General features: G+C 33.4%; 8 protein-coding genes and 1 pseudogene across 14 annotated transcripts in view; 5 read left to right on the plus strand and 4 right to left on the minus strand.

Annotated features, from left to right (window-relative positions):
• Window positions 1-6,012: 6,012 nt before the first annotated feature.
• Window positions 6,013-8,538, plus strand: LOC107609360 (coiled-coil protein). The gene is made up of 5 exons (XM_016311308.2): window positions 6,013-6,486; window positions 6,979-7,103; window positions 7,584-7,675; window positions 8,027-8,113; window positions 8,193-8,538. Exons 1-5 carry the CDS (start codon window positions 6,104-6,106, stop codon window positions 8,298-8,300), a joined length of 795 nt encoding a protein of 264 aa, XP_016166794.1. The 5' UTR covers window positions 6,013-6,103; the 3' UTR covers window positions 8,301-8,538.
• Window positions 8,539-8,583: 45 nt separating this feature from the next.
• Window positions 8,584-13,210, minus strand: LOC107609359 (Lycopene beta/epsilon cyclase protein). 5 transcript variants are annotated; one of them, XR_015892206.1, is made up of 18 exons: window positions 12,916-13,186; window positions 12,343-12,460; window positions 12,066-12,253; window positions 11,850-11,957; window positions 11,606-11,670; window positions 11,229-11,334; window positions 11,040-11,123; window positions 10,621-10,767; window positions 10,414-10,542; window positions 10,227-10,294; window positions 10,068-10,101; window positions 9,906-9,990; window positions 9,728-9,795; window positions 9,536-9,649; window positions 9,415-9,450; window positions 9,243-9,329; window positions 9,038-9,154; window positions 8,584-8,965 (listed from the first exon to the last, which is right to left on the minus strand). XR_015892206.1 is itself a non-coding variant. In XM_088493584.1 (18 exons), exons 1-18 carry the CDS (start codon window positions 13,042-13,044, stop codon window positions 8,869-8,871), a joined length of 1,755 nt encoding a protein of 584 aa, XP_088349710.1. In that variant the 5' UTR covers window positions 13,045-13,210; the 3' UTR covers window positions 8,584-8,868. The 5 variants fall into 5 exon arrangements, 2 of the variants coding, with proteins under 2 accessions (XP_088349710.1, XP_088349711.1); XM_088493584.1 differs by having other exon boundaries at window positions 9,038-9,129; window positions 12,916-13,210; XR_015892207.1 differs by lacking the exon at window positions 9,536-9,649 and having other exon boundaries at window positions 9,038-9,129; window positions 9,415-9,535.
• Window positions 13,211-13,440: 230 nt separating this feature from the next.
• On the plus strand, window positions 13,441-14,998 carry LOC107608016 (RmlC-like cupins superfamily protein). The gene is made up of 2 exons (XM_016309909.3): window positions 13,441-13,573; window positions 14,229-14,998. The coding sequence occupies exon 2, from the start codon at window positions 14,280-14,282 to the stop codon at window positions 14,718-14,720; it is 441 nt and encodes a 146-aa protein (XP_016165395.1). The 5' UTR covers window positions 13,441-13,573; window positions 14,229-14,279; the 3' UTR covers window positions 14,721-14,998.
• Window positions 14,999-15,727: 729 nt separating this feature from the next.
• Window positions 15,728-16,883, minus strand: LOC107608028 (uncharacterized). The gene is made up of 4 exons (XM_016309918.2): window positions 16,725-16,883; window positions 16,414-16,515; window positions 16,165-16,328; window positions 15,728-15,975 (listed from the first exon to the last, which is right to left on the minus strand). Exons 1-4 carry the CDS (start codon window positions 16,834-16,836, stop codon window positions 15,877-15,879), a joined length of 477 nt encoding a protein of 158 aa, XP_016165404.1. The 5' UTR covers window positions 16,837-16,883; the 3' UTR covers window positions 15,728-15,876.
• Window positions 16,884-27,867: 10,984 nt separating this feature from the next.
• Window positions 27,868-28,741, minus strand: LOC148550247 (uncharacterized; annotated as a pseudogene).
• Window positions 28,742-34,956: 6,215 nt separating this feature from the next.
• LOC107609613 (DNA-directed RNA polymerase) lies at window positions 34,957-38,496 on the plus strand. 2 transcript variants are annotated; one of them, XM_088493036.1, is made up of 6 exons: window positions 34,957-35,499; window positions 35,723-35,832; window positions 35,941-36,026; window positions 36,829-36,933; window positions 37,011-37,181; window positions 37,889-38,496. In XM_088493036.1, exons 1-5 carry the CDS (start codon window positions 35,235-35,237, stop codon window positions 37,132-37,134), a joined length of 690 nt encoding a protein of 229 aa, XP_088349162.1. In that variant the 5' UTR covers window positions 34,957-35,234; the 3' UTR covers window positions 37,135-37,181; window positions 37,889-38,496. The 2 variants fall into 2 exon arrangements, with proteins under 2 accessions (XP_088349162.1, XP_016167108.2); XM_016311622.3 differs by lacking the exon at window positions 37,889-38,496 and having other exon boundaries at window positions 34,958-35,499; window positions 37,011-37,870.
• Window positions 38,497-38,926: 430 nt separating this feature from the next.
• On the minus strand, window positions 38,927-41,553 carry LOC107609781 (uncharacterized). Its single transcript, XM_016311806.3, has 4 exons — window positions 41,421-41,553; window positions 40,396-40,497; window positions 40,129-40,295; window positions 38,927-39,205 (listed from the first exon to the last, which is right to left on the minus strand). The coding sequence occupies exons 1-4, from the start codon at window positions 41,524-41,526 to the stop codon at window positions 39,098-39,100; spliced, it is 483 nt and encodes a 160-aa protein (XP_016167292.1). The 5' UTR covers window positions 41,527-41,553; the 3' UTR covers window positions 38,927-39,097.
• Window positions 41,554-59,274: 17,721 nt separating this feature from the next.
• Window positions 59,275-68,355, plus strand: LOC107608314 (uncharacterized). The gene is made up of 12 exons (XM_021107167.2): window positions 59,275-59,388; window positions 60,678-60,846; window positions 61,440-61,557; window positions 61,860-61,956; window positions 62,413-62,519; window positions 63,004-63,126; window positions 63,655-63,808; window positions 64,286-64,346; window positions 64,439-64,815; window positions 65,550-67,590; window positions 67,703-68,083; window positions 68,173-68,355. The coding sequence occupies exons 2-11, from the start codon at window positions 60,680-60,682 to the stop codon at window positions 67,947-67,949; spliced, it is 3,492 nt and encodes a 1,163-aa protein (XP_020962826.1). The 5' UTR covers window positions 59,275-59,388; window positions 60,678-60,679; the 3' UTR covers window positions 67,950-68,083; window positions 68,173-68,355.
• Window positions 68,356-69,302: 947 nt separating this feature from the next.
• Window positions 69,303-70,454, plus strand: part of LOC107609424 (plant UBX domain-containing protein 4) — a 2,870-nt gene continuing 1,718 nt past the window's right edge. The window contains exon 1 of one of the 2 annotated variants that reach the window (XM_016311402.3): window positions 69,303-70,064. In XM_016311402.3, coding sequence (XP_016166888.1) covers window positions 69,526-70,064 — 539 coding nt within the window. In that variant the 5' untranslated portion in view covers window positions 69,303-69,525. The remainder of the gene's footprint in view (window positions 70,065-70,454) is intronic. The other variant, XM_016311401.3, reaches the window with a different exon arrangement.

Genomic DNA, 70,454 nt, shown 5'->3' on the forward strand with positions numbered 1-70,454 from the left:
CTTTGTTATGAGTTATATTTAGTTGTTCTTTATCAGATGCATGCCACTCGATGCATTCAAAAGATATAAGTGGCACTATGGCACTCCAGATAACCGAATTATGATGGATGTCTAAAGGAATCACATCTGGGTCGATGTTTCCAATGCCATAAGCCTGCCAAACAAACTGGACACATCGAACCAGTCAGATGATTACACAACAATTAATTCACTAAACAAGTTACATACGGTAATTGTATTTTACAACATACCTATCCTTCTTGTAGATCATCCAACAACCTCCTGTAGTGCGCAAGCGAATTATATCGGTAGGCATAGTTTTCACGGTCGTCCTAGTTATGCCACCTGTCGTCGGACAATCCATTAGTTAACTTATCTTGTGGAAAGCAAAAAACAATTTCTATCATTTCTTTCAATTCATACTTAATCAAACTTACTTGTTTGCAATTGGAAACACTCGGGGATTGTCGGAAATCGGCGCTAGAAATGGTAGCCGGATCCAAGCCCAAGTGAGCAATAGTGTTAATGGACCGTCCATCTCCTTGCAGTCGACACGAGTTGCCCTACACAATGATCTATACAAGTGTGCTAGGCATGCCGAACCCCAACTAAACTGTATGATCTGACCAAAGTTACGGAGCAAAGGTAAAAATTTCCAATGCACAGCTGAACTCCTTATCTCCAAACAGAACTGTCCCAAATAACAACATTATGTGACACTTTACATACATCTGAATGTGCACAACATCATTCAACACTATACAATCTCTCAAACCCCTAAACCATGTTAATTTTATATAGCTCCCTCTACAGTCCGTCTTCCTCGGTGCAACTCCAAATTGGTGCAAGAACTCGGCTTCCAATGCCTCAAAACTACTCATGGTCGGTCCTGTAACCGGAAGACCATTTGTCGGCAGACCGAGAATTATCGCCACATCTTCTAAGGTCACGGCACACTCACCAACCGAAAAATGAAACGTGTGAGTCTCAGGCCGCCATCTCTCAATCAGAGCATTAATCATTGCTGATTGACATGGGATAAATCCAATTTGGGAAACATAATAAAATCCAGTCTCGCGTAAGTGTGACTCAACAATTTGGTTGTATGGATCCGGCGGCTTTAAATGATCACACAGCAACATTCGTGAACCCTACAATATCACATTTCCACTATAAGTACCAGTATAATATAACTATATTCTCAAAAACACAATTATCGTTACATGTCCATTATAACTAATTCCAGCATAATTACATTTCAAACATACATAGTAAATCTGTCATACAAAAATCCTTCAATCATATTCATTACCTTATAACAAAAATTATTTAACCTTAACTAACTAACCAGAATAATTTCACGACTGATAAACTATTTATTTGTAAAACAGCATACTAATTTTATTATTGTTATTATTATTCATAAAACAACATACTAATTTTATTATTATTATTATTATTATTATTATTATTATTATTATTATTATTATTATTATTATTATTATTATTATTATTATTATTATTATTCATAACACACCATAATAATTTTCTAATCTAAGTTTAGTTACTACTAATTTGTAGGATTACCATGTGTTCATAACACGCAGCGGAAGAAAAGAAAGTAATCCTTAAAGATCTATTTTGTGCTTAAACTTTATTCCAATAATATATAGATATATAGTAGATTAGATCTAAATACCTGAGTACGCTAGTAAAATTTTTTTTCTCCTTCGATGGTACGAAGGCGCTATGCGTATCCACACCGAGACCAACCTTTGCTGTCAACTCCTTGACCAATGGATATCTAATCTAAATTGAGAAATCTCTTGCAACTCTTTGCACACCATAAATTTCTTCTCCAAGAATTAGGCTCACATACATTTATGTGTGTAGAGGTAAAGGAATAACAACCCTTGTTATTCTCTCTGTCTTTCTCATGTTTTCCTCAATTCAAATTTAAATCATATCTTGAAATTCTAAATTTGAATCCTTCAAATTTTATGAATTATATCATAATAATTTAAAACATAATCGATTTGGATCTCATCCAAATTTATAATTCAAATTCAGAAATTGGAAAAATAATTATTCTCAAATCTCATTTAATATTCTCAATTATCATATTATTATTATATTCTTGGTGCTAGCAAAGAATACAATAATATTCCATTTGAATTAATATAATTATTTATTTAATCAAATCAAAATAATAATTAAATAATTCTATAGCAAATATTAGAACACTCGTTAGTGTGTGACCCATAGGTTCAATACTAAGCGGGTAGTAAATTAGTCATACTAAATTTACTAATCAAGGTTGGCGTCTAGCAACACTCCTCAACGACCCGATAGTATGAAGTAATATATTTTTACTAAGAACCTTAGAAGAACAAAGAATAATTCCTTCCATCTTTCCAACTCTTGGTTAACTCTTAGAGTATGGTTTAATTGTCAAACTTTAACTTGTTACCATTATTATAATGAACTGTGAATGACTTAAGAAACTCATTTCTTCGTTCATTGAATTCCCTTGGCCAATGTTTTATTCATCTCAGTCATTATAATCAGAGCTCAAACTCTTTACCGAGAGTTGATGGATTCCTTATTGACTAATCATTAATTCTACAAGTATTTAAATCATACCCAATATCCATTCAACTAGCACCCTAGGGTATTAGGTGTCCGGAATCAAAGTATAATAAATACATTGTTAATTACTATGACAGTCGCAGGTCAAAGAAAATTCTATTACTATGTTCATCTTGAGAATATCCTATTGACAAATATACGGTAATTATAACCATTTAGAAATTCTCAAAGTGAGTCGGTTCAATGGTCATATCTCTATATGCACTATCTATATATATAATTTAATAAATGAGATTTATTAATCTTCATCCAATGAAGACCATTATATATATATTGATCTTTTCGGATTATTAATGTCCTTTTTAATAATCCTATGACCAAGAACAATTTAGATTAAATTATAAAAAAATTATCTCTCAATATTATGATCACTATCACAATGATAAATCTCTAAATTTAATCAAGGACCTTATTATATTAACATTTTAATATAATAAAAATAACAAATTATTTGACACATGATTGATTGGATTGTAGTCATACTCCTTATTCCTAACATAATTTATTGTCTAAATTTTAATGAATTAAAATTCAATTATTAATGATCATAAATAAAATAATTTATTAAATTTTTATTATTAATCATAATAAATTATTAAGCTCAATTACTACTGCTAATAATAACTATAATCTACTTTTAGTTATTCTGTAGAACTTACCATACCCTACCATATCATACATACATACATACATGATTAATTCCTATTTTAATTTCTATTTCTAACTACCTAATAATAAAATCATACACATATACATGATTAATCTCTATTTAGTGTCATTACAATATATATTGCTAATCAAATTTAATATTATCACTATTATTATTATTAAATCAGATTATTAAAAAATAAAAACTTACATAACTTGGATCTTCAAGATAATTAACAATATGAAGCTCTGGTTGATTTACTTTTTAATTCTTGATCTTCTTGACATTTTTTTTTTAATTTTGTCCAAGATTTGTTGTGGTCCAACAATGGTGATGCAGGAAGAAGTGGTGGGGTTGAGTGTGTGTTGAAGAGAAGGAGACGAGAGTGAAAGGGATACTACTGAATCGAGGGGGGGGGGAACATTGGTCTTTTGTATCAAGGGAGTCACGGGCCAACCAAGGGAGGCTTGCATGCGTGACGCGTGGACAGGAAACACAAATCTGTCCCACCGATTTGTGCATCATCCGTGTCTTGAAATCGGTGCCTACGATTTCCTTCCTACCACTTAGTGCCACCGATTTCTGCTACCCAGCCGTCACAAATCCGTGAAACACCAATAACCCCCATATCACTGCTATATTCCATCAACGGGTTCATATCAAAATTAAAAATCTCATATGCTGTTTGTAACCGTATAATAAATGGAAAATACCAAAATGAACTTGAATACACATATTCTATAGTCTATATAGAATGTATTCAACTTTTTGCTTAACATAAACTAAGACATAGGGTCAATATCAGAAAATTAAAAACTATTAATAATGATTATTATGTTAGTGTTGCAAGTGTGAGAAGTGTTCAAGTTAGTCCCACATCAAAGAAAGCATGGAAGAGTGAGGAGTTTATAAGATGAGAGATCCATTAACTTAACACCTTAAGGTTTTGAGTTGGATGTGGTGTCTTCTCATCTTATGTTCTCTCGCTTGATTCCTCCCCGAAGTCTCCCCGGTGGTCGAGAGCTCCCCACGGTTGGCCCAACAAAGTGGTATCAGAGCCGATGGTTAATCGGTCTGGTTTTAAGGGGTATTCAAGGTGAAGCATCGAAAGTCTTCCCGGCAAAGGTGGTCCGGGCGGCGTGTCCCGCAGTGTTTTGCGGCGGTGTGATGGACGAATACTTATATGTGGTGGGAGTTGATGCTTGATGTGGATGCTCACACTTGAGGGGGAGATTGTTAGTGTTGCAAGTGTGAAAAGTGTTCAAGTTAGTCCCACATCAAAGAAAGTATGAAAGAGTGAGGAGTTTATAAGATGAGAGATCCATTAACTTAACACCTTAAGGTTTTGAGTTGGATGTGGTGTCTTCTCATCTTATGTTCTCTCGCTTGATTCCTCCCCGAAGTCTCTCCGGTGGTCGAGAGCTCCCCACGGTTGGCCCAACATATTATATATGTATGTGGTCTCCAAGTTAAGATTAGTTCATTGAAGAAATTCAACTGCCGTAGCAAGCAAGAAAAAACATATAAGAATACAAACTAATTAACTAAACTTCCATATACAAACTGAATCTTGTTCTACAAGCATTGGGCAATATCTTGTGTAATATACACTTCTTTCCCAAGTTATTACATAGTGTTAGATTCTTTAATTATGAAAATAGCCGCCGTAATGTTTTACTTATCATTTGACCATATATATTAGACTTATAGATTCTTTATAATAACTATATGAATAAATTAAACTGAAATTGCTAATTATTGCATATGAATTATGATGATAGCACTCATCTCTCTTTATAAAAGTAGATTCATTTTTATGGTCCTCCTCCTCCATTGGGTTTATTATGTTCATTATGTTTGTTTGGCCCTTCAATTATTTTCAACTTTTCACTTTTTTATTGACCCAAAAAAAATTTTTTCATTCTTTACGAGATAATAATTTAATTGGTTATTAAATTTTACAAAAATAATTAAATGTCTCTTAATATTTAAGTTGATCAAATTAATTTCTTAATTTCAAATACTAAGGGTTCGTTTGGAAAACTCCAAAAACTACTTTTTTTAGCTTTTGACTTATAAAAAGTTATATTAATAGTGTTTGATACAATTTTTTAGATAAATTTTTAATTTTTCAAAAAATTATTTAAGAATTTTTGAAGAAATTAAAAAATGTGACTTTTTATATTTTCAAAAGCTATTTTATCACTCCTATTTAATGCATTACTTTAAAATAAGGACTTTTATAATAACTTTCAAAATACAAAATAACTTACTTAAAAGTTGTTATTAATAAAAGTCCTTATATTTTAAGCTCTTTTTTCAAAAAAATTTATTTAAAAAATTTAGCCAAACTAACTCTAAATCAAGTTAGTCAATTATTAGTTTTAATTAATTTGTAATTTATATAAGAATCTCGCTAATGAATAACAAGTGCTCTAAAAACACACTTTAAAGATATTATAATTAAAAAGTTCACATAAAAATATAAATCAAATATTTTTTTAAGTCTTTTTATGCATTAGAAAAAAATTACATATTTTAACTTGTTAATAAGATTAGATATTTTAAAAATATAAATAAAAAGTTTTTCTCTTTATAAAATAATTTGAGTTTTTTATTATTTTTTTTTCAGTTGGGTTGAAATTTGAAAACGACGAATTGTATCCGATTTCAGATTTCAGAAGCTATAAATTACATATGTAATGTAATCAAACGAGGCAACACAATCACCACACTCAGTAATTCAAAGTTCAACTTCAAACAACAAATTAAAATAATAATAATAATAATTAAAAAGAAATAGAGATGAGTTTTCTTGGACGAAGTTTAGCTGGGAAAGAAGCTGCATATTTTTTTCAGGAATCCAAACAGGCGGTGGGAAAATTGGCCCAGAAAAACCCTCTCCCATCCAAACCCAACAACCTCGACTCCGTCGAACACGAATTACTAGGTGGTGGTGGTGGTGGTCGCAGTGGCGGCAACGCCGACGTGCTCCCCGAGGTTCTAAGGCACTCCCTTCCTTCCAAAATTTTCAGAGACGAAACCGCAAATTCAACCAATTCTTCCTTCTCTGCTTCCAAATGGGTCCTTCATTCTGACCCAAAAACCCAATCTTTTGTTAACCCTGATGCAATCAACCCTCTTCGAGCTTATGTTTCATTGCCTCAGGTCACGTTTGGTCCCAAAAGGTGGAATTTTTAATTCAGGAGCCCTTTAATTTTACTAGCTTATGTGGAAGAAGGGAATTTGAGGCCAGTTATGATATAATTTTAGTTGCATAAAGTTATTTTTTGAGTTTGAAGTCTTGAAGGTTTAAATTTGAGTTCCAAAACCCTTTAACTATACTAGTTTATGTGGAAAATTTGAGGGGAATTTGTAGCTAGTTATTATAATTTTAGTTGCATAAGGTTATTTTTTGAGTTTGAAGTCTTAAAGGTTTAAATTTGAGTTCCAAAACCCTTTAACTATATTAGTTTATGTGGAAAATTTGAGGGGAATTTGTAGCTAGTTATTATAATTTTAATTGCATAAGGTTCTGCATTTGGTTAAGTAGCTAAGAGGGCAATGAAGGTGTTCTTAGCTGTTCAATTTTGTTTATTTGGGGGGCATTCCATGTTTGTTGCTAAGCTAATACTTTATGTAATTTTAGACTTAATGGTTTTGTATGTTGTATGTTGCAGATGGGAACTGCCTAAAGCAGAAAGCACGATTTCAGCTTCAACAGCTAATGACTTGCGTCAAGATAGGCAAACCACCCATGTTAATCCGGAGAAGTTGAAAGCTGCAGCTGAAGGGCTTGCAAATGGTATGCATTTCATTCCTTTCGTTAGATTGCTTATGTGGTAATCAATAATTGGTAGTTGCTCTCTCATTTGGGAGTTCTGAGTTTGTCATGGGTGCTTGTTCGATCTATTATTATGCATGCTGCGGATGTAAATAGTAGATGTTAGAAGCAATTTTCAATTTTCAATTACTGTGGATAAGAAAATGTTGTTAAGTATAATTTATTTTTGATGCAACATTGGTGAAAGAGTTTGTTTTGCTCACTGCTGAATATGTCCATGGATGCCTCAGTATTTACTTGACAGTTACAAACTGAAACATATTAGCTTTGGTATCCATAATCTCTCCATCACGTCTTCGTAGAATTCATATTGTATAGAGGATTGATAGTTTCTTTCCAAACGTGTGATTTTTCATGGTTACTGTTGATTAAGTTAATGAAAGCTTCCATTTGGAAACCCCTCTTTTTTCTGATGCAAATACTTTAATTTTGATTTTGTAGTTGGAAAAGCATTTGCTATTGCCACTGCAGTTGTTTTTGGGGGTGCTGCATTGGTGTTTGGTACCGTAGCCTCCAAGTTAGATATGCACAATGTAAGTGCATGTTAGTTATCTGTTAACTCTATAACTCTCTTTAGTCTTTATTATGAAGTGATCTCTCTCTGTACTCGGCATGTTTGAATATGCATGAATGACTTCTTATTGAATGTAAAACTAGTTAAGTAACCCTTTTGAACATGTAAGTGTCCCATTTTCAATGATCATTCTTCATTTACTATCATGTCCATTGGCAAAGTTAGGACCATAAGATTTCCTCACATAAGCATTTGAAATTTTGAATGGTAGCTCTTGTAGTTTTCTATGTTTTGTTGATGGTTTTTCAGTCTAATAACCATATAGAATCTCTCCGACTCATATATCCAAGATTTTTCATTGTTTTAACAGGCCAATGATATCAAAACTAAAGGAAAAGACTTTGTTGAGCCACAACTGGAGAGTATCAAAGAGCAATTTGTTCCCATGAAAACATGGGTAAGCTTTAATTTGGTAATTGCATTTTGTTTAATAACTATGGATATTCAGATCACAACTTGAAAGTTGGGGTTTGCAGGCTGAAAATATGTCAAGAAAATGGCATTTGAAAAGGGAAGAGGATGCTAAACAGAATCCTTTGGCAAAGGAGTTAGCTAGAATGTGGGGTGCAAAAACATCAGATTGAATGTTGCAAGATTCTCTATTTGTGATTGTAAATGTTGAAGCTTATGAGAGTGAAATAATATAAAATATAGGTAATAAATTAAGATAGTTGTTAATGGTGGTGGAATATTGTTGCTTTGTATTAATTCAACAATTCCTTTGATTGTAAGGTTTTGAATATGATTAGAAGTAAAGGTTTTTGTTCTTAATTAGATGTTAAATGTGAATATTTAATGTAGCTGACTGCATTTGTTTGGAGACTTATATTGCTGGTGATTTCAACAACAATACTGAGACAATTGTTATATATCAAATTGGAAATTGTTTTATCCATTTTTTAATATGAATATTGATTGTTTTGTATGGTACAACTCAGAAGTATATTCATAAAAAGCCTAAATAACGTAAAGAATTGAGTACCCTCCTAATCAAGACCAATTTTAGAGATTCCACCATTTTTCATTTACAAGGATCAAGAGTGAGTGAAATGAAATGCACATTCTTGACAAGCACCATTCTGAAATTGGATGTTAGGGAAAAGCAAACAATCTTGACAACTTCATATCTGTTTTTGCATCTTTGAAGTTACTTTATAGCTTGTAATCAAGACCAGCTCCATATTTCCAAGCCTCTAGATGCCGCCTCCACCGGAAACTCGTCTTCGACGGTAATGTATTCAAGAATGGCCTTCCATAAAAATGGAACATGTGAGAAAAATAGCCTAAGTGGTTTAGAAGTAAACTTGAGAAGAGTTATTACCTCACAACAGGATCAGCAAAGGTGGAGAGGAAAGTATAGTAACCAAGCATCAGAAAGTGTTTGGACCAGTCAAGAAGCACAGGAACACCAACCTGAAGATAGTGTTTACTTCATTGACTAATCATGCCAATTTGATTTTAGTTTGCATAATGTTTTAGCAATATTGATAACATTTGAAAATTTCATATAACAAAATCATGATTACCTGTTTAAATATTGAAGGGAGAATTTGAGGGTTAGTTAACATAACTAATCCCAATGTCTTGGAGAGTGGCCCAAACTGAACAACATCCTGTGATAAATATAAGATTATATTTCTATTAATTCTTATCTCATAGTCCAAAAATTATGTTCAAATAGGTACTAGGAAAGTCCACCTGTAGAAATGGTCTTAGTACTGGATCTCCAAGCCTCTGCAAAAGTGAAATATGATATTGAAGCTGAAGAGTGATAACTGATAAAGATAAGCAATTCCAAGACATTAGAGAGATAGGGTACCTGCATACAATTAAAGTTGGTATAAAGAAGTTCATTAATAAAATCTTCAGGAACATTGGTGTGTTCTTTTGCTGACATTGCTCTTTGGAACAGCCATGATGCACTTAAGTTTGGCTGTGTTGTACAAAAGTTTGGTCAACAAATTCCCTACACTTAGCTTTCATGTACATAAGAAATAGTGCAGAAAAATACCATGTATGGATTCAGAAGAGACAAGTCTTGTGACTCAAGATAATCACCATTCATTGCTTCATATATTCCTTCATTGTAGCAAAGTGCAAAAAAGAGTTAGATTTAGCTGAATGTTATAGCAATGTTTATTAGCCCTTCACCATTTTATTGTTGGTTGCAACAATTTAGAAAGGCATACCAGATGAGAGTCTTCCAAGGTGCCTGGTCAAGCTTCCAAAACCACCAAATGAAACTGGTGATTGTATGCCACTAGCATCACCAAACTACATAAAATAAAGCTTCACTGATTCAACATTACTTGAGACAGAAGCTTCAGAAAGTGAGAAAAATGTAATTTTACCTGTAAAACTCTATTAAAAGCTGATGGTAGAGGGCTGCTAGGTGCTCCATACAATAAAAAGAAAAAAGAGAGAGACTATTAGCAGTGTTCTTGGCAAACTATATTAGAACTAAAAGATACAGGAGTTTGTTAAGGATATAATCAAATACATATCGATACCTCTCGCGATATGTGGGAAAGATGCCATAAATGACTCTCAGTATCTCTAAATTGTCGAGCGAAACACCCTGTCATATGAAAGTGGCAAATGGAGTTCAATCAAAATAACAGACAGTTAATTATTTGTACATATTTTCAGATACATTAATATTAGAAAGTACCAAAAAGTGACTGACAAAAAACTAGCCTGATATTCTGGCATCAGATCCCAGTATTGTTCCAATAATTCTTCCAATTTTGGTGATCCCGGTTGAGGTTCTACATAAGTGAACATGTAAGTGGTGCGATCCAAAGGACCTGATCCAGCTGGAAATGCCTGCAAAGATTTCAGCTAAACTTCCAAAAATAAACATGGGGATACTACTAGTGTTCAATTGATGTAATAAAACTTTACCTCCCAAAAGTATTGTGCTTTTGAGTTCCCTACTTTCTTTACTGATGAACTGCTATATATGACATCACTGTTAGAATTTTTCTCGAAGCCTCGTGCGCAAGTTCCAACAACAAGGCAAATGCCATCGGGTTTCTTCCCGCATCTTATCTGTAGAATCATTGCAGGTGACACTGGAAAGAAGCTTCAGGTAAAAATGTTCTTAATATTCACTATCAACTTATGCAGATTTCATTAAATCAAGTTGGTAGATAGAACTTCTGGAATTGATCTTTTTTTCATTTTGCCAAATGAGTATTAAATCTTATTTTAGTCTTATGAAATGCTAGAATAGTCACAGTAACAGAAAGGTGCACATACAACATATTAGATCACAGACTATCATGTTTTGAGTCCAGCAATGAGTAAATTATGATCCTGACCTGTTTTACAACAGGGGAAAAGTTCCCCATGGCATCGATTATAAGACGAGATAACAAGATTTTGTCCTCAGAAAGTTTCAGAACCTGAAAACAAAATGTGCAAACATTTATGATTCTTGATCATTGAATAAAAACTTTACATGCCTTTTAAGGTGATAATAACATTTACAACAGGTTAAGATAACTCACTGCAGCATCCTCATATACATCAATGCCGGCAACACTGCAACCCTCAAAGATGACTCCACCAAGGGAGATAAAACGTTTCTTGACAATCTCAATTAGCTTTACAGGTCTGAAATCACAGATAACATAAAAGAGGCAAGGTGGTTTTCAGTTGAATATTAAGCAATTTTAATGAAATTGCTTCACTGTAAGTTAAAAGCATATAGAACTTTTGTAAGCATTCAATAATGCTATATCCACACGCAAAACTAATCACTACATATCTTTCAGTAAGATCATTCATAAATTAAAATCATTCATTCATAATTGAAATTCAGGACTTTATTCTAGTTCATTACTGGTATATGGATACCGAATTAGTCTAAGGAATGAGGACTTACGAAATACCAAGATTAAGAATGTCCTCAACCCAGATGTCACCTTTCCTTTCAAAGCCACATCTATTCTGAATTAATCACAAAAAATGAGGTTAGACATGAAATGAATTTTTTGGCAATGTTAGTTAATAAGCATAATAAGTTGTCATACAATCTTTCAGCATGTTTAGATATGTGATATATGTTCTAAGTGATGATTCTTGCTACACAGAAATTGGCAATTGAAGTGAACAAATTAAGAAATTACTGGATTGAACTTTGCAGCTGTGGCTCTATCAATATCTTCTTCTTCCAGGACTCCAACTTCCACTAGTTCCATAAGCTCCTTTCTTGATATGTTCCATTCTTGCTCCCTCTAATGATTAAATCAACATAGACAGCAAGAAAAATTCAGCTTGATCACTCAAGAAATTTGTTGACATTTTTTCTGACCAATGACTAATGTAGCTATCAACATACATACCCCTTTTAATACATTCCTTTCTACAATGGCTACTCTAAGGCCTTTAGCACACAAGGCTGTTGCAATGAAGATCCCCAGAGTGCCTCCACACACCAACACATCATATGAGCCTTGTGCTTTGTTGGCCAGATCGGATGAGCGAAACGAGCTTGGAACAGTAGAGACAACTTGCTGAGGTTCTTGCACAACTGCAGTATATATCACAAGCTAAGATCACCAATTATAGCTTCATTTCTTTTAATTAATGCAAGAATTTGAATGCCATGATGAAATGAACCTTCTTGAGCAGAGCATATGTTAGACCATAACTGGTCTAATCTTTTCAAGGCTTCATAAGAGTATGCTCCCCCAGCACCACCAACCTCTCCACTCACTGAAACACTCTCCATTATCCTCTACAAAATAAACAAGTTTCAATATCATTCTTCATTTGGACTTCTTACAAAGAAAGCACTACATTTCATCACATCCAATGTAAATTATACCAACCTCTCTTAAGATTATGTAACAATATTCCTTGTTTTGTCAATGTTTACAATAGAGATCAGTGAAACTACTTATCCCAAAAACTAAAACTAATAGGTAGAGACATATAAATGGTTACATTTAACTCACGTAAGAGTCTCTTTTAGATTTAAAATGTGAATTTAGTTGGTCATAGAAGTTCTAATAATATAGCATGAAACTACTAATTCCAAAAGTTTAAAAAGATAAATGGGGCATGTCAAGGATTATATGTAACCATATAACTTAACCTTCTAAGAAGATTAATGTAAGCTTCTATAAACAAAGAAGTGTTATTTGTTATATCATCTAACATTTATCAGCAATTAAAGTATTGAATTAGTACCTGTGTTCTGGAAGCAACAGCTTGTGGTCTACAAAGGAAGGTTCTTCTGCCATATTTTTTCTGCTGGAATGGATTCCCCACTGCAAGCTGAGATATTCCATTAAAGGGTTGAAGCTGAAACAATGACATAACAAAAGACACTAAAAGAAAAGTAGAAGAATAATAAACAATAGAGTGATCAAAGAAAATCAACACTCTTTCACTCTATTCCTTGTATTGCTCTCAGGTTCGTTTATATCATTAACATAGAGCAAGAAAGTTTGCGAACCACAGGTGAACACGTTTCCAACCAACCACTTCAAATATCCAAAAGTGAAAAACTTGAATAAAAAATAAAACTTTTTGAAATTTTAGATAAAAATTTAATTTTTACTAATTTATAAATTTTTAAACTAAAATCTCAATCTTAAATTCTTAATTTCTTAATTTCTCTTTTTCCTCGAGAAAAGAAAATTTAAAAAATAAAATAAAATAAAAAATGGCAACCTAGAGACCCGGTTTTCAATTTTAGTTTTCATTTTTTAATATATAAAGGTTTCAACTTTCAATTTTTGGGGATAAACCTCAATACCCAGAGAGGGTTTATCATTCTTCAGTAGGGACTAAGAAAGAACGCAAGGTCTCGCTGCATCTTCAACCCTGCACTTCATTTGAACAGGTAAAGATTCAACTTTATTCATAAATTTCGTTTTTTTTTGCTGTTCTTTTTAGTTGTTGTTCATCAGCTTCTGGCATATCAGACTGTGGTTCTTAATGGGTGTTCGTGTCCCTCTTTTTTGTGAGCTATGGGAATTTTTCTAATCAGTGACCACGCATTACGGTACTTGAAACTCCCTCACCCGTCAATTTGTTTGAATTCAGCCTCTATACAGTAAACAGTGAAACGTGTAGATAATTTCATGTAAGAAGTGGGCATTCTATAGCTCTTAATTTGAAGAGAATCCACAACTATTGGTTACAGGTCTTGATTTTCACATTGATTGTGAGAGATAGGTAGACTACTTTGTCAGTAAATGTTGGATTTGTTCTGATTTTGTAAATTTGGATGAAGGTTTATTTTGGTAGTTGATTTTGTAAATATAGTTCAATATAGTTCTTGACATCTTAAAATTAGTATTTTACCGGTCATTTTAGTCCCGGCATGACGAATTCATTGATATGTCACATTAAGTGACGTGTCATTGTGGATACGTGATGCCGAGACTAAAAATGACCCAAGGAATGCAATCTTAGGGGGCCAAAATACTCATTTTAAAATGTTATGGAGCAAATGAATCATACACTTGTTTATGTTTCTTAAATTCTTCTTGCAGATTCAAGCAATTTGATACTGAAAGCGTGTCGAGTCTAAACTCTTAATAGGCATGGCAAGCCTGTTGACAACATCAACCTTCACATATTCTCCTCTCAACAGCCACACCAAAGATTGTAGTAATAAGTCCGGCAATTCTTCTACCGGAAGGAGATGTTCCATAAAAGCAATGAGGATAGAAAAATCGTTGGAAGAATTATACAATGTGAAGGTCGAAAGGAAAGTGTCTTCTGAAAGGCTTGCTCAACTTGGAGTCTCAAAATGGTCAGTGTGGAAGACCGGGAAATGCAAGTTGCCGTGGGACTGGCAGGTTGACCAACTGGTGTACATAGAAGAAGGGGAAGTGAGGGTTGTCCCAGAAGGAAGCAAGCGATTCATGCAGTTTGTTGCTGGTGACTTGGTCAGGTACCCCAAATGGTTTGAGGCTGACCTATGGTTCAATGGTCCATATCAAGAACGATATAGTTTTAGAGCATATGGTGATGATTATTGATGATGATGCTGCATGATTCTCACATAAAGTTGCTTGATGTCCACCATATATTGGATTGTGTTTTATTTGGGTAAATTACAGTAGTCTTCCATGATATTTGGTGAAAATCATCGTTACTTCGCTCTAATTGTTAGTGTTATATTCTTCAAAGTATAAGGTATCGGTTGTATTATTCATCTTAATCTTTAAGGGAGGTCAGTGTACGATTTTAGAAATCGAGCAAGTTGAATTTTATCAAATCTTAGTAGAGGTTAGTCTAATTCGCCTTTTTTTCCAATGTTGGTGGTTTCAATTTCTGTTATATAGTAGTCTTTTCTTTAAAAATTGTGATGTAAATTTTATTCTTCATCAGTTTCTGAACTAACATTTTCCAAGTTTGAATGTAATTGTTATAACTGCAAATGATAGTGTATAACTCTGTTTGAGCTACCAAAAGTTTCCCTTCATATGCATCAAAAGGACTCATTCTCATTGCTTAGATATTGCTGCCAAGAATCTTTGATTACTGTCCCTGCAAATAATTCCTATACCATGTTTATTATCACTAAACACAGCATAGTCAAAGTTAATTTTGATCCTTTGTCTTTATTTTGTCCAAATTCTTCTCATAGCTAGCTGTTTTTGGTCATATAATTAGAAGCTCAAATATGAGCAATATTTGGAAGAAAGAAACTCTTTTTGCAATATACACAATATTATATTATTACCAAATTGATTCTAAATTAAAAATATTATATTAATGTTAATAAGTATTTCTTTACCTATTTTACTGACTTTTTAATTTATAAATTCCAAGCAAAAGTGAAAACCTAAGTGACAATTTTGAGATAAAACGTCCAAGAACAAACATAAATGGAAGTTTACTTTACTAATTAATATAATAAACAATTATTAAAATAAGTTTAATTTTTATGATAATGTGATCCTTGATGTCATTGTTGAATGGAACATGTTATTTGAGTTTTTTTTATTTGTGGGTTGGTATTAAGACAGGGCAAATAGAAAAAGAAAAAGAAAGCAGAAAAAGAGTTTAATTGTTATTATGCATACCAATAGAAACACTCATCTTATAGAACATAGATATGACTCTCATAAAGTCATATGTCCTTAGAAATTTTATTTTTAAAATAGTTAAAGAAACTCCATGCATGGCACTTCATTTGGTAGTTGCATCATCAACTTTGAAGGGAGAGATAATGCAGGTTAACTTCTTTCCATTCTGGTCCACAAATGTCATGTTCATATGATATGTTCCCTGCAATACATGCATATTTGTAGCTTTAGAATTGTTAGAGATATAACTATTTATTTGCCTCCTCTTATCAACCAAACTTTTGTAAAGAGTAATTTCATGATATGATATTAGAACTTTTATAACTTAAAAAGGTCTAGAGTTCGATTCTTATTGACTCCAGAAAAAAGAATTTCGGCATAATAATAGAACCTTTGGAGCAACTGCAGGAAACCTCATGTCTAGAATGAGACCATGCTTTCCAGCAGAAACAGGACATTGCTTTTCCTCACAGACATTGCTTTCATATGTATACACAGCATCTACTTCATCACTTTTAAGTCTGTATTGTGCTTTTCCACCAGTAATTGCCTCATCTGCATCAATTTTATAATCAATACATTCATTCATTACAAAGATGGAACTAAAAACAAAAGAGTTGAGAAAGAGAAGCTTCATCACCAGAATGAAATGTGGTGTTAATGGTGAAGGGAACCCCTCTCACCACAGGGTTGGATGATGCCTTCACTGCACTCACTTTCATACTGTACTTTGCATTCTTATCTGCAAAGCCAGATATAAAATTCAAGTAACAAGTATTAATATGTGAAAGAAACCAAACATAGAATGTTATTAATTGATATAATATATGTATAGTGTATGTTTGAATAATTGAATTTAACTTGTTTGATTTATAAAAATAATAAAATACACTGGCTAGTGGCTATTAAAGTAAAATATAATTTCTAATTACCACTATAATTTCTAATTACCACAGTATTTGAAGGTAAGATCTTGAGCTTGAACATTTGAAAAAGAAAGTGGGGAAATGATGGCTAAGAAGCAAAGAAGGAAAGTGAAAGCTGAAGCAGAGTGAATATTCATGGTTGTTGGTTATGTCTATGGCTAAGGAAAAAATTGTGGATGTGATGAACCGCCACTAAGTGCTTACTTTATACTAGTAGTCACTTTTTTTTCCCCTTTTTGGGGTTCGAAACTTTATATGTTATAAGAATTTTAAGTATATTAAGTACATCAATATTTTTTACGACTGGTTACGAGTCGTAAGATTATCGGTTAATAGGGAGGATTCAGTTGTCTGAAAATTTGATAAAAAATGTATTTTTTTATTAATTCGTTTGTGCATGTATTGCAGAAAGAGACCCTCTCAAAGAACATCACGAGTTACAACTTCACTAGTTCCATCTGGAGATGTTTGGTTCCTCCAAAAGTTAAATTATTTGCATGATTTGTTTTAGTAGGCAGGGTCAACACGAAGGAGAGGCTGACTAAATTCGGCATTGTTAATCATAATGACAATATATGTGTTGTGTAAAAAGGATATAGAATTAGTGCATCATTTATTTTTTGTTTGTGAGTTTACAAGGCAGGTGTGGTGTGCTTGGTTGATGGGTGCTGATAGAGCATGGGCTATTTTGAAAACCAGTAAAAAGTTCTTTGAGAGTTGGACTGGAGTACCAGGTGGCAAGTCTGAGCAAAGAAAATGACTGACAGTCTGTGCTGTTGTTTGGAACATTTGGTTAGAGCGTAATAGCAGAGTGTTCCAAAGCATATAGACAAGTGTTGAAGGACTAAAGATTAGGTCCTTCTTGAGTTACAGAGAATGGTGTATAATTGATCCGTTTGGTTGTTGATGGCAATGCCAAAAATAACAACAAATGAGACCATTTTATTTATGTTTATGTTTTGTATTTTGTTGTGTTGTATTCTTTTATACTCCACTTTATTATATTAAACTTTTTTTGTTCAAAAAAAAATTGTTGATCTCAATTATAAAATATATATATATATATATATATATATATATATATATTAATTAAAATTAATGGTTAACATTATTAAAACGCGAATGTTTTGGGTATATTTGAAAACTTTTCTATATTATAACACATGTTAAATGCAACAACTTGTCGGTGGTTGTTGATACTATAGATTGATTGTGACAAGTTAAAATTTCCTTGGATGAAATCAAATCTTTTATAAAGAATAAAATATATATATATTAAAGCATGGATGCATGATAGAGGAAATTATTTTTGTGTGTGAGATAACATTATTGTGAAGGAATGGCTATCTATAATGAAGGGTCATACAACTTCCTGACATAGCTCAAACAGTTGCTTGGCTCATGTTCATTAAAATTCTATTTTTCTTTTACATTGACATGTCATCTTAATTCTTGATACACTTTTTCCCCATGAGTCTAGCATTTTGAAATGTGGATAATATGGCATAGTTAAAGAAAGCTAAGGACTGATCTTGTGTCGGTGAATGTTAACTTAATGAATTTAATTTTCATGTAATGTTAGTATAAAAATATTTTACTTAGATAATTATTAAAAAAAATTAAATTTATTACTTAAAATATCATTTAAACGTATGAATTTAATCGTATAATTTTTTTTATATTATTAATACATCAAAATTAAATTCTAACTTAATATGATATCATAAATATAAATTTACACTGGTATAATTAGAGCTGGAAGTGAGCCGAGCTGAGCCGAGTTAGACCAAGTTCAAGCTCGACTCACAAAAATTGAGCTTGGCTCATGACTCGACTCATTAATAATCGAGCATATTTTTTAAGCTCAAGCTCGGCTCACCGAAAGCTCACGAGCTGACTCGAGCTCACGAGCTGGCTCAAATTATAAAAACATAAATACGTAATCTATAATTCTATAACAATAAATTATAACTTATATATTTTAAAAAAATATTTAAAAAGATCAATTTTATATATTTCTATCTATCAATAAATTATAAATTTTTTATTTATGTCCTACATCAAAATTATATGTAAAAAATAAATATAAAATTTTAAATAATTAAGACCATTAATATATATATATATATATATATATATATATATATATATAATATTAAAAATATAGATTAAATGCATATAGGACATGTGTATATATATAATCGAGTCAGCTCACGAGTTAATGAGTTGAGCTTATCCAAACTCAAGCTCGTCTCATTTAATTTATGAGCTCAATTCCAAGTTCAAACTTGGCTCACTAGCTCACGAGCTCAGCTTATCGAACTATTAACGAGTTGAGTTCGAGCTAGCTCATGAGCTGGCTTGACTCACTTCCAGCCTTAGGTATAATAGAGAAATAAATGAATATTTTGGTAAACTTTGGTTTTATTAGTTTTTTTTTTACTAGATATAAAGAGAAATTCTGGACTAATCATCTTATGTGAATATCTCTGATATTGATTTGATCATTGAAAACTTCTAATAAAATGTTGGAATTTTATTAATATTATCGCCATTATTTCTTATGAGACTAGGGAGGCTTTTTTAATGATATATGCATGGAAAATTCTTTATTTCTCATAATACGCACGGATGAAAATTCCTCTCAAATTGTGCATGGCCAATTCGCAATTCTCACTCACGAAATGAAAATAGGTACCATTTCATACAAGGTGGCCACAAAATAGATGCTGTTACCTGACACACGCCATGTCAAGTTCACTAGCCACGAAATAAAGCACTTTAAGACTGGCACACATGAAGTGGCCAACTCACTGGCGACACACACGAGTTGGCCCATTCCAAATTATATTATATAATTTTATTACATTATATAACTTCATTATTTGAAATCAAATCATCAATGATAGTGAAAAATATACTAAATAGTACAATTTTATATTATATAATTTTATTATTTTGAATCAAATTTTCAATGATAATAAAAAATACTATATAGTACAAATTTATATTATTATATTATACAATTTTATTATAAATGGTTGACTCAAGTAGGACTAGAAATGTAACTAGCATAGAAAAAAAAAAGATTGAGAGAAAAAAGAGTTTGAAGATTGGATGCTATGATTTAGCTAAAATCTTAGAAACTGATATATAGAGTTTGAATTTTGAAGACAATGATTATAATGATAAAAATATATTAACAACAAGGATTAACATTTATGCTGAGATTTTAATTCAAACAAAAAAAGACTTTCCTTTAAAAAAATAACTATCTGTTACCTGACGCCTATAATAAATACTAATCCCCGTCATTTATTTTGTTGTGGTCGGGTTCAGATTGCGTCAATCTGAACAAGCAATGTATGGTATGCAGGGCTTGTCCTACACAATAGTTTCTGAAATGAGCAAATTTTGGATGGTTCAAGGTCTACATTACCATCACTATCCGATAGAACCATTGACCAATCAATCAAATATAACATTAAAGGAGTTGTTATGGTTTATCATCTTGAGTTAATCAATTTTATTGTGAAACTAATTTTAATTAAAAAATTACTAAACATAAATGATATTTTTCTATTTTTTAATGATTGTAGTTGATTAATAAATAGGTTGCATGTTCTCATATATTCATAAATTCATGACATATCCACTATTCTAGATCATTTCGTATGTGTCAGCATTGAAGTGTTCCATTTCGTGACTGGTGAGCTTGACATGGCGTGTGTCAACACCCATTTCGTGGCCATCTTGCATGAAATGGTGCCTATTTTCATTTTGTGGGTGAAAATTGTGATTTGGCCATATGCAATTAGAGAGGAATTTTCATCTGTACTTATTAGGAAAAATAAAGAATTTTCTATGCATATATCAGTAAAAAAGCCAAGAGCACTAAAAAGATTTGAACAATGCTAGGGAACCAAAAGGGTATTAGCCAAAAATCAGCCAAATACTTCTGAGTGAATCCAAAATTTCTACGAATTAATATATATGGATGTTTCTTCTGCTAAGTATCAGAATGTTTCTTTTTCATACTAAATGGATGTTCTTTTATATATTTTTCGAATTTTTTTATATTGCAAATGTGAATGTCTCTATTTCTTTAAGAATTTCATATTTTTTTTAAATTTTATAGATATTTAATTGTTTTTACTAAAATATAACGGAATATTTCTTTTGTTAAGTATTAGGATGTTTTTTTCCATATTAAATGAATGTTTTTTTATATTTCTGTAATTGTGTAATTTGCAGTCTCTTTAATCATCAAAATGACACCTAATAACCACTTTGGGTAATTGAAGAGCTTGCGAATCCCTTGTCATTGGCTTCCAGCGACATTTCTCAAAATGGATTGATAAACCAGAATTTATATTTACGCTTGTATATAAGATCACAAGCGATTATGTTGATTCAATGGATGAAATGTTGCAGCCTTTGATTGATGAAGCAAAAGTAGTTGGCTATAGTTGTAGAGAAGAATGGATTTCAGCAATGGTTACTTCCTTTGATTGATGATATTAACAGTTCCTCCGTCGCCTCCTCCATCCACGTCCGTCACCGCCTCCATGGCTTCTCCGGCTGTCCCCCGCCCTTGAAATCGTCGCCGCCTTAGGGATCGTGTGACGGTGAGAGAGAGGAATCTGTGTGTATGATTGTTGGAGGTGGGTAGGTTAATGTGAGAGAGAAGATAAAAGTTTTTATAAGTTTTAATTAGGTTTACTTAATCAATTTTAAATTTTTTAAATTTTAAATTTAAAAATTTAAAATTAATTATTAATATAAATTAATATGGTTTTGTTTAGTTTTTGGCTGATAACCTCTTGGTTCCATATACTTTTTCAAAAGATTTTAATATTGATCTACAAGCTGAAAAAAGACCGGGTTAGGTTTAAAATGCATTTACATCTCATTTCTACTCAACTAGTAGTGGACACAGGTGGCTCATTGAGCGAAAGTTTAGTTGGGCTGTTTTTGACACTTGGTTGTGGATTTGAAGACCGCAAGTGTCGAAAAAGTACAATTTTTTTAACTTTGTCGGCATAATAGGATTTGGATTTCCACTGTTGAGCTTAGGTTTTATCTGTGATTTTAAAACGTCGTCGTAGATGTCAATAAGCTCTTGAATTTCTTCTTCATTGCCTCAGGGACTGTATCAAAGTAAAGAGAAATTTTGACTCTTTTAGGTATGTATTTTGTTTGTCCAAGTTTGAACAATTGGCTGAAGTGAGATGCCTAATAGAGAAATACTTTTTTGTTTTATTCAACTCTTTGATGGATTTAGAGGCGTAAAAATAATGATCTTTACAACCCTGATGATAGTTGGAATGCTAGTAGAGTAGTTAGTATGATTCGGAGCTCAAATAGGGAGATACATATCATCTTTAATATGTATATTTTTTATCTTTTTTTTCGTTTTTTTTTTTTGGTCCATCATTTTGTAAACTCGGTTAAAATAAACTTTGATGCCAGTTAGAGTCCTTTTAGTGGATTAGCAGGTTTTAGTTATCTTATTCGCAATTTTGATAAGTACTGGATGAAAGATTACTTTAGAAAATTAAAAAATTCTAGTATTTTTCAAGCTGAACTTCATGCTATTTTGAGAAGTCTAATCTTTATTTGAAAATGTAGTTTATCATGTTTTTTGTGAACAAATTGTTTGGATACTTTTTTTTTATGATAAATAAGAAGAAATTTGAGGATATTATTCTAAAAATTAAAAGAATCTAATAAAAAAGATTCAAGAAACTTTGAGTTAAAAATAGAAGGCTTACATCACCTTAATTCAAAAAACAATTAATTACGCAATTAATCTTGTAGCTAAAAATACTGTTTCAAATTCAAAGGAATATATAGAACGGTTTTAACCCAAATAATGGTTTGGTTTCAAATATGTAAATCTGCGAAGGTTTCACGGTTTATATAAATATGTTTATATCAATTATCAATATTAAAACCGTGATCAATATTAATGGGTTTGAATATCATTATTTGATAATTGATATGCTTAAGAACCAAATCATTAAATTGGCTTTGGTTCTTTTACCTCTTTTTTCTCTATTAAAAAAAAAAACTCAAACACATTCAAAGTTTTTTGTTAATATTGATATGTCATAAATTTTGCACTTAATTCTTTACTTATTTAAATCTTAGTTCTTCAATTGAAGATCTGTCTAACAAATGATTTTAGGGTAAATTACTTAAATGAAATAAACTAGAAAAATGTTTACGTAATTACAACAATATAGATTTAGTTACTTGTATGTCCTGAAACATATTTATATAAACCGTGAAATCTTCCCACATTTCAGCGTTTACACATAAACCGTAGTATTCTGCTATGGTTTATGAAGAGAGAATAATGAACATAAACTGTGGCAACCTCCCACGGTTTATGAAAAAGAGACATGGACACGTAAACTGTGATATCCACCCACGATTTATGAAGAAGAGTCGTTCACATATAATATGTACTTCTCATCATACTTGTAATATTAATATGAATAAATATAATTTAAAAAAATAGTATAAACATACAACTTGAGCATATATATTCTTATCAGTAATTGAAATTTCACATTTTTTATTTCTTATCTTTGTTTTATATTTTCTCTAATAATAATAATAACACATTTTTTATGCACAAGGGAAGAAGATCAAAACTTTGACTACTATCAAAGAATTCGAGACTTTGAGGTAAAAGAGGCTCTAAAGCAGATGACAAATGGCATGGCAGTAGGACCTGATAATATCCCGATTGAGGTTTGGAAGGGTCTTGGAGAAAAAGGCATTAACTGGTTAACCAAGTTTTTTAATGAGATTTTAAGGTCAAAGAAGATGCCTGATGAGTGGAGAAAGAGCACATTGGTACCTATCTACAAGAATAAGGGGGATATACAAAGTTGCGGAAATTATAGAGGGATCAAGCTTATGAGTCATACCATGAAGTTATGGGAAAGGGTGATAGAACGGAGGTTGAGAAAAGAGACACAAGTAACAGAGAACCAATTTGGATTCATGCCAGACAGATCTACCACTGAAGCGGTATACCTTTTAAGAAGGATTATGGAGAGGTATCGTAGTAATAAAAGGGATCTACATATGGTGTTTATTGATTTGGAAAAAGCGTATGATAGGGTACCAATGGAGGTCTTATGGAAGGTTTTAGAAAAGAGGAGGGTAAGGATCGCATATATTCGTGCAATTAAAGATATGTATGATGGGGCCACAACTAGTGTGAAGACTCAAGGTGGTGTGACAGAGGAATTTTCTATTGGTATAGGATTACACCAGGGATCATCCTTAAATCCATACATTTTCACATTAGTCTTGGAAGTACTCACAGAGCACATCCAAGAACCTGTGCCATGGTGCATGCTTTTTGCCGATGATATCGTCCTTATGGGAGAGTCAAGGGAAGACCTAAATAAGAAGTTGGAGTTATGGAGAGAAGCTTTAGAAGTGTATGGTATGCGCATAAGCCGTAGCAAGACGGAATATATGGAACGTAAGTTCAATCCGAGAAGGAAAAACCCTAATATAGAGGTGAAGATTGGAGAAAACACCCTACGAAAAGTTAAAAGTTTTAAGTATCCGGGGTGCATCATACAGGATAATGGAGAGATTGAACAGGATGTAAATCATAGGATCCAAGCAGGGTGGTCAAAATGGCGGAGTACATCTGGTTTTATATGCGACAAAAAAGTGCCTTTAAAACTTAAAGGTAAATTCTATCGCACCGCTATAAGACCGGCTATGCGTTATGGTACGGAGTGTTGGGCGGCTAAAGGGGAGCACGAACATAAGCTGAGTGTGGCAAAGATGAAGATGTTGAGATGGATGAGTGGTCATACGTGATTGGATAAAATAAGGAATGAAGATATAAGGGAGAGAGTTGGAGTAGCACCCATTATGGAAAAGATGGTTGAATCGCGTTTTAGGTGGTTTGGACATGTGAGAAGAAGACCGATAGAACATCCAGTCAGGAGGGTGGATGAGATGGAAGATGGACAAGGAGCGAAAGACAGAGGAAGACCTAAAAAGACCATCCATGAGGTGGTCAAACGAGATCTACATGTAAATGGTCTCTCTGTAGACATGACACATGACAGAGCACAATGACGTCGTTTGATTCATGTAGCCGACCCCACTTAGTGGGACAATGTTTTGTTGTTGTTGTAATAATAATAACAACACATATAGACAAACAATTTAGTATAATAAAAGTGCTAATAGGTCCCTCTCTTATTTACTTCCCTTTTCCATTCCTAAAGATAACGCCAACAAATATATAATCCTATATTTTTTAAATTAAACATATTATAACTGAGAAAGATATATAACATGCATAAAACTTTGACACATATCAAGCATCCAATGCAAAAATATTGATACGACCAAGATAGTATAACTAACCTCTTGGTCGATATAAAATAGAAAAAATATATTTTTAAATAATATGTTATATTTTTTAAGTATTAACGTGAGAATGTTACTTTAGTATTTTTTTACATTGTACTTTTATTCCAGTACTCTCGATAATCTTATTCTTAATATTAATTTGGAATCCAACGTTTATGATTTTATTATTATCTATGATTATTTTTTTTATTTAATTTATCTTTTTTAATGAAATTATAATCTATATTATAAAAAATTACACTAAAACATAGTATACGAGAATTACAATTATAAAAGATAGTATTAAAAATAATTAAAAAAATTAAATATTTACTTCATAGTAATTGAAACAAATCTGAAAGTTCTTGATGATCTTTCTTATATAGTATATTTTTAGTATTTTTAGTATTCTTTTTTAGTATGCTATAATTTTTTACTATTATTATTATTTACAGTTAATTTTTTGTTTAATTTACTTTACCTAATAAAATCAATAAATCATATTATAAAAAGATAATAACAAACATAATACACAAAAATCACAATTATAAAAGTGTATAATGTCAAACAAACTGTTGAAAAAAAATATAAATAATAAATAATAGAAAAATAGAGCTCATATAAATAGAAATAACAAGAATTCTATAAATAATACAATAATATACATAAAAGATAAAGTTGATAAAAGGTAAATAAATAGTTAGTATCCATGGCTAAAAGCCCATTAAGAAAATGCAGAAGCTAAAAATAGTTACTTCTTCTAAACGTGGTTTTGATAGTAAAATCACTTTTGCGTTTATGAAAAAAAAATTTGCCAAACCAAAAGTTGAAGCTTTCAAAAAGTCTAAACGTACTTCTTCTCCTTTAACGAATTTCCCAAACACACCTCAAATACCCTAAAATATATATATATATAGGTGCCCATAAACCAGGGTACTAGAGTTTATGTCCAAACATCCTTTTTCATAAACCGTGGGTAGGTAGCACGGTTTATACTCATGTTGTGGCTTTCATAATCCGTAATGGTCACACGGTTTCTTTATTTGATGATTCTTTCATAAATTGTGGCAGTTTACCACAATTTGTTTATATTTTTTAAAATATAAAAAAGTTCTACAGTTTATATAAATATATTTCAGGATATATAAATAATTAAATTTATATTGTTGTATTTGAGTAAATTTTTTTTGCTTTTATTTTATATAGATAAATTGTCCATAATTTTATATCATTACAATTTGCATGTGATGATGGCTCAATCTTTCAAATTGATATATGGATAAGCACCGGGCAATAGATAATTTTTTATATTTTCTTTACTCATTTTTAGTCTTTTTATATCCCAAATTCAATTATTTCTATGCACTATCTCAAAGTATTTTGGTCAAACGAAAATGATAAAAGATACTATTAAAATCTGAGAGTGGAGTATGTTTAAGATCCTTGTTTGCTTGTTGATTTTCACATTAACCATGTTTTCTTTTCTCTAATAACCAGTGATTAATACCCGCTAATTTTAGTGTCAATGTGCCAAATTTATTAAAGATATCGAGTAAAATTGATTTTTTTTTAAATAAATAAAATAATTTTTTTATTTATAAAAATAGATAATTTGTAGCATTTTTAGTTTTTACTGAAATATGATATATAAAATATATTAAAGCATGGATGCATGGTAGAGGAAATTATTTTTGTGTGTGAAATAACATTATTGCGAAGGAATGGGAATTTTTTATTTAAATAAATAAAATAAATATAATAATTACGAAAATAAATAATTATAAAATTTGTAAACGAGATAAGATACGTCAGTATAACACGTGTCTATCGCGTTTACGGTGTAAACGAGATACATGCATGCCTATCTCGTTTACAGTGTAAACGGATAAGGCTCGTCTGCGCCAATAAGAAGAAATCATTCACAGCATCATTCCAGGCCCCAATTTGATTTTGTCAACCATTTTCTCCTCTCTTTTAACCCTTTCTCACCCTATTTTAGATTTATACTGTGATAGCACGTCAGGCGGGGAACAATGGAGACATCAACATGCTGAACGAGACGTCGCATTACGCCGGGGAGGCCGACTTTGAGGTTAGTTTTGTTTTGTTTGTTTAATTTAAGCATGTGGCCATGGTTAGGTTAGTCGCGAAGAACCAGAACGTAGTTTGTAACTTTAGTAGTAGGTCTCTAGGAGGAACTTAGAGCTCTATTTCCTTGTGAAAGTTTGTTACAAAATAATTATTAGTTTCGAACTGTGTTTTTCTTGTGTTAGGTTGTTACCGTTTATAACGTTTCAGTTAGGGTTTGGTTAGTATGCAATATGTAATCTAGAAACATGTGTAAGTTAGAAACATAGAAATATGTTCTTAAGTAGAAGTAGATGTAAGTTATAAAGAAATATTTATTTAACTGTAATTTTTTGGTATACAATAGTAAATTGACATATTTACGAAATTAGAGGAAATTGTCAAAAATAAATAAGAAATCATTTTATGGTTATTTCTTTATAAGGCTGAATTTTTTTATTTTTCAGAGGCCTCGCCTTCTACTGCCCCGACAAGTTAGCCATACTCTTTCTCCACCCGACGCCATCGTCCCGTATATGGCTGAGGCCGGATTCAGCGACACGGTGCCCCTCAGGGACTTCACTTTTGACAATTCTCTGATCTCGGCACTCATGGAGCGATGGCGTCTGGAGACGTACACGTTTCATCTCCCGTGGGGTAAGGTCACTATCACCCTGCAGGACGTGGCGTACTACCTAGGCCTACGCGCACCCTTGCAAAACCGGAATGGCCACCGAGGGGTTGGACTGTATCAACGGCAATATGACCCTGCAGATGAGACGGCTGTCTAACTGACGATGGTCTTGAGACATGGTAGGTGCTAGACAATTGTGCGCTCCACCAACCCTCCGAACCTCCCTGAACACAACATAACAGTATTGCTTCAGCTATATCTCAAACCCACTTAATATATCATACAAAAGCACTTAAAAGCACAATTAAATTCGAACTTACCAGTATCCCAGGTTCTGCCAAAGGGCCACACAAAGGCTCTATTGACACCCATGTCAGCTTGACGGCACTACACATGGTACTTTAACCGGTCCGATTCGATAACTCGATACTCAGCACTCCTGCAAATACTGTAGTTCTTCACACCCTAAAGCACTGCCTCTCGGCTTTTGAACCTGTGGCCGACCCGAAACTCTACCCCGCCGTCTAGGTGGTAATCCTCTTCACTAGTGTCAGAAAACGGAGTCCTCTCATGCATGGTGTCCAGATCCGGAGTGTGATAGTGACTTGGCACCGCCGATAGTGCAGAAATTGGGTGAGATGGAGGTAGCACATGGCGCGCCATAGTCTGGGCAGGTATCTCCGGCACAAACTCATCCTCATCGCCACCTTCAGAAGAATCACTGTCCGCACTATCCGCCATATAATCTGATCTTTGTCCGACTCCTCCTCGCCATCATCCGCCTCATCCATTGGAATGGCGACATAAATGGGCGGTGGTGCGAGAGGTCGGTCGTCCTGTACATAGGTCGAGTGCACAGAACCACCACGACCACTATCTCCCACCTCGGCGGAAAGCTCTATTACCTGTTCTGCCATGATCCTCCCATGGATGTCGAACATCAGTCACATATGCTCGTCCCTTTGAAGTCGAAATAGTCGAAACCGGAAGACTCCATCACCCATGGGTGCCAGCAACTTGTACCCCACCCTTCCGATCTCCCTTACTACTGTACCACCGAACTTGCTCAATATCAAACTCTTCAAATCCGACAACATATTCACACGCTGAGTTCGAAACAATATCGGATCCTCATACTCAAATGTCACCCCATTGTCGCCATTTCTCATACGACAATTGGGATAAACAAGCACAACTATGTATACATTGTTACTGGCTATTGTACACTTGTTTTCGTGAGAAAAACGAGACAAAAAAAAGGATAGAAAATATTTGTAGAGAATACCAAGGATTACACATCCTTTTAAAGCCACATCGAATTTGTCTTCTTCTATCTCGTTCACAGTACACATGTTATGCTGATGTGTATTATCTCGTTTACACTGTAAACGAAAAATGTCATCTCATTTAGTGCAAATGAGATATAGTAAAAAAATTTAAATCGGTAATTAATTTTATAATTATTTATTTTTGTAATTATTACATTTATTTTATTTATTTAAATAAAAAATTCAGTATGGGATAAGAGTATTTGTTATGCAATTTGAATCGATTTTAGAGAAAAATCAATCTATCCGATCTATATAATTTGTTATAGTTTGAGTTTGATCAATTTGATTTTATTTTTATATTTGATTTAATTTGATACAGTTTATTGCAGTTTGGATTGATTTGATTTATTCAATTTAAAAATATATATATAATTTTGTTATTAAAAATAAAATCAACTTTAAATTAATAAAATAAATAAATAAATAAATTTTATTTTATGTTCACATAATATTTACTAAATACTAATAATACATGAATGAGATAAAAATATGTAACAGATTCTATATATTATTTATATATAAAATTTACATTTAATAATAAAATAATAATATCATATACATTTTACAGTTTAGATTGGATTGATTTAATTTTAAAAAATAGATTTGATCGAATTTAAATTAGTGCAATTTTAATTAGTTTTTGATTTGGATGAGATTAAATGATAATTCTAGTACTCAAACTGACACAAAAGAAGAGATATTTACGAGTACAATCATAATATTTAGTTAACATATACAATAATTTCTTTAATGAACAATAAAATTAGATAAAAAAAATAAAGATTTTTACTAAATTTTAAAAAAGAGTAAAGTATCGTTTTTGTTCCCAACGTTTTGGGTAAATCCTATTTGTGTCCCTAACGTTTAAATCGTCCTATTTGTATCCCTAACGTTTGTAAAAGTGATTCAATGTTATCCTGCCGTCAATTACACATCATAAGCGCTTTAGTTTGAGTTTTAAAAATCTCTTCTTGAAGTTAGAATACAAATGTCTGGGATAGAATCGATGATCTACTCCGAAAAATAGCTCATCAAATATTGAAACTAATTCCTACAACATTTACATAATTCACTTTTCTAGGGACATAATTGAATCTAAACACAAATAGTGGGTATAATATTAAAATCGAACACATCCAAGTGAGAGCTAATTGATAATGAATACATCCAAATGAGAATAATTGAAAAATATAATCTGATTTGTTAGTATAATTGATAGTAGGATAACATTGAATCACTTTTATAAACGTTAAGGATACAAATAGGACGATTTAAACGTTAGGAACACAAATAGAACTTATCTCAAACATTGGGGACAAAAACGATACTTTACTATTTAAAAAAATATATATTGACCGTAGATCCCTTTCTATTTAAAAAAAATATTTGTTGTGATAAGGCATGAGATGGATGTCCACTAATGATATTAGGTGGCTGAGGTTTTCAAGAGAGAGATTTGAGACCAACCTTTAATAAAGGTTGAATTTGTACAGCTATAAATAAGGCTTCATAGCCTTACCTACAACACACAAGCAATAAAACAATATTCTTTCTGTTACACTATTCTCTCTCTTTCATACTATTCTCTTTCTTATATATTTTAATATTATTAAATATATTAATTATATCTACTATATTGATATAGTAATTTTAGTGAATATTACTACTTGAGTTATCTAATTATATTTTCATATTTTATATTTGCTACTTCTTCCTTATTTATTTAGTTATTTTACAACACGTCATCAGCACGAGACTCTGATCAAATTTTTAGGAAGACTCAGGTAACAAATTTTCATTATGTCGAAACTCTCTCATCTTGAATTCAATGCTCTTGATATATCTGAAAATAACTATTTATCATGGATACTAGATGCTGAAATTCATCTTGATTCAATGGATCTTGGAGATACCATTAAGGCTAAAAATAATGCATTCAGAAGGATAAAGCCAAAGCCATAATTTTTCTTCCTTGTCATCTTGACGAAGGATTGAAAAATAAATATCTCATATTAAAAGATCCTGCAGATCTTTGGAAAGACCTTGAAGAAAGGTATAATCATAAAAAAACGGTGATACTTCCTCAAGCCCGATATGAGTGGACGCACTTGCATCTGCAGGATTTTAAATCCATAAATGAATATAATTCTGCAATATTTCAAATCACCTCACGAATGAAATTATGTGGGGAAAAGATAACTAATCATGATATGTTGGAGAAAACTTTCTCAACCTTCCATGCCTCAAATGCGCTCATATAGCAGCAGTATCGTTTAAAAAATATTTTGAGTTAATTTCTTACCTTCTTGTTGATGAACGCAATAAGGTGCTCTTAAAGAATCACGAAGTGCGCCCAGCTGGTGCCACCCCATTTCCTGAAGTAAATGTGGCAAATCACTACCCCAGAAGAGGTAGATGGCAATGTTTGAGTAATAAGAAAAATTATGGAAGGAAAATGAATTATGTTCAAGAGAGAGGATCTCACCAGAAGTGGGATAAAGAAAGAAATATTGGGCAAAATAAATCAACAGAGGATAAGTGTTTCTGTTGTGGTGGAAAGGGCCATTGGTCACGTAGCTGTCGTACCCCAAGGCACCTAGTCTATCTTTACCAAGCATCTTTGAAAAATGATGACAAAGGAAATGAAACAAATTTTGTTTCAAATGATGTTGAAAATTCCACCACTCATTATGATGTATCTGATTTCTTTGAGGATCCTGAAGGAAATATTGGTCATTTGATCAATGATGGAATAGTTTAAAATGTGGGATTGTTATGTATCCATGTAAATAAATAATGTAAAGAACTTATTGTTAAGGTTTATTTTCTATGTATTTAAGTTTTAAATGTGATGTATATAAATAATGAAATATTAATGTTTATGAATTTCGAAATCATTAAATGTGTCAAGTTTTAAAATAAAATTTTAGTATATGATATTATGTGTAGTGTTTCTTAGAAAAATAATTCCAATCAAGAATTCGATTTGACTGTGTGCATGTATTGCTACTCATTTTATTATTATTTATCTTTGAAGAAAATAGCAAGGATATGTAATGAAGATGTATGCCTTGCGGATAGTGCAAGTTCGCACACTATTCTCAAAAGTGATATATATTTTACCCATCTGGTGCCAAAAGAAGAATGTGTTAATACTATTATTGGCTCAGGCAATGTGATAGAAGACTCCGGAAGAGCTATGATTTTGTTTCCTGGAGGAACAAAATTTATAATAAATAATGCACTATTATCTACCAAGTCTCTGAGGAACTTGTTGAGTTTCAAAGATATTTGCCGAAATGGATATCATATCGAAACAATGAATGAGAGAAATCATGAGTATTTATGTATCACAACTCATGATTTAAATAAAAAGATTATATTAGAAAAATTACCCTCACTTTCATCTGGGTTATATTATACTAAGATTAGTGCAATTGAATCACATGCCACTGTAAACCAGAAGTTTACTAGCCCAAATGAATTCATAACTTGTCACGACTGATTGGGTCATCCGGGAACAACTATGATGCAGAGAATTATTGAAAACTCCCATGGACATTCACTAAAGAACCAGAACATTCTTAAAACTAGTGAATTTTGTTGTGCTACATGTTCTTAGGGAAAGTTAATTTTAAGGCCATCACCAGTAAAAATTGGATTTGAGTCCCCTGAATTCCTAGAAAGGATTCAAGGTGATATATGTGGACCTATTCATCCAGCATGTGGATCTTTTAGATGTTTTATGGTCCTGATAAACGAGCTCCTCCCAAAGATCTTTTAGATATTCATCTGTGGATGCAATTCCTCAATAAAAAATCGAGCTCATCCCAAAAAAGCTAATTTTAACCACATTCCATTAGGTTGGTCATAATAGGTGAGTAGATCCAATTATCCTTCGGTAAAGTAGAGATTATTGTCCCTTCTTTGAACGCTTACATCCATGTAGTTGGAACCCGAATCAGTGAAGACAACTCGATGAGGTATTTTATAGATGTGATGCATTGTAAACGATTGTGGTAAAAGACAATCGAACTGGAACATTAAACGATAAGAATAAATTAGAGTAACAACAATTAATAAATTATCATACTGAATTTGAACAATACATCAATATAGGCAAAAACATAACGAAGAAGATGACAAAATTAATATAAATTTGGGACATTCATTCTGCAGCTCATAATAAAAATCTGAGAACACTTGCTGCAATAAGAGCAATTTAAAAAAATAAAATAAAAACAAAAACAAAAACAATATCTGAATTTGAACCAAATTGACCAATTTAGGATGGTGAATCTAATGAGAATTTATGCAACCGAACAATTATTTTTCAGTACACATTCGGAAATAAAATGCTGTAAAATCAACTTGGAAAAATATTGATTTATGAACGTTTAACAATGATCAAGCAAAATTTGGAGACTAAAACAAACAAAATGAAATCAAACAAATTCCTTAAATTGCTACAGTCCACTGAACTGGAATTTACCATTTTTTTTAAACAAATTGTTCATAAAAGCTCAAAGATTAGCAGTAAAATTAGTCTATAAACTTGGATACACAATATAATAAAAATGAGTATATAAAAAATATTATAAAAAATTATAAATTGTACCTTAAAAGGATCAACTTCAATAAAAAAAAAACGAAAAATATATTCTTATTCTATGAAGTAGTAAAAAAAAAATACTAATTATAAAATTATGAGTTGACTCTCAAATTTAGATTTATGTACCACAGGAAAACACTATATATAGACTGTAGTAAAACAAAAATAAATATGTAAATTACTTATTATTAAGGTAATTTTTATTATGTACAGTAATTACGCATCATATATTAATTTTGTTAAAATTATATAATTTTATCATATCATGAATAGAATTATTATTTTCTATCATGATCAGAGAAATCTCGGACAATGAATAACAATATTATACATAATATACACAGATTAAAATAGAAAGAGGGTAAAAAGATATTATCATGCATGATTTTAATAACTTAAAATGTTTGAAATAAATATCATAAGAAAATAGAATTATAACGGGTTAAAGTAATAAAAAAAATTATAATTTTAAAATACGAACAAAAATTATAACGGGTTATATATTTTTATTATTATTATTATTATTATTATTATTATTATTATTATTAATTAATAATTGATAAGTAATTTAATAGTCCATTAAATATTGATTAGATATAATTATAATGAAGATATGTTCCTAAAGTAGTATAATTATAGCCAATGAGTAATAGCTCAAATGACATAGTCTCCCCATACTCAATTAAGAAGTTGCATACTCAATTAAGAAGTTGCGGGTTCGAGTCTCCTATCTTTGGTAAAAAAAAAAAAAAGTAGTATAATTATATATTATTTATTAAATATTAATTATAATATAATTACAATAAAGATATTTTTTATAAAATAATTTAGAATAAAAAAAATTTCACTTATTTTGGAAGGGAAACAGAAGTGTGAGAGATCGACACGTCACCTTTAGCAGCTGGAGAAAAATCCAATTTTAATATATTAAATAAATATTAATAAATATATTAATTATATCTACTATATTAATATAATAATTCTAATAAATATTACTACTTAAGTTATCTAATTATATTTTCATATTTTATATTTGCTATTTATTCTTTATTTATTTAGTTATTTTACAACAATATTTACTCTCAAGTCTCAACTCTCAACCAAACCTTTACTCTTCATCCTAGCATTACCCAAACATATACAATGTAATGTTGAAATTACAAAAATAACCTAGATATATATGTCAAGCTAAAACCCATATACCCTTCCTCCCTTCCCTCGCACAGTCGATCACTCTACATCTCTTCTGCAGCGGCTCTTATTCTCTCTAAACTGTCAGCCCGCCGCCTCTCTCGCCCAGAACTCGTCCTCGCCCTCGTCTCTTACCGTCACGCTATCTTGCCTCTCGCGACCAGTTCGTCAGCATCTCTACCTCTGTATCTGTTTTTCCGTTCTGCGTCGCCCCATTGTCCTCGCCCGCGGCTTCTCACCTCCAGCCGCCTCGACTAGACACCAATTGCTTCAACAAGTAACTGATTGACCGTTCTCCCAATGGAGGGTTTGAAGGTCTCAAACGCTAACTTAACTGTTTACCTTCACCCTTCCAAGAGTAGAGACGCTTCCGAAGCCATTCTTCGTGAGCTCAGCTCTTTGCTCTTCACGTTCAGCGAAGCCTTGGATGGTGTTGTCTTAGCTTACGATATCGATTCGCTTGATAACAAGAAGGCCAAGATTCTTTCTGGTGTTATTCCTTATTTCGGTGTTCCGCTTAGCGTGGATTTGTTGCTTTTTTCTCCAAAGCCTGATATGCTTTTAGGTTAACTCAACTCCTCCTTTTAGGTTTTGTTTTATGAATGATGAAATCGATGAATGAACTTGTTTGCAATTTGGTTCTTGTTTTCGCAAGGAAAATTCTTCATAGCCAGAAATCTTGTTAAATTGATAGGGTTCAGGATTATATGACAACATGTGATAAGAGCAGTTTTAATTTTCTAACCACTAATAATTTATAGGGTTCATTTGATAACTGTTGTTTTCAGAGGGGAAGGTTGTTAAGCTTTCACAAGAGTCTATTCATGTTGTAGTGCTTGGATTTTCTTCTGCGATTATAACCGAGAAAGACATTAGGGAAGAATTCGTGTACAAAATTGTGAGTATCTGCCAAGAATGTTTAGTGGTTGCTGTCCATTAAATCTGATTGTGTTCATAATTACTAGAACTGATGTGGTCTATGTATGTACTGTGTCGTTTATTGTAGAAACATGAGCAAGATGTGTATGCAAGCAAATCTCACAAGAGACATGTTATCAAAGTTGGAACTATGATACGGTTTTCAGTCAAGAGGTAACATGCTGTTAATTTATTTCAAATGTGACTATATGTATTCAATCTAGAGTCCAGAAGAATTCGTTTGAACACTGTGCTAGTATGTTTGGTGCGCTCTCCGTGCCTCTGTTTTTTTTAGTATAATCTTGTATTCATGCTCTAGATTCCAACTGGTGAAATATATTTGTTAGGGAAAGACTATAGTAGCCATCTTGTACGATGGTTTTCTTATTTTGTTGCATACCCAAATAGATGCACTGATGAAACACTGTTTCTAAATATTTTTGTATTAGCAGTAACTTGCTAAACTCTTTTAACTGTTTAGCTGCATCCCTGTATTTGAATATAAATAAATAGCTTGCATAGTTATGCAGCATTTGGTTTTTTCTGCACTTCATTGGTAGTATGAGATTTTCAAACTCTATCCTTTTCTTTCTAGTAGATAAATTTAGGGTATTAAGTGACTTGACGCTTCTTTTATTTTATCTACTTTTGATAAAAAATGAATTTCATTAAGACAATATGAGAAAAGATAATACAAATTGGGGATAAGAGCTCTCCTATACAAAGCAAAACATAACAAAAGATTTATCTATAGAGCATAACTTTTCAATCTCTCAACATGTCTGAGAGCTAAAGTCCTTTATGAAGCTTATGAGCTTTACACCAAATAAATGCTTGGCGTCTAATTCTATCCCATTTTACATGCTAGGCACTTCTTTTACTGGTGAAGTTCTAAAATGAATGAGGATAAGTTTGCATCATAATGGTTATGAGCTAAGTTTCTCATCACATTAATGTTGGTTATTAAACTTTTCAGCTTTGATGAGGAAATACTTCATATTTATGGCTCCTTGATGCCAGATCACACAGGCAGCATTCATTGGTTGGAGAAGCACTCTGAATTAATTTCCCATACTAACAGGTTTGTATTTCTAAGTTATTTGTATATCTTTGAAGGTATATGTATTTATGCTTTACTTATCTTCAAAAACTGCACAGTATTGCAAAGAAGAGGGAAAGTAAGGGAGTCAAGCAAGATGCTATTGATGGGAAAATATCACCCTTGGACTCTGCCCAGAAAATAAAAAGGTCTAAGAAGCAAAAAATACAAGAGGAGTCTTAAAAACATCACGCTGTAGTTCAATTTTGTGCCAACATTTTTGTTCACGGGTAACATTTCTGTTTTCTATTGTTAACCAAGGGATTTTGCTTTGAATGCTGAAAATTCTGATTATTCATTGTTTGAAAGAGTGAACACCTGAAGGAAGGTGCTGTGGAGGAAGGTGCTGTGTTTTCGTTTAATGAATGTCTGATTCACACTATGACACCTTTCACCTCCTTATATGATTTTAACTTCCCACTAATCTTATACGTTCAACTTTATTAATTATCTATTGTCTCATAACTGGCCACAAGAATCAATTATAGTTGTTCGAAATTGCCATCTGATTTCATATATGTTAGAATCTCATCTGAAGGACATCCAACTAGAGGATAGTAAACAGACATGTTTTCACTGATGTGGAAAGTTCTGCCGTTGAATTTCATGAATGATTCTTGAAGTTGCCTTGGACATGGGTGCACTCTTTAGCTCCATATACAGATTACACTATCTCCAGAATATACTTGGTGGTAAAGGGTAGTTTTGAGGAACATGGCATGTGCGTTTAGTGTGAATAGAGAAGCCTTGGGCATTTAGTTTCTGACATTGACAGCATGAATTCTTTAGGAGTTGAGAGACATTCATGTGTATCTGAGAAACATTGTAGGATGCTTCTCTTCTTGATTTGATTGCTTCAAAAGTTACCATGTTTTAAATCCTATGTTTGGATATTATTTGCTTCATTTTTCAACGATTGGTTTTTCCTACGGTGTAGATTGGCAAATTTTTCTACATGTATAGAAACCACTTGTCAAGCAGAAGGATGTGCACATAGGGCCCAGAAGATGTTGAGCAATGGGGCCGCGCCTGCGTTGGGGTTTGTTCTTGCAGGAGACAAGGACTGTTTTTGCAGTTGGTTATCGGTTTGGTTAGTTAAGAATTGGTGTTTATGTGATAATTAAAATGTCATTAAATTAATGATTACTAGTGTCATGGGTGGGCTAATGACGGTGGAAATTCAAATTTTGGATGTAGTATTTCCGTTTTATACAGCCCAATTCGAAAAACACGATGTGGATGGTTTAGGGTTTATCATTTATGAATGTTTTTTTCAGTTTAGGATTTAAGATTTAGTTTAGGATTAAGGGTTTATGATTTAGGATTAGATTAAGGGTTTAGAGTTTGGTTAAGTGTTGTGGAGTTTTGGGATTTATGTTTTATGATAAGGTTTAGGGTTTGATTAAGGGTGTAGGATATATTGTTATTTGATGTATAAAAATTTATTAGAATATTTAAAATAATTAAAGTTAAGTAAATGTGAAAATAAGTAAATCGTCGTCCACTTGTGACTGTTGGTACCAAAAAATATTATAAGGGTCTTTTGTATTTGTTCTTCTTATACGTCAAGTTGAACGGTAGGACGTGTCTGAATTACTAATAGTCGACTTTGCTCCCTCCTGAGGCTCAAAACATATTCGCTAGCAGCCTTATAGATCCCATGGAATTTGAAATCATATGGACCATTCCCCTCAGCGTCAACTCTTGATTATGATCAAGCTAAACCTTTCTAACCTTCCAATTTGAGCTAGACTTATCAAGATAAATGGATAGCTTCGCCTCACAGTTTGTTCGTGTTTCCAGCCTATGAGATATGACTTGAGATCAACTCTGTCATAGTGCTTTTCATCTTTTAGACTAACCCAGTGTAAACGAGATACGTATTTACTTATTTCGTTTATACTGTAAACGAGAGAAGTAATGTGATCTTTTTTGGTAAAAACGCTAGTAAATATATATTTCGGTAATTAATATATTTATTTTATTTATTTAAAAAAATCCGACAATTTTATTCAAATATATGTGCCAGTCACACTAATTATTCTCTTTCGGCAATTTACGTCTCATAAAACATTTCATTGATTACTATTCTAATTCACATCAAACACTTAACAACAAATAAGATCAGATTTTTGAGTTTGGAAAACTAGATTGAAGACACTGATGATTCAGAACCGATTTTGAAGGGAAATTTAATGCAGGTTAATTGGTTGTCCTTATGGTCGTTGAATGTCAGCTTCACATTATAGGTTCCCTGCAAAAATAGCACAAGTTAAAATAATGCATAAGAAGTTAACAAGAAATTAGTCGCAAATTATTTTTTATATTGGAGTGAGAATGATGGTTTTTATGATTATGGATTGTAAGAGTGTTAATCTTAAATGTGGCACTATTTGATTTAAAATGTAAAAATCGAATCCTTCTATTTTGATGGAGTAAAAATTGGACCTTTGATTTGTAAACTTCAAAAAAAAAAAAAATCACAACAAACAAAATAGATTCTCCAATTTGATATTAGAAAATTTTCAAACATCCCCTTGTTAAGTAATCAGGCCTCGTGACTACACATTCCCATAAAAAAAATACATAGAAAGCTAATAGAATTAGATTCCACACGCTCCTCCTCGTCCATAATAAAAAATTTTAGTCTATTAGTTAACAAGAAAGGAATATATCATAAAATAAAATAAAAAAAGTAAGAAACTGCATTGAATGAAGTAAACTAACTATTTTTCATACACAGAGAACTAACAACTAATTTACAACTAACAATCTAACAAACTTGCCAGCTAGAACTGGAATCTAACTAACTTAACTTACATACTAACTAATTAACTATATAAATAATACATAACCCTAATCAATTAATAAAAAAAAAACTTATACCTTCGTGTACTAATCAAATATTAATACATGTTACTATTAGTATAAATAATACCGGTATAGTACTATTCGCGTATATTTATATAGTAGTTGTTATCTTTATGTACACGGACAATTGACATATACAGTTGTTGATATTATACATATACGAATTAGTTATTAAAATCAGCCACCAATATATTTGTATATAAATATATGTGTGGTTTAATTTATTTTCAATATATATTTATATTCTAACATATATTTTATACTAGTGGCTGACTTTGTTGACTGACGTAACATCTTAAAACTAACCAGTGGAGTATAGGAAGGCAACAATTCAGTGTGAACGAGGGTGAAATCGCCAGCAGGAAGAGGACAAGGTGCTTCCTCACATAGATCATGGTGAAATATAGCAGGTGCTCCTTCTGCTCCAGCATATGTAATTTCATACACTAAGTCCCCACTTGGAATTGTTTCAGCTGCATCAAACATATATAGGTTCAACACATTATATATCATTAATAATTGATGGAATTAAATTAAGAAATTTAAAGGAAAAAGAAGGTGTTATATATATACGTGTATAAGCTGAGATCTTGAAGGTGAAAGGCTCTCCTCTGACCACAGGATCTGGTAATATCTTCACATCACTCACCTTCACAACATAGTTTGCACTCTTCTCTGCATATCATACAGTTCAAATTAAATAAATATGCAAGGATAAAATCAATATTATGTGTAAATAAAAAATTAGTTACCTCATGTGTATAAAAAAATTCAATCCCGCTACGTTACCAATAGCATTTCTGCCAACTTCTGCCAACTCTTATTTATAATTGTGTTTAATGAATGTGTTTTTATAGATGTGTCTAATAAAAATGTCTTTTTTATGACTGGGTCTAATAGAAGTGTCTTTATAGATGTATTTTTTGGATGTGTCTGTATATGATACCGTGAGAGTTTTTTACTTTTTTTAACACTAAACTCATTGGCTTTATATATTTTCTTTTAAAATAATCATCATATATCAATAATGAAAGTTGAACTCATCACATTTTTATAAGTGACAAATTTTTTATTAACTATATTCCACAGAGGGTTAAATAACTTTAATGATTAGCAGTTTAGCAGACATGCTTTGTGTTTTGAATCTTTATTTTAAAATTCAGCATTATTATATACCATTTTCCTAATAAAGAAAGGCCTAAGCTTAAAGAAAAACCTATCAATTTTTTAACAAGCTAAGAGGGATAGGAAGGGTTTTATTCAATTCCCAAAAAAAAAAAAATAAATAAAAGGGTGGAGAGTTGACCAACATTTACATAAAAATTATCGACAATTGGGTATAATTTTTCATGCTGGGAACAATATAATGCCAGAACTTAAGGCATGAAATTTAATTAATTGAATATATATGACCTGCTGCTGAATGAATCTCTCTAAGCTTATCAATCAATAATGGATATATAATCACACAGAAGAAGCTCTAAATAACATAACATGAAGCAGGATGAATGCAGAGAATGTTGAAGAATAATAAGCCAAAAATCATAGAACTCATAAAATAAAAAATGGTAGCAAATAAATTAATAATTAATTTTTACCGCAGTATTTGATAGTCTCAGCTTGAGCTTGTAGCAAAATGGTGGAAGAAGAAATGCATAGGAAGAGGAGTATTTTGAGCATTGAAGCAGAAGAGTGAATCTCCATGGCTATTGATGAAATCAGATTATGAAAATGCTTAGTTTATAAAGTTTGTCAACATATATATATATACGACAAACTAGTTACTAGTTTTAGTAGTAATTTAATTATATAATATATAATAATAACTCGTGCAGCATGTGGCTCAATTTTTTCTAATTTTGTTATATATATTTGATAATGACTCGTAAAAGTTAAAACACACAGAAATGCAGACCATGCGAGAAAAAAAAAACCATTAATTTATATAGGTAGTGCAAAAAAGAGTTAGTTAAGGAAATTCTTCAACATATTTGAGTATAAATGGACTAAAATACACCAAAAGATATAAAAAAACAAAAAAAAAATGACGGTCCCGCTTCGTTATCCAGCCTGTTCTGTATGTATTTATGTGTAAGACCTGCTTATTTCTATATATTATGTGTAGTGGTAAATAATTTATGATTATCTTAGTGTTTAATTATGTTAATGAAGTACTTAATCATGTTTAAAATTTTATTGATTAATTCAGTTCAATTTGTTTAGTTTTATGGTATAAATTTAAAAAAAAAAAAAAATATATATATATATATATAAATTAATTGGATTCTGATACAGGGCTAGGTAGGGTGAGATGGGAAGTGGATCCTCTCCCGTGAATAAAAAACTGGATGGTGTGCAATGTTTAATCTAACCATTCACCACATTTTCTCTCTTTTATTTATTTCTGGTCCCACTATTAAAATCAAAAGTGAGAGATTGCACTGTATTTTGTCAAGTGTTGGAAAAACTGGAGAGGATCTATTTCCGGTGAGATGGGTATGAGACAAGTATATATACATGCAGATTTGGGACAAAAATTAATTTTATTATATATTTATTATAATTGATGTAATATTTTTTTTTGCATTTTTATCCATTTATTCTACTTGTTTCATTGGATCACTCTTTATAATAATGCTGTGATATTAGTCAGCATTAACCAAATTAGGATCGATTTGTAATATTTTACCTTTTAAAAGTAACTTATCTATTTTGAAAAAATAACTGCAAGTTTGTAACATATAGAAATAACTTTTACTAAACATAAACAGTAATTATACTTGGCAAAATAATTTTAAAATTTGAAAAATTATAATAGACTTAAATATGATGATAAATTTTGATATTTATTAATATTTGATATCATGTTAAATTTTTTTTAATTTTGACAAATATAAATTAATTTTAAAAGATATATCTTTAAATGTTTTAATATCATCTTTAACTTTTAAAAATTATGAATATAAATATATAATTTTTTTAAATTTATCAAACATAAAACAAAATATTTAGGGCAAATAACCCATATAAATTATGGTATGGAAAAATTTACATGATTCCACCAAAAAAAGAATAATTGACCATTTGTACCTATGAGAGTTCAGAACGCTGACATTTGTACCCATCGTAGATGGAAACTGACTTTGTAACCATGAGAGATTGGCTCCGTGTGACAAAAATAGTCTGGCTTGGGTTGGCACTTGCTTCGGGTTTGTAGCGTCCTACGTGGCTCTCCAAACCTCCCAAAGCCCAATCCACGTGGAATTAAACAATTTTTTTTAGTAAGGGATAGGAGATTGAAGAGAATTTCATGGGACTTTGCTGATGTCCTAGCAGAGATCGTCGTTTTGTTTCCAAGTCGGAGAAGACTTCTGGAACACTCCCAAGCCATCACCCTGAAGCTACGGCTTTCAACGCTGTCATTCCCAAGTCGGAAAAGGCATTCGGAGCAGAACAGAGCCATCAGAACGAGAACGTGGAAGAGGAACTTGCAAGGAATAGGTAGCAGAGCTCCAACCCAGGAATTTCGTCGTCGACGTTGTAGAGGTCACTCCCTTTGGTCGGCAGAGAGTTGAGGTATGTCGTTGCCAATGTTGATTAATTTCAAATGTCATTGAGACTAGTTAGACAGATTACATTATCATATCAAATCGTGCTTGAGAATTGCTAAATTAGTTGATTAGTTGATTTAGGGTTTGTGTTAGGTGCTTAATTAATTGATTTATGGTTTGTGTTAGATGTAGTAACATGTATTGTTTTCTTAGAATGTGTTGGTTTATTTCACTTTTAGGAATGACCACCATCCATATAACACTGTGTATTAATCATAGAGGACGGTTTGAGAGAGGGCCGTGTGGGAAGCTTAGTTACGTTGGTGGTGAAGTCACAGAGATAGAGAGGGTTAATGTTGATACCTTAAATGATTTTTTTGTATCTGATTTGTTGAAGGACATAGGATATACGTCTGTTACTATTTTTTTTTTGGCTAGAACCTGGGAAGGAGCTTGATGATGGGTTGAGGGACCTCAGGGTTGACATGGATATAGTTAGGATGTATGAGGCAGCTGTGAAGAACAGTAAGAGAATAAATGTATATACAGAGCATCCGGTGGATGAGCCCGTGTTAGTTGAGGAGAACAATATGACTCCATCAAAGATGAGAGTAAAGCGTTGTGCTAAAAGGGTTCCAACTCCAAAAAAGAGTCTAAAAAGAAGATTGATAGTAGTGGAAGATGAGGATGATGCTGAAATTGTACGTAATGTGCAAGTTGGGATGGAGGACCAAAAAAGGAGTGAGGCCCAGAGCAGGGAAGAGGCCTGTGAAGCACATAAACAGGCTGGTTTTGAGGCCCAAAAAGAGGACAATATCAATATGGCCCAGGAGACAGCAGACCCACAACTTTCAGTTTCTGATGAGGTAGGACAGGTTTTTCAGCCTCCCCCAACACCTGTCATACCAGATAAACCACTATCAGCTCAGTCCCAACCTTCCCAGCCACCTATTCAACAACATCAGCAACCAACACACACTACTTGTTCAGACTCAGTCCCTTCTTCTGAACCCAATGTCTCTATACCTCTTGAGTCAGAACAACTAACCCAATACACCCCACATCCATATGGGAATCCACTCTCACAATCAATCCATCAGACAGTCCCACCCTCTGAGACCAATAGGACTCCTCAGAATGATCAGAGCAATCCTTCAGATGAGGTTCAGGGAAGGCCAAAGGTGAACAGGAGGAGATCAACTAAGAGGCCCCCCTACAGGCCAGTCTTTCATCCCAAATCCCGATCCGGACAAGCCTCCAACCTTCTACGTCCCTGTTGATGAGGATGATTTCTTTGATAAAAATCCTGGACATCATTGCTATGAATTAGAGGAATTGCATAACATAGCAAGTGACGAGGATACTGACCAGACGCCAGTTTTTCCTCAGAGCATGCTGATGCCCCAGTGAGCCAGGTGCGGTTGGAGGTTGGGATGGAGTTTGAAACTCTAAGCCACTTCAGGAAGGCTGTCCGAAAGTTTAATATCAATATTGGAAGGAGCATATTCTTTGCTCGTTGTGATTCTACAAGATCGAAGGCCATATGCTATGATGAGGACTGTCCTTGGCAAATATACTGTGCCAAGAGAACATTTCCAGCAAGTTATCAGGTAAAGACATTCGTGAATGAACATACCTGCAACAGGGACAATCACTGTAAGTCAGCAGATGAAAAATGGGCCATAAATGAGTTAGAGGAGAGGATACGAGTGTAGCCAAACCTGACAGTGAGGGAGGCTGACCAATACTTCAGATCCGAGTATGATGTACTAATCAATGAAAGGAAAATTTATAGATCTATGAAGAAAGCAAAGGAGATGATTGAGGGTTCTGAGATTGCACAGTATGCACGACTTCGTGATTATGCTAACGAGATATTGAAGACTAATTCAGGATCGACAGTAAGGATCCACACGAATCCCATGCCTGATTCGAATCCTATTTTTTTGAGGATCTATGTTTGCTTTGATGCGTGCAAGAAGGGGTTTGTGGGTGGATGTAGACCTTTTATAGGGTTGGATGGGACATTCATAAGAGGATATTATGGGGGCAGTTACTGACAGCAATAGGACAGGACGCAAATAATCATATCTATCCTATTGCCTACGCAGTTGTAGAATCAGAGAACAAAGAGAGTTGGAAGTGGTTTTTGGAGATACTCCAGGAGGATGTGGGAGATTTTCAAGCTAATGGGTTTAACTTCATGTCAGATATGCAGAAGGTACTTGTGCATATTTAGTTGTTAAGTCTATTAGGGCAAGTTTATGCCTTTTTTCTCTCATTTAAGCATGTTATATTGATGTATGTCTGATTCATGTGTTTAGGGACTTTGAGGTTAGGTCTTAATTTGGTTAAGATTTTGGGTTGTCTTGAGATATCATGTATGGACTTGTTTAGGTCTATTTTTAGAATTTCATTGAAAGCTCATAACCTAATCATTACTGGCTTAATATTGAATTCTGTTTCTGGTTGCAAGTAGTTCCCAGTCTACAGTATGAATTCTGTTTTGGAATGATATTGAATTCTGTTTTGGAATGAGAATGATACTTTATTGTTGGGAATCTGGTTTAGCTATAGTTAAGTATGTTTTGGAATGAAGCTGATCCTTTATTATTGGAAACTGGTTTAGCTAAATACGCAATTCTGTTTTGCAATGGGACTGAAATTGGAACGTTGGAATCTGGTTTAGCTAAATATTGAATTCTGTTTTTGGATTGTTGGATTTTTGATAGCTGTTTACTTACATGCATGTCTACAGGGGCTAATACCGGCCGTACAAGAAATTTACCCGAATGCCAACCACAGATTCTGTACAATGCATATATGGCAAAATTTTCGCAAGAAATGGAATGACTTGCAGCTGAAAATGTGCATGTGGTATTGTGCCAAGGCTACCACAACACAAGATTTCAATGCTGCCATGGAGAGACTAAAAAGGATCAACGCTGGGACTTGGGAGTACCTGGATAAGATAAGCCCTAAACAATGGAGCAGAGCTCATTTTAGTGAATACCCTAAGTTAGACAACTACACCAACAACAACTGCGAAGTGTTTAATGCCAAGGTGAAGAAGATGAGGAGTAAGCCGATAATTACGATGTTGGAGGAAGTGAGGTGCTACGTAATGAGGATTATGGCTAGAAACAAAAAGGTTTTAGTTGGGTACAGCGGAAGGTTAGCTCCAACCCAACAGAGTAGATTAGAAAGGGAGAAGCGAGAGAACAATAAATGGAGGCCTCTGCCTACTGAAGATGACGCAGGAAATGTGACAAGAAAGGAATGGTGTCTTTTTTTTTCCAATATTACATTCATATAGAATGTATTTTGAGTAGGCTAAAAGTAAGTCAAATAAACTCATGAACCAAATTGAACTTGATTAGTTAGCAGGTTAATAAGCTGAGCTTATGAGCCACGCAAATTTAAATTTGAATTTGAATTCAAGTATTAAATAAAGAGTAAAGTATCGTTTTTGTCCTGACGTTTGGGGTAAATCCTATTTGTGTCCCTAACGTTTAAATCGTCTTATTTGTATCCCTAACGTTTGTAAAAGTGATTCAATGTTATCCTTCCGTCAATTACACATCATGAACGCTTTAGTTTTAGTTTTAAAAACCTCTTCTTGAAGTTAGAATATAAATGTTTGGGATAGAATCGATGATCTACTCCAAAAAATAGCTCATCAAATGTTAAAACTAATTCCTATAACATTTACATAATTTACTTTTCTAATAACATAATTGAATCTAAACCCAAATAGTAGGTATAATATTAAAATCGACCACATCCAAGTGAGACCTAATTGAGAATGAATACATCCAAGTGAGAATAATTGAAAAATATAATATGATTTGTTAGTATAATTGATAGTAGGATAACATTGAATCACTTTTATAAACGTTAAGGATACAAATAGGACAATTTAAATGTTAGAGACACAAACAGGACTTACCCCAAACGTTGAGGACAAAAATGATACTTTACTCTTAAATAAATTAAGCTTGAACTCAGACAATATTAATTTATTAGCTCGTGAACGAATTATATATATAATTTATTATAATTATTTGTATTAATATATATTTTATACACATATATACATATATAATTTTTATATATTATTAATTTATTATGACAAACGATATAAATTATAATCGATAGAAATATAAGTTTTTATTTGAATATAATTATAAAATGTGTTCATGTTACTTAAGTTTGTTCCTAAGTTTTTAGGGAGTTAAGTTTAAACTTTGGGTTAATACTCAAATTCGTTTCTGAAAGATTACTCATTCTTTAAATTAGTCTTTAAATAATTTTTTTTAGTTATATTAGTCTCTGAAAGATAAAATATAAGTTAAATTAGTCATTCCGTCAGTTGGATGATGACTGTAAACCCCGGTTAAATTAGTAAATAATTAGTCAATAAATTAGTTTTTAATAAGGAGGATTAGAAATGTGAATATTATATTAAATTAGGATAGAGCTCGTCGAAACGAGAATTTTGACACCAATTTCAAAAAAATCGGTCAAAAATTAGACCGAACGGGCCGAACCGGTTGAACCGGGCCCAAACCGGGCCCGTGGGCCCAACCGGCCCAGCATTTAATGAATCCAAGTCTCTCTTCTTCCCCATTCAGCAGAGGCAGCGTGAAACACATTTAGGGGAAGAGAGAAACGAAGAACGTTTCCAACCCTCACGGTAAATTTAATTTGCCGTAACTCCTCCGTCCGAGCTCCGATCGCCGCACCGTTTGTGGCCACGCGTCCATCGCGTCGAGCTCTACATTTCTACCGGAACAATTTGATAGGTAAATCATTCTTTTATTCTCAGCCTCTTCTTCCCCAATTTTTGGGAAATTAAGTGGAGGTATTAAATTTCTTTACTCTTTGATGTTTTAGGATCCAATTAGCTTGAGAAAAACGTTCACTCTTACTTATGTGAAGCTTGGGTAAGGTGAGAAAATCATAATTCCATTTTAATTTCATTTAATTTGAGCTTTGAGTATTAAATTGGGTATATATGTGTTATAAATGTGTATTAGGTTGTAAATAAATAATTGGAGCTTGAAATTGTGAATACTGGAGCTTGGAGGAAGCGGATTAGTTGAGGTTTTGAGGGCTGTGTTCTTTTAGAAAAATTGTCTTGGAATAATTCTTGGGAATCGGCTAAGGTATGGTTTAGGTTTCTTGCATTTAATATATAATGTTCTGTGAAAACTTAGGCTAGATGACCATAGGATAAGTTGGAATGCAGGTGTATATTTAATGTTTAGTAATGGGTTGATGAATATGCTTGGTTTGGTTTGGTGATTTGTTTGTAAGATGATATTGGTTGCTAGTTGGATCTTTGAAAGGATATGTGATTGAATTGTTGATTAAATGGCTATATTTTAGTTTGGTTGAATGATGATTGATGAAAAGATATGGAGCTTGTTGAGGATTATTGTTAGCAATTTGGATTGGTGGTAATAGGTTTGAAAATAATTGGAATGGAAATTTTGAATGAAAAATGAGGTATTTTGTGTTAAAATCCTAGGATTTGTGAACTATGATTTTTAGTTGAATTTTGGTTGTTGGATTTGAATATTGTATGAGTATAATTATTGATCTGAGGTAGATTTATTGTGGTGATTGTTATGATGATGAGGAAGGGTATGTTGAATTGAAAAGAATACAGGTTTGGACCCGAAAAGGGTGGCAAAGTCCGAGTTTTAGAAGAGATGCTGCCGAAATTTTATAAAAATTAGAGATTTTGTTTAGATGATTATTTAAAAAGATTTAGATTCAAAGGTTATATGGTTTGATTTTGAGTTATTAAGAAAATGAGCATGTTTTAAGTTTGATTCATTTAGAAAAGAATGAATTATGTTTTGAATTGAAACTATTGATGGACGGAATGGGAGGTGTGATAATGAAAGATAAGGATTGAATATGATTGATGTATGATGATGAATGAGATGTGATTGAGAATGATGTGGATGTTGATGAATTATAATTGAATTATTTATATGGCTTGAATAATTTAATGATCTGAGATACGAGGTTCCCTGGATTAAGTGCCGTGGCTTGCCACCACGTGTACCAGGTTGAAAACTCGATACTCTGTTGACCCTACGACGTAAGTGTGACCGGGCACTATATAAATTCCCGGGAATGTTACCCCCATTGAGTAATATTGATTATTTGAGATAAAGCTATGCATAGACTCTTGGGATGCACGTCGGGGGACAGTCTAAGGACAATTCAGACTTGTCGGGTTGGCTGGATAACCGACAGATGAGCCTCATCAGCCATAGGAGAGGCATGCATCATCTACATATTACTTGAATTACTTGCTTGTGCTTTAATTGGGTGTGCCTATATGTACTTGCCATGTTAAATGTGTATTTGTTACCTGCAGTATTTGTAACCTTCTTGTGTTTGCCTTTATCTGTCTATTTGTCTGTGAAAATGCATGATGGAGTTGGAGGTATGGAGGAATGGCAGTATGAGACCTAGATTTAAGATTAAGTTAAGTTAGGTTTAAATATTCTTAGAAACCACATTTTATGGCTTCTGTTTAATACTTTAAACTCTATAATCTGAGTGTCGACGTTCTAGGATTGCCTCTGGCATTCCCAGGACCTTATATATTATGTGTGTGGCACCTTTACCATACTGAGAACCTCCGGTTCTCATTCCATACTATGTCGTTGTTTTTCAGATGCAGGTCGAGAGGCATCTCGTTAGGCGTCTGGACTCTTGAAGCGGAGTGGTTACTGGGTTATTTTGTTATGCTATGATGTATATATATGTACTTAGCTTTCTCTCCACATAACTTATTCTTTTTTATCCTCCTAGAGGTGTATGGAGAGGTAGGATTTATTTTATGTACATTTGGGTTTTGGATATGTATATATATGTATATATGTGTGTATATTCTCCGGCCAGTCTTGACTTCGCAGGCTGAGTCAGGAGCTCGTTATTGTATCTTTGACTCTCTGTTCCTGTTTTGGGTTACTTTACACTTGACAGCGGTAGCTTTCTTAGCACGCAAGTTAACTCGTTTTTCGAGCGTTGCGCTTTTATTTCACGATTTCTATTTCCTCTATTCTTCAAGGCTCCTAGCATATTATAATTCTTCTGCTATTATATATATACATTTTATTTTAGAGATCGTAATACCACACCACCTCTGTTTTACGACTTAAGCGTAAAGCTCTGAGTGGTAGGGTGTTACATTATGGTATCAGAGCAGTTCGTTCCTATAGAGCCTGAAAGATGGACTGATTGTGCTTCTGTACATTCTCTGTATATGTGTCTATATGCTATTAGGATATCTGACTGATATATATAGCATAAACGTTTGTGAGCATGCATTTGGAACTTAAAGCATTAGACCTGTGATATTAAGACTGATCAACTTAATATCACTTGTTTAGTGTGTATAAGGACCAGATGTCGACTCGCAGACGCGGTCGCGAGCGAGGTAGAGGTAGGATAGGCATCGTTACTCCTAGCCCGGTAGGGAATGATCCAGTAGACTTTATGGCTACTCTGGGAAATATGGCTGTAGCTATGCAGGCAATAGCCGAGGCACTGGATAATAAGATAAATCAGGGTAATTACGGGAATAATAATGATGAGGATGTTCCTATGACACTTGCTTTATTTCTGAAAGTTCACCCTCCGACTTTCAGGAGAACCTCAAATCCCACTAACGCAGATAATTGGATTCAAGCTATGGAACGGTTGTTGCAGGCCCAACAGGTTCCTGAGGAGCAATGGGTTGGATTTGGAACTTATCAACTGCAAGGTGAGGCTCAGTATTGGTGACAGGGGACACGATGTATCCTGCAGGCAGGTGACGCTGTGATAGTCGGGAGATTGGTTATTTAAGAACCATGTTTTGCTTGATTGTTCTGAGAAGTCAGTACAGTTTATGCTGGAAGGGTCAAAAGCACCTGTTGTGGTGAATAATTACTATTTAGACTCTATGATAGTAAACTGTTCTGGAACTGAATGTCAGGGTATTATGTTATTAACTACGGGAGTATTATATGATGATCAGAGTTTAGAGTAGATTCCGGTTGTATGCGAATTTACAGATGTGTTTTCGGATAATATTAATGAATTTCCACCTAATCGGGATGTTGAATTTGCAATTGAGTTGGTGCCTGGAGCCGGTCCGATTTCGATTACTTCTTACAGGATGTCACCTTTAGAAATGGCTGAACTGAAAGCTCAGTTGGAAGATCTGTTGGGTAAGCATTTTATTCGATCAAGTGTTTATCCGTGGGGAGCATCAGTGTTGCTGGTAAAGAAGAAGGATGGGAGTATGCGGTTATGTGTCGATTATCGGCAATTGAATGAGATCACTGTGAAGAATAAATATCTGTTGCTTAGAATCGATGATCTAATAGATCAGCTACAGGGTGCCGGTGTGTTTTCTAAGATTGATCTGCGATCTAGGTATCATCAAATAAGGATTAGAGACGAGGATATTCTGAAAACTGCTTTCAGAACGCGTTATGGTCATTATGAGTATATAGTGATGTCTTTTGGGTTAACTAATGCCCCGGCAGTATTTATGGATTATATGAACAGGATTTTCCGACCGTATCTGGACAAGTTTGTTATTGTCTTCATTGGTGATATTCTTGTTTATTCTAAGTTTGAGGAGGAACATGCTAATCACTTATGAACTGTGCTGCAAATTATGAGAGATAGGAAGTTATATGCTAAGTTATTTAAATGCGAGTTTTGGAAGAGTGAGGTAAAGTTTCTCGGTCACGTGGTGAGTAAGCAGGGAATAGCCATGGATCCTGCTAAGGTAGAAGCAGTGATGAAATGGGAGTGATTAACTTCAGTAATAGAGATTAGAAGTTTTCTAAGTTTGGCGGGATAGTATCGGAAATTCATTAAGGAACTTTCATAGCTCGCCTTACCTTTAACTAAGTTGACTAGGAAGGATACGCTTTTTATTTGGACCCAGAGTGTGAAGAGAGTTTTTGAGCATTAAAGCACAGATTGACTACTGCACTCGTGTTAGTATTGTCTGAACCAAGTGAGCCGTTTGAAGTGTACTGTGATGCATCGCTGAAGGGCTTGGGGTGCGTTCTGATGCAGCACCAGAATGTTGTAGCACACGCCTCACGGCAATTAAAGCCGTATGAGATGAACTATTCGACACACGATTTAAAACTTGCTGCTATTGTGTTTGCTTTAAAGATCTGGAGGCACTACCTCTATGGTGTTAAGTTTCATGTTTTCTCAGACCATAAGAGTTTGAAGTATCTTTTTGAGCAGGAAGAGTTGAATATGTGTCAGAGGAGGTGGATGGAGCTTCTGAAAGATTATGATTTTGAATTGAATTATCATCTAGGAAAAGCGAACGTTGTGGCGGAGGCTTTGAGTCAGAACTCTTTATATGCAGCTTGGATGATGCTACGGGAAGAAGAATTACTAAGGGTATTTCAAGGTTTGAATTTGGGAATCAGAGAAGAATCTGGAATTTTGTGTTTGAGTCAGTTGCAGATTTCAAGTGATTTTAAATTATAACTTCTGAAGGCTCATCGAGACAGTGAAGCGTTACGTAAGGTATTACCAGCAGTTGAACAGGAAAAACAGTGGAGAGTGTCAGAAGGACAGGATGGTTTGTGGAGGTTTAAGAACCAGATTATTGTGCCAGATATTAGGGACCTGCGACAGAGTATTTTGAAGGAAGCTCATAAGAGTGGATTCTCAATTCATCCAGGGAGTACTAAAATGTATCAGGATCTGAAAGCGATGTTCTGGTGGCCAGGTATGAAGAATGATGTGGCATTGCACGTATCTAAATGTTTAACATGTCAGAAGGTTAAGATTGAGCATCAGAGACCATCAGGGACCCTTCAGCCTTTAGAGATTCTACAATAGAAATGAGAGAGTATCGCAATGGATTTTGTGATAGGTTTGCCTAAAACCCGATCTGGTTGTGATGCTATTTGGGTGGTTGTGGATCGATTGACGAAATCAGCTCACCTTCTTCCTATCTGAATAAGTTGCACAATGGAGGAATTGGCTCAAATGTATATCAAAGAGATTGTCAGGTTACATGGCGTGCCTTCTACCATTATATCTGACAGGGATCCTCGTTTTACATCAAGGTTCTGGGGAGCTTTTCAGCATGCATTTGGGACTCAGTTAAGCTTGAGTACTGTGTATCACCCTCAGACAGAGGGTCAGTCAGATAGAACTATTCAGACCTTGGAGGATATGCTAAGGGCTTGTATTTTGGACCAGCCAGCGAGCTAGGATCGGTATATGCCATTGATAGAATTTTATTATAATAATAGCTATCATGCGAGCATCAGAATGGCTCCATATGAGGCTCTGTATGGCAAGAAATGTCAATCTCCATTATGTTGGTATGAAATTAGAGAAAGGAGTTTATTAGGGCCTGAGATGATAGCTGAAAACGACTGAACAGATAAAGAAAATTCGTAGTCGAATGCTTATAGCCCAAAGCCGCCAAAAGAGCTATGCTGTTCAGAGGCGAAAGCCTTTGGAGTTCAAAGAAGGAGAACATGTCTTTCTGAAAGTTACACCAACCATTGGAGTGGGAAGAGCTTTTAAGACTAAGAAACTAAATCCCCGTTATATTGGACCGTTTGAGATCTTGAAGAGAATTGGACTAGTGGCTTATAGAATTGCCTTACCGCCGTATTTTTCGAATTTGCACGATGTGTTTCATGTGTCACAGCTTCAGAAGTATACTCCTGACGCAAGTCATGTTCTAGAATCGGAACCAGCCCAAGTAAGAGAAGATCTAACACTTCGAGTAATTCCAGTGAGAATTGATGATACTAATATTAAACGATTATGCGGGAAGGAAGTATCATTGGTAAAAATAATTTGGAGTCGAGCTGGTATCGAGGAACATACCTGGGAACTCGAATCAGATATGCGAAAGGACTACCCACATCTCTTTTCAGGTAATTGAATTTGAATTTTGAGGGCAAAATTCTTTATTAGGTGGGTAGAATGTAAACCCCGGTTAAATTAGTAAATAATTAGTCAATAAATTAGTTTTTAATAAGGAGGATTAGAAATGTGAATATTATATTAAATTAGGATAGAGCTCGTCGAAACGAGAATTTTGACACCAATTTTAAAAAAATCGGTCAAAAATTAGACCGAACGGGCCGAACCGGTTGAACCGGGCCCAAACCGGGCCCGTGGGCCCAACCGGCCCAGCATTTAATGAATCCAAGTCTCTCTTCTTCCCCATTCAGCAGAGGCAGCGTGAAACACATTTAGGGGAAGAGAGAAACGAAGAACGTTTCCAACCCTCACGGTAAATTTAATTTGCCGTAACTCCTCCGTCCGAGCTCCGATCGCCGCACTGTTTGTGGCCACGCGTCCATCGCGTCGAGCTCTACATTTCTACCGGAACAATTTCATAGGTAAATCATTCTTTTATTCTCAGCCTCTTCTTCCCCAATTTTTGGGAAATTAAGTGGAGGTATTAAATTTCTTTACTCTTTGATGTTTTAGGATCCAATTAGCTTGAGAAAAACGTTCACTCTTACTTATGTGAAGCTTGGGTAAGGTGAGAAAATCATAATTCCATTTTAATTTCATTTAATTTGAGCTTTGAGTATTAAATTGGGTATATATGTGTTATAAATGTGTATTAGGTTGTAAATAAATAATTGGAGCTTGAAATTGTGAATACTGGAGCTTGGAGGAAGCGGATTAGTTGAGGTTTTGAGGGCTGTGTTCTTTTAGAAAAATTGTCTTGGAATAATTCTTGGGAATCGGCTAAGGTATGGTTTAGGTTTCTTGCATTTAATATATAATGTTCTGTGAAAACTTAGGCTAGATGACCATAGGATAAGTTGGAATGCAGGTGTATATTTAATGTTTAGTAATGGGTTGATGAATATGCTTGGTTTGGTTTGGTGATTTGTTTGTAAGATGATATTGGTTGCTAGTTGGATCTTTGAAAGGATATGTGATTAAATTGTTGATTAAATGGCTATATTTTAGTTTGGTTGAATGATGATTGATGAAAAGATATGGAGCTTGTTGAGGATTATTGTTAGCAATTTGGATTGGTGGTAATAGGTTTGAAAATAATTGGAATGGAAATTTTGAATGAAAAATGAGGTATTTTGTGTTAAAATCCTAGGATTTGTGAACTATGATTTTTAGTTGAATTTTGGTTGTTGGATTTGAATATTGTATGAGTATAATTATTGATCTGAGGTAGATTTATTGTGGTGATTGTTATGATGATGAGGAAGGGTATGTTGAATTGAAAAGAATACAGGTTTGGACCCGAAAAGGGTGGCAAAGTCCGAGTTTTAGAAGAGATGCTGCCGAAATTTTATAAAAATTAGAGATTTTGTTTAGATGATTATTTAAAAAGATTTAGATTCAAAGGTTATATGGTTTGATTTTGAGTTATTAAGAAAATGAGCATGTTTTAAGTTTGATTCATTTAGAAAAGAATGAATTATGTTTTGAATTGAAACTATTGATGGACGGAATGGGAGGTGTGATAATGAAAGATAAGGATTGAATATGATTGATGTATGATGATGAATGAGATGCGATTGAGAATGATGTGGATGTTGATGAATTATAATTGAATTATTTATATGGCTTGAATAATTTAATGATCTGAGATACGAGGTTCCCTGGATTAAGTGCCGTGGCTTGCCACCACGTGTACCAGGTTGAAAACTCGATACTCTGTTGACCCTACGACGTAAGTGTGACCGGGCACTATATAAATTCCCGGGAATGTTACCCCCATTGAGTAATATTGATTATTTGAGATAAAGCTATGCATAGACTCTTGGGATGCACGTCGGGGGACAGTCTAAGGACAATTCAGACTTGTCGGGTTGGCTGGATAACCGACAGATGAGCCTCATCAGCCATAGGAGAGGCATGCATCATCTACATATTACTTGAATTACTTGCTTGTGCTTTAATTGGGTGTGCCTATATGTACTTGCCATGTTAAATGTGTATTTGTTACCTGCAGTATTTGTAACCTTCTTGTGCTTGCCTTTATCTGTCTATTTGTCTGTGAAAATGCATGATGGAGTTGGAGGTATGGAGGAATGGCAGTATGAGACCTAGATTTAAGATTAAGTTAAGTTAGGTTTAAATATTCTTAGAAACCACATTTTATGGCTTCTGTTTAATACTTTAAACTCTATAATCTGAGTGTCGACGTTCTAGGATTGCCTCTGGCATTCCCAGGACCTTATATATTATGTGTGTGGCACCTTTACCATACTGAGAACCTCCGGTTCTCATTCCATACTATGTCGTTGTTTTTCAGATGCAGGTCGAGAGGCATCTCGTTAGGCGTCTGGACTCTTGAAGCGGAGTGGTTACTGGGTTATTTTGTTATGCTATGATGTATATATATGTACTTAGCTTTCTCTCCACATAACTTATTCTTTTTTATCCTCCTAGAGGTGTATGGAGAGGTATGATTTATTTTATGTACATTTGGGTTTTGGATATGTATATATATGTATATATGTGTGTATATTCTCCGGCCAGTCTTGACTTCGCAGGCTGAGTCAGGAGCTCGTTATTGTATCTTTGACTCTCTGTTCCTGTTTTGGGTTACTTTACACTTGACAGCGGTAGCTTTCTTAGCACGCAAGTTAACTCGTTTTTCGAGCGTTGCGCTTTTATTTCACGATTTCTATTTCCTCTATTCTTCAAGGCTCCTAGCATATTATAATTCTTCTGCTATTATATATATACATTTTATTTTAGAGATCGTAATACCACACCACCTCTGTTTTACGACTTAAGCGTAAAGCTCTGAGTGGTAGGGTGTTACAATGACGTGTCACGTTAAATGCTACGTGTCACATTAAGTGCCACGTGTCACAAGATGATTGGTTGATGTGTCAGGTTAGTGACACGTGGTACGCCACATGGCAGGCCAATGACACGTGTCACTTGACATGTATGAAAGTTTTTTATAATCAAAATAGTCCTGAAAGTCCAGACGTAAGTCATTTTCATCTCTAAAATTTTAAAAATTAATCAAACTAGTCTTTATATAATTTTTTTTATTTTTTTCTTCATAATATTAAATTTGAAAAATATTTTTTTATACTACTAATTTTAATAGAAATATAATTGACAAACAAAAAATAAGTAATTGTATCTTTTCTTCTTAAAAATTTTTTCAATAAAATTATTTCTCTCCTTTAATTCTTCTCAAAATCTCTCTTATTCTTTTCTATTCTAAAACCTTTTTATCACATTATTACATTTTGATGGAATATATATATATATATACTCAAAATTAAAATATATGTATTTGTTAACTTAAACAAAGTTATATGTTCAAAATCAAAATTTATGTATGTTAACCTAAACAAAGTTATACCACTATTTTTTTCTACTACATTTTTTTTCATTACGGTATTATTTACATATAGGATGTAATGGTAGTGATATGTAGAGTCAAAATTCAAGAAGATCCACAAATTTTGCTTCCATTCCAAACTTTACAAAATATTAAAAATTTGTGACTTAATTATTATTATTATTATTATTATTATTATGCTAAACGAATTGCTTCTTAAGCGTAATACGTGCAAAGATCATAATAATTTTTTGTGTGTTTCATATGTTTGAGATAGATTATATAATTTTGCTTTTAATTTCCCAAATCAATGAGATAAAATGAAATAAGAAATATTATACCTATGCATAACACAAGCTATTCCGCACTAGTACATTATATAAATAGCTAGATATGTTTCATATTAAAATAAAATTTCTTGTGTTTTAAATGAAATATTTAAAAAATTAAATTAGAATATTAAGATTCAAAAAGTGATTCCACAAATTAGTTTTTCAATTATTGAGTTTTACTATATAAATTAAATAATAATAAAAATTATAATTTTAAAAAAATTTAAAAGATTTAAAATTTAAAATAATTACTATATTATTTAGTAAAATTTAAAATATTAAAATTTTAAATATATAATCAACAATAATTTGATAAACTCATTTAAATAAAAAAAATTCACATAAAAAAATTACAATTTAAAAATGTAATATTTTAAAATACAAATGATAAAATTAATTATTTTTATTATTTTATGTAAAGAGAATTTTGTTTATTAAGGTTTAAAAAATAATATTAAAATTAGTAGTATCAAAAAATATGTTAAATGTAATATTATAAAAAAAATTATATAAGGACTAGTTTGATTAATTTTTAAAATTTTAGGGATGAAAATGACTTACGTCTGGACTTTCAAGGATTATTTTGATTATAAAATTTTTTTACATGTCAAGTGACACGTGGCACGTCACTGACCTGCCACGTGACGTGCCACGTGTCACTAACCTGACACGTCAACCAATTATCTTGTTAAACGTGGTACTTAACGTGACACGTCATCATCCAACTGACGGAAGAACTAATTTGACTTACATTTTATCTTTTAGGGTCTAATATGACTAAAAAAATCATTTGAGGACTAGTGATCTTTCGGGAACGAATTTGAGTATTAACCCTTTAAACTTTATAAATAGGCTCAATTATTAATAAGTTGAATTCAGTTTTCGTGAGTCGAACTTGAATTTGGCTTCACTCGACTCAACTCGTAATACTAATTAAAAAAAAATAGTAAAGTTATTTTTAATTTTCAAACCATTTATTAATTTTTTAGGATGCCAAATTGTATTCACTTAATCACTTCCTATTTTATTTGTTTTTGGTTCAATTATAGAAACTTATTTAGAAAATGCTAAAACTATAAAGAGGTTAGTTAGAAGTTAATAATTAATTTAGCCAAAAGTATTAAACTAAATTAAATTTTTTTCACAAAATAATTTTTACATGCAGAAAAAGCGAATAGCTTTCGACAACGCAGGTTCTCTCAGATCTCTCTCTCTTTCGCATATCAAAAACGAAGTGTAACTGCAGATTGAGATTTGATTCCAAAACCATGGAGCTCAATCCATCACTCTCACCCAACATAATAACCTTCAGGTTCCATTCCCACATTCTCCCTCGTTTTTCTCACCATTTCTCTGTCACTGTTCTATTTGGATCACACCTTAATCGATTCAATTTTCGAGTTTCAATTTGATTCTGTTTATCGTCATCTGTTGCTGTTCTGTATGATCGCATGTTTTTTTAAACGAAGAAGTTTTCTTTTTGTTTTTGTTTTGGGATTTTGTGGTGCATGCACACATGTCTTGTAGCCCAAGCTTTAAACGTTATGTTAGGATCATGCCATGATCAAGAATCACGATTACGTGAGTGTCATGTTATCGTAGACAAAGGCGTTGAAATCAAATTAATAGACATTTGGACGAGAAAATTGTTAGAAAACTAGGTTTCATTGGGTATATATAGATATATATACCAATGTATAGTCAGCTGAAGTGGCAGATGCTTAGCTTCTTCACTTAATCGATTGTATTGGGTTCAAGTCATGGAAATTGAGTAATTGATACTGGGGAGGACTTTGTTGTGTCTGAGATCTCGTTTTCTCGAATAGGACTATCTACTTATTGTTCCACCAAAAGAAAAGAATCAAGTATAAGCAGGGATGATCACAGGAAGAGACGAAAGGGGGAGTTGGGACCAAAAGATAAGCAATATAAGTTCAGATTTAATGATATGAAAAACCAAGAAGTGAGGAATCAAACCATAGTCCCATGGTGAGGTAGGAAAGTGTGTAATGCTTGTTAGAATTTTGTATTCTAAAAAATGTCGTCCAATATGTTACACCGGAAATTAGTCTGAGTGTGTTGTTAATTACCGCGTAACTGTCTTGTGACCAACTGCATTGGCGGTTATTGAGACAGTTTGTTCTCTGATGGTGAGAACATATATAAAGTCATCTTTTGGTTCCCAATTCTGATCATCAAAAACACTCTGGTTCCATCTCGGTTGGTGGTTCAAGAATTGAAAAATTCCAAATTGAATCAAGGATTCTCAATTAAACAAGGCTATGGCTGGAGGTATGTTGATTACTGTGATTAAGAATTTTCTAACAATGCTGTATGAGTTTGTGATGTAACTTTCAAAGGTTGTCTCAGCTCCTGTAATTTCATTGTCTGCTGCTATAATTTCTGTCATGAACTTCAGTTACATTATTCCAATTCTGTTGCAATCCTGTATGAATAATTGGTGGGCCCTTCCTCTCTTTTGAAATGAGTCTCATGCTAGTGACATGATGTTTCATGAGATGATTTTCTTTTGTTGAGAGGGTATTTGGATTATTGGTGAACGTGAGCTTTGTATTTTTTTAATTATTTTTTTTGTGATAGAAATGGTGGAATTGTTGTTGATTAATGGGGGTACTGGGAAAATGCGGCGTGCTGAGGTGACAGTTGAGGAACTGCTGGTGGACAGAGCAGTCAAGGAAGAATGCACATATGAGAATCTTCCCAAAAGGCTGCAAGCAACTGTGTCTTCCAAAGATGAATGGCACAAAAGGTTAGGAAGAGGAAATATACCTTTGTTCCTGCATGTGTCTTCTGTAGTGGACTAGTAGTATAGTATTGCTTAAATTTTTTTTTTTTAGGGGCTATAATTTATATTTTAACGATTTAGTTATCTCAGCTGAAATGGCAATTGTTTGACAAATCTTTACTGGTGAATGCTGATTCTCAATGAGTCATTACGAAATTGAGCAAAACTGAGCTAGGGCCTAAGTACTCATAATTTAAAGCCTCATAAATTTGAGATAGCATTTTGCTGTGTTGCACTCATATTCTTGTGTTCAAAGGGGATGGAGAACTCTTTTTAACGCTTTCATAAGTCTTTTCTCAATTCCTAATATAAATTAGTTGTTTTCCTAAAGTTATTGTGCCTTAACTTAATAATCAAATCACAATATACTCAAAGAAAAAGCAACTTTTGAGTTTGATAGATAATTCTTGTTTGCGAGTTTTTCAATTAGATTTTCATGATTGTGATACTTCACTCTAATTTTAGGGCTCATCCGTCAACTATCATTATTGTTTTTCTTGTATATATATAATCATAATGTTGCCTTCTCTTGTGCTTGCCATGGAAATTTCATTCAGGGTAGTTCAGCACTGCATAAAGAAGAGACTTCAATGGAGTAGTTGTTATGCCCGGAAAGTCAGTAAAGAAAATGAATATTATGACGAAATGATACCGTACTTGCGAAAGCATCTTGCTGTATGTGGTCTTCTAATGTCTGTTACTCCAATTTGAATTGTATATCAATTGTTAAATATATGCATATGTTCTTTTATGCATTTGGAGAAATCAATTTTGATGATTATGTATTTTAGGAAGAAAATTTAAGTTTAATTCCTCAAAAATTTAAAATACTATATTGCAATTAACACAGATCTTTCTTATGCTTTAATTTAAGGGTCTGGGTTTTGATCAATAATTTAATCATATTATGTTGTCTTTTTATTTAAAAACATTTCATTTTTGGGCTAATACATTTGTTTCTAATATGCCACTTGCAGCTATTTCCATATCACTTGTCAGAGTACGTGTGTCGTGTAATGAGAGTATCAGCTTTCAGATATTACTGTGATATGCTTTTTGAAGTAATGAAAAATGGTACTTGTTACTTGCTTGTTTCAATCGCATATGAATATTCTCCATGATGTTCATGCTTAATTTTTGCTGTATATAGTATGAAATCAAGACATTTTTTCTTCTTGATTTTTTCTTTCAAGTAGGGAAGAAAAATGCTATCACCACTATTACTAGATACTTTTGTGGCATTTGCTTTTGCCACTAGACCTTTTGGTTTTACATTGTTACCATAGACAATAAGATGTGGAAAATATAACTTCTTGTTTGATATTGTTTCTAGTTGTTATAATATATTACATCATTTATAGGAACTTAATCAATTTATAACTTATTATTGAGTTCATAATATTATATGTACTTTTATTGTCTTCCTCTTCACTTGTTTGATATTCTGCTTGAAGATAGATATGTGAAATTGTAAAGGTTTGTTTGAATAAAAGCTGGCTTCCAAATGTTTTGTTTTTTCTTTTTATGTAGAGCAACCTTATGACAGCATCCCAAATTTTAGTGCCGCGGATGCTTTAAGACTTACAGGAATTGGGAGAAATGAATTTATTGATATAATGAACAAGTGCAGATCTAAGGTACTTCAAAGATTCGCCTATATGTTAGATTTGGTGGCATTATATGCTTCATAGAAAAACTATCCTTTAGCTTTTATTTCCCTGCATATTATATCATGTATGTAACATCCCTTTTACAGAATAGGATATATGTGTAATGAGGGAGGTAGTCGAAAGAGAATTGCAAATTATAATGGAAAATAATTTTAAATCCTTGAAGAATAAAGGCAATTTCTTTGATATCAGCAGTTTTATGCCTTTGCCTAGACTCATAGCAATTGTGATGAACAATCTTGTCTATATGTATTTATTTTTGGATGACTTTCAATTTTCCCTCATAAATTTGAATTTTGTTAGTCCATGGACTTTATGCCCCTTGTCCGAATAATGATTTGGATTTGATAAAATTCTCAACTATATTTTGACATGCCGTTATGCTTAAAGGCAGGCTGGCAACGTTTATCAGTACTGTCTCACCCATCGTTTTATCTTTTGGAGTATCCAGAAAATCATGTGGAAAATAAACAAGTCAATAGCAAGAGAACATTTGCCTACTCAACCTGTGGATTTTCCAATTGAACCATGGTGGGGAGTTTGCCTTGTCAACTTTACATTAGATGAATTTAAGGTGGGGACTACTTGTCAACCTTTTGAAACAAAGGAACTTATAATAGCGTTCATATAGGTTGCGTTTGTTTACAGAGACAGGACACTGAAACAGGGACACAGAGACACAAAATTGTGTTTGGCAGAGGAGACATGGACAGAGACAATGTGTCCAGAGACACTGAATTAGTGTATTTTGTGTCCATCCTAACAGGAAGGACACGGAGACACTAACAAGGGATACAACTTATTTTTTATTTTTTCTTTCATTATTTTTGTTAATTTTTTATAATTATATTTTTTATTATTATATTTTTCATCTCAAATTTTTTGAATGAAAAAAAATGAGAATAAATTGGATTTTCATAATTTGTTCTAATTTTTCACCAAACAGAATACAAGAACACAAAATTTTGTGTTTCTGTCCATCAGTGTCTTGTCCTGTCCTGTTCTCAGTGTCTTGTCCTGTCCTGTTCTCGGAAACAAACGCAAAGTGTTATTTTGACAATGAGAGAAACTATCATGTTCCTTTTTTCTTTTACTTTAATAGAAACTCTCCGAAGATGAAATGGCCACAATAGACAAAGTCTGCAAGGAAGAGGCAAATTCATTTGTCATGTTTGATGCTGCTGTTGTAAGGGCTCTTAGCAAACGAGGACTGGTCTACTTTGACATTCCTGTCTATCCTGATGACCGACTCAAAGGTATGTTCGATGTGCATTTTGATTGGAATTTTAAAGAAAACTTTTGTTTTTTCAGAAAAAAGGTGTAGGTTGATGCAAATGAGGTTTACTTATTTTTGTAACTTAATCTTTCAATGATTTCACCTTTTATTTTGTTAATGTTCAAGCATGTTGATAATGGTGTACTTCTAAATATATACCAGTTCCTTTTTGAAGGAATTACATTTTTCTACCCATAATTTAGCATAAGATTGTACCGGGATCATGCTTAGGCTTTGTTGCTTGGACACATGACTAGTAATATTTAAAAATATTAGGCTCGAAGAATATATATACTGGGTTTGAATATGCATTGTTTTATAATTAATTGGGTAGTAGAAACATAATACACAAATTGTAAGGAAGATCCTAAGTGCATGTATGACTTTAAAAACACTATTTTCAATGTATATGTTTCTCTAAATGACTTCAGTAATATTTATATTTATGGTGGTTTAGTTTCCAGGCTTGAAGGTTTTGTCTCTAACAGGGAGCAGTCTTTTGAAGATCCTATTGAAGAGTAAAGCAGTTATTTTATGAATTTCTTTAAAATTTTGTTTAAGTTTTTTGTTTGCATATAATTCGAATCTAATGCTAAACCTTTTCTCTCAGTTTGGTGTATGCAGTTTTTGTTGTTTCAAATGAAAATGCAACTGTTAGTGAGTTGGCAACAACGCTACAGGCTGATTTGTCACATCTGCAGGCAGCTGCTGCTTTTATGTGTAGATTGGGATGGGCAACAAAAGCAATGGATCCTCAACCTGTTGTTCTAGATACAAGTATACCTGGTTCTCCTAAGAGTGTAAGTGGTGACGAAGATGCCTTTAGTGCTTGTTTGGGTTCAGAGAATCAGCTTGTTGATGGTGAATCCATTCAAGGGGATACTCCACGTTCAAAGAACCATGGCCATCGTTCTTCTTATACTCGTGTTGCTTTCATGGTTGATGCCAATATTACTTCATATCTTATGATGGGTTCTGTTTCACCAGGTTTATACCTTCACTCTCCCATCCCGAAGCATAAAATTTGTTTGCTATAATTTATTTTTTCTGAATTTGTTTTTCAAGTATGGACTCGAAGTTAGCTGCTGTTATAGAAAATTTTGTTATAACCCAAACTAAGGTTCCTCATGATTTTTTTTAAGTGATTGAGTGGATGACTAAGCTACCAATATTTGTTATATCTCATGTATAAATTTCCTAGTCCTACAATTGAACTTTGTCCTTTAGTCTCAATAATTTCCAGTACAATTGAAAAACAATGCTCCTTTAAGTTTCCAAGTACCAACATTTGTAAATGTTTGTTTTGCTAGAGAATTGAACAGTTTGGCAGCAATCTGGTTTTGTGTATAATTGATTTCCAGGGTATGATAAGCAATGAAGTCGACCTTTCAAAAATAGAGTTGATCACCAGTTTTACAAGGTTATCGAAAGAATTCAGTAAAAACTCGTGGTGCTGTTTTCTTATTTGATAATGTGTTGTTTAATGAGAGAGAAAAGCAATCATGTAACCACTTTTGGGAGAGGAAAATTTGATTATCAACTACAGCATTATGTTGTTACTTCATAATCTCCCCCCATTTTCGGCTTTTGCTTCTTAAGGAAAATGATGATCCTCTTGCTGCTTATGGTGCCAACTTACATCATCTATTTTTCTTTTCTCTTGCTATTCGTTACTAAGTTCATCCATTAATGGAAAGCACACTTTCTGTCGAACTTTTCAGGTCTGAAATCTCATGCAGTAACACTATATGAAGCGGGGAAGTTGGGTCATGCCAGCATTGATGATCTTTGCAAGGATCTTAGTACTATAGAGGGTGTAACATTTGAGGGAGAACTACAGGAATTCGCAGATCATGCATCTAGTCTGCGTTGTGTATTAGAATGTCTACAATCAGGGGGAGTACTAACTACCGTAGCTAAAGAGGAGGAAGAAATTGATAAGACGAGTGTGGTTACTTCAAGCAATGATGAAGCTAAAGAGGAGGAAGGAATTGGTAAGACGAGTGTGGTTACTTCAAGCAATGATGAAGCTAAAGAGGAGGAAGGAAATGGTAAGACGAGTGTGGTTACTTCAGGCAATGATAAAGCTAAAGAGGAGGAAGGAATGGTTACTTCAAGCAATTATAAAGCTAAAGAGGAGGAAGGAATTGGTAAGACAAATGCAGTTACTTCAAGCAATGATGAAGCTGAAGAGGAGGAAGGAATTGGTAAGACGAGGGAAGTTACTTCCAGCAATGATGAAGCTGAAGAAGAGGAAGGAATTGGTAAGACAAGGGAAGTTACTTCAAGCAATGATGAAGCGGAAGAAGAGGAAGGAATTGGTAATATGAATATGGTTACTTCAAGCAATGATGAAGCTAAAGAGGTTGAAGGAATTGGTAACATGAGTATGGTTACTTCAAGTAATGATGAGTCAAGTTCTGTGATCACAGCAGTATCTTCTGCAGGAAAGTCAGAAAACTCTCGTATTTCAGAGGCTGATATAAACAATGATAATTTATTAGATTCAGAAGAGCATGAGGGGACTTCTATTTCCTCTGAACCTGTTCCTAGTAGTATGAAGGATGAAACCCATTATAGTCCATCGGAAGATGACAGTAGTCACATTCATAAAGCTAGTAAGTCAGACACACATATCCCGGTTCTTGAGAATCCATTAATACTTGGAATAGAAAAGCTAAAAAAGAGAAAGAAATATCGTGTAGATATCCTCCGCTCTGAAAGTTTGGCTTCTCTTGCACCAGCAACTCTTAATCGTCTATTTATTCATGATTATGATATAGTTGTGTCCATAGTGCCTCTTCCCAGTTCATCAATTCTTCCTAAACCCACAGGTCCAATTCATTTTGGTCCTCCTGCCTATTCTTCTATGACTCCATGGATGAAATTGGTATTATACTCAACTATAGCCCGTGGTCCTTTATCAGTTGTTCTGATGAAAGGACAGTGTCTGAGCCTACTTCCTGCTCCATTGGCTGGTTGTGAGAAAGCCCTTATATGGTCTTGGGATGGTTCAGCAATAGGAGGGTTAGGAAAGAAAGTTGAAGGGAATTTAGTAAAGGGTAGTATACTCCTACATTGTTTAAATTCGCTTCTTAGATATTCGGCTGTGTTGGTGCTTCCTCTCAGTAGGGCTGATCTTAGTAAATCCGGAAATGTAATTACTTTGGATATTCCTTTGCCCTTAAAGAACTCAGATGGGACTGTTGCCTCCATAGGAAAAGAGTTAGGACTGTCTGAAGAAGAAAATTCTAAGTTGAAACCTCTCTTAACTGAGTTGGCAAAAACGGCAGAACTGTCGTCAGTTGGTTACATTCGCCTGTTGAGATTATTTAGTGGACGAGAATCAAATAAACTCTCTTCTGGCACATATGATTGGGTTCCATTAAGTGTGGAATTTGGGATCCCGCTATTTAGTCCAAAATTGTGCAGTAACATATGCAAAAGGATAGCTTCATCGGGATTGCTTCAGTGTGACTCATTTAGTGAACACCATGATGCAATGGTAAGCTTAAGGAAAAAGTTACGCGACGTTTGTGCCGACTATCAATCAACCGGTTCAGCCGCAAAGCTTCTTTACCATAAAGAGCAACCCAGGGACTTCTCTGGACCAATAACAAACTATGCTAGCGGAAGATGGAATTCATTTAGGGATGCTGCTTCTCCCATTTCAGGGACATCAACTCCACAACAAAGGGTTAAACTTGCTAATCGACAACGCTTCCAAACTGGAGTATTGTGCTTCGATGGAAGTAACATCAGGTTTGCTACTGAACATTTTGTTAATGCATAACTTACTTCTTAGATAGAACCATAGTTAATTTCATAATTTTGATTTCATAATCAACTCACATGTGTTGAATGGTGCATGCAGATCATATGCATTAGCTCCTGCTTATGAAACTTCCACAAGAACTATTGCAGAAATGCAGCATACAGATACAACTAATACTGAACTAGAAGAAAATGATAGCAAAGAAGCAACCCTCCCCGGCGTTAATATTATTTTTGACGGTTCCGAGTTGCATCCATTTGAGATAGGTGCTTGCCTCCAAGCTCGCCAACCGGTTTCCTTAATAATAGAGGCTGCAACTGCTTCAGCATCTGCAACAATCAAATAGTTATGAAGTCATTCCTATACATTACTCCTCTTTGATACACATGAATGACAATGCTGTGTGCCATGTGCCAATGTTAATGCTACTTCCTGTTTCATGGTTGATGATTGTGCACAAAGTTGGCCTCAAGTTTGAAGGTAAGGTTCATTATGTTTTGGTAGACACTTCAATGGACTTGGTTTCTGTACTCCTTATGACTTAGTAGTGCCTGTTGTATTTGCTACAGATTTCTTCTAAATCAGAATATTCAAATCAGTTGGAGAGATGGAGCTCTGGAGACTAATTATTTAATGGTCTTTAAACAATGTAAATACATATATGACATGAATTTTCTTACTCATGTCAGATAGTGCACTATATTGTAGGGATTCTTAATTAAAATAATAAAAAAATAGTACTCTACCCAATTGTCCTCAACAAAATTTTCATTATACTTTGTTCAGTTATTAAATTTTTTTGATATGGTGGTAGATTGTTGACTTTTTGTGAATTTGTTATACAGGTAAAAAGATTTACGAGGAGTAAATATGCCGAATTTGTACATAAATCATAATAGGATATTTTCACTAAGTTTAACGCCTTAAAAAGGATTATGAATAAACGAATATCCTTAAATTTGCATATAAATTGTTACAAGCTATTGGATTTTATGATTTATTCATATACTGTATCAGTTTACAAAGATTGATGAACAAACAGAGACTCCTAAATAATCACAAATAATAAGAAGTTGTATGTATTAATGTAAAATCCTTTATCTATATCTATAACCAAATAGTCAAATACACATACACAACATGTTAACTTCAGAATTATACCCCAATATATTCATCATAAATTAAAACTCATAATAAATTATCACAAACTCAATTTATAATCCACTGAACATAAAAGTAACTATTTTTTAATTACTATTTATAACATCCAAAAAGTTCTATCCAATCAACAAATTCAAAATTCTATCTAAATCATTTGCTTAAAGAAGTGGTTAGGTAATATGTTAAATATTAATATGACATGCACGCAAGATCTTTGTTTAATGTGGTAATAAATTAATGATATTTGTCTTACAAATATTTTAAAATTTAGAATTTAAGATTTAATAATTAGCTGAGACCAATATATTCAATATGTGAGTGTATTAGTACATTGGAAACTCAGGTGCAGTTGATTTCATGTAAAGTTGATAGTTGAGAATCGTTAGATAGTTTGACTGATTTGACTAATTTTTTATCTAATGACTCTCAACTATCAATTTTACGTGAATTCGACTGCACATGAGTTTCCACTAACAATACTAATATGACACGGCTTAGCTTATACTTATAGGCTATAGCATTATTGCATTAACACGTTAATTTGTGATGTATTATCTAACCTGCAATTTCCTCACTTAACATCCAAACTGGTGATGACTAAAATGAAATGGATGCGGGACCCACATTGTTTCATACGCAAATCACACTTCATCTAAAAGAGAGTAGTAGACTAGTAGTAGCAGCTGGTCCTGGTTGCGTGGCTCATCAACTCAACAAACCGAAACAGAAACAGAAACAGAAACTGCGATCCCAATCTTGCAATGGAAACGACGAATCCCGATAATCCCGACGCCACCGCCGCCCTAGTCGACTCCTTCTGCGAGGTCACCTCCGCCACCAAGCAAGAAGCGCTTTTCTTCCTCGAATCCCACAACTACGACCTCGACGCCGCCCTCACCACTTTCCTCGACAACGATGCCAACAACAACAACAACGCCGCTGCCGCTGCTCCTGCCACTGCAACTGTCGCCGCTAACATTTCTCCTCCAAACGACGCCGTTGCGAATCCCAACGCCCTTTCCGAATCTCCTTCTCCTGCTTCCGAGTCTCACTCCCCTGACTTCTCGCCTTCTCCCTCTCGCTCCCGCTCTGCTTCTCCTACTCCCTCACGCGCTCCCTACGAGCTCCGATCGAGACGGGCCAGCGGTAAGGAACCCGCCGCTAAGTCCTCAGGAAGCCAACGTGGCGGAATCCGCACGCTCCGTGATCTCAAACGCTCTTCTACCGATCAAGGGGACGAAGACGACGACGATGATGATTCTGATGAGGGTCAGTACTTCTACGCTGGCGGTCAGAAGAGGTAATTAGCAATCCATGATTCTCTTGTTTCTAGGGTTTTGTATATTCGTTGCTTTGGTCTCACGTAGTCAATGGAAATCCGCAATATTTTTTTATTTAGGATTTAGGATTTAGGATTCAATCAAGAATTGGATTTGTTTGCATCTGCTATAGCTGGCTTAGTTAGTTAGCACACTGTGCCAAGAATTTTGCTCTTTGTGTGTATATCTAAGTTCAACACCTTTGATTACTTTGTGCAACGTGAGTTACGAGGTGCTGTTGTATTAGTCGGGTTCTCTTTCATTGTGAGTATGTCGCTGAAATTTGCAACCTCCATTGATGCACCATTTTGCCTATGTGGCAAGTCAAAGATTAGCAACTGTTGGTGCATTTTGTTGGAGAGTGCTAGTCT

Source organism: Arachis ipaensis, chromosome B7 (genome assembly GCF_059453495.1).
Source record: "Arachis ipaensis isolate K30076 ecotype BB chromosome B7, ASM5945349v1, whole genome shotgun sequence".
NCBI lineage: Eukaryota > Viridiplantae > Streptophyta > Magnoliopsida > Fabales > Fabaceae > Arachis > Arachis ipaensis.

Excerpts from the sequence above, each read along its gene's own strand:
- LOC107609360 (XM_016311308.2), top strand. The coding sequence starts at position 6,104 with ATGAGTTTTCTTGGACGAAGTTTAGCTGGGAAAGAAGCTGCATATTTT. Across the intron at positions 6,487-6,978 it reads GTCACGTTTGGTCCCAAAAG|ATGGGAACTGCCTAAAGCAG; the intron begins GTGGAATTTTTA and ends TGTATGTTGCAG. Across the intron at positions 8,114-8,192 it reads TTGTTCCCATGAAAACATGG|GCTGAAAATATGTCAAGAAA; the intron begins GTAAGCTTTAAT and ends TGGGGTTTGCAG.
- LOC107609359 (XM_088493584.1), bottom strand. The coding sequence starts at position 13,044 with ATGTCATTGTTTCAGCTTCAACCCTTTAATGGAATATCTCAGCTTGCA. Across the intron at positions 11,124-11,228 it reads ATGTATATGAGGATGCTGCA|GTTCTGAAACTTTCTGAGGA; the intron begins GTGAGTTATCTT and ends TTTTGTTTTCAG. Across the intron at positions 10,295-10,413 it reads ATCTGATGCCAGAATATCAG|GGTGTTTCGCTCGACAATTT; the intron begins GCTAGTTTTTTG and ends TTCATATGACAG.
- LOC107608016 (XM_016309909.3), top strand. The coding sequence starts at position 14,280 with ATGGCAAGCCTGTTGACAACATCAACCTTCACATATTCTCCTCTCAAC.
- LOC107608028 (XM_016309918.2), bottom strand. The coding sequence starts at position 16,836 with ATGAATATTCACTCTGCTTCAGCTTTCACTTTCCTTCTTTGCTTCTTA. Across the intron at positions 16,516-16,724 it reads TCTTACCTTCAAATACTGTG|ATAAGAATGCAAAGTACAGT; the intron begins GTAATTAGAAAT and ends CTGGCTTTGCAG. Across the intron at positions 15,976-16,164 it reads TTCCTGCAGTTGCTCCAAAG|GGAACATATCATATGAACAT; the intron begins GTTCTATTATTA and ends CATGTATTGCAG.
- LOC107609613 (XM_088493036.1), top strand. The coding sequence starts at position 35,235 with ATGGAGGGTTTGAAGGTCTCAAACGCTAACTTAACTGTTTACCTTCAC. Across the intron at positions 35,500-35,722 it reads AAAGCCTGATATGCTTTTAG|AGGGGAAGGTTGTTAAGCTT; the intron begins GTTAACTCAACT and ends TGTTGTTTTCAG. Across the intron at positions 35,833-35,940 it reads AAGAATTCGTGTACAAAATT|AAACATGAGCAAGATGTGTA; the intron begins GTGAGTATCTGC and ends CGTTTATTGTAG.
- LOC107609781 (XM_016311806.3), bottom strand. The coding sequence starts at position 41,526 with ATGGAGATTCACTCTTCTGCTTCAATGCTCAAAATACTCCTCTTCCTA. Across the intron at positions 40,296-40,395 it reads CAAGATCTCAGCTTATACAC|CTGAAACAATTCCAAGTGGG; the intron begins GTATATATATAA and ends TGTTTGATGCAG. Across the intron at positions 39,206-40,128 it reads TGCCTTCCTATACTCCACTG|GGAACCTATAATGTGAAGCT; the intron begins GTTAGTTTTAAG and ends CTATTTTTGCAG.
- LOC107608314 (XM_021107167.2), top strand. The coding sequence starts at position 60,680 with ATGGTGGAATTGTTGTTGATTAATGGGGGTACTGGGAAAATGCGGCGT. Across the intron at positions 62,520-63,003 it reads TGAACAAGTGCAGATCTAAG|AAAATCATGTGGAAAATAAA; the intron begins GTACTTCAAAGA and ends TGGAGTATCCAG. Across the intron at positions 64,347-64,438 it reads TTTGAAGATCCTATTGAAGA|TTTGGTGTATGCAGTTTTTG; the intron begins GTAAAGCAGTTA and ends CTTTTCTCTCAG.